A 57,986-nucleotide genomic window follows, 5' to 3' on the forward strand; every position below is an offset into this window, starting at 1 on the left:
AATCGACAAATCGGTTCATGGTTCGGTGATTCATGATTCTGAAGCTGTCAAACTAGCCTTAACAAGTTTTTTTTTGTCTTCTGTGTCAATTATCAAGCCGCAACACTTAATGATATCCGGAATTTCGTACCGGAAATTTATTATCATTCACCCTGAATTCAATCAAAAAGTTCGAAAAAAATCGTTATATTTTCTCACAATAATTGAAAAAGAGAGTAAATAAAGGAACAAACACTTGCTGTTAAGACCTAATAAAAAATGCATTTAGAAGTGTTCATTTTATTTTAGTTTCACTATAATCTGACTAACTCTAGCAATATAAATATATTTATGTGTTAAAATATTGAATTAGAATAAATAAAATTAGATTTCAAATTAACAAACAATAAAGAAGAACAAGATGAGACCAGTGGTTTCATTCATAACGCAATATATGATCTTAAATGGAGGTAAAAAAAAGTTAGGCTCCGTCACAAAATGATGATTCAAAGCATTGATGTGAATATGCAGTTTTGGTTAGTTTTTCTTGACAATTCTGGGCATCGGTGATAATCCGAATGAATTCAATTTTTTCTGCCGTCCGATCTACTTGTGTCATGCACATCTCGTCTAACAACTGATATATGTTGTAAATCTGCTTTTTCAGGGTGCACTAGGTCAAGCTATTTCAAACAACAATAATCACCTTGAGCAGTACGTCCGAGTTAGGTAGTAACCAAGAGTCCGTCTGTCCTCCAGTTCACAGAAATCACATTTTGTTTTCGTTTCGAGATTATTTATATGTTGCAATTAAACAGCATACGTAGCCATGGACAACTGTTTTTTAAAATCAACAGTTTTCGACCTTTGTTGCCAGTTTCAATATATTTTCAAGCAATTTCGTTTTGACATTACCAGTTGCTGAGGGGTAGTTAAATTTGCGATACAGTTTTGATAGACGAGTGGCAGGTCGTGTCGTCGGTTCAGCGAAAGTTATGAAAAATTATTTTAAACATCAGACTTTTTTCTTACTTCACCGTATTATACAATAACCATGTACTATATTACAGCAACAAATCGTGTCATCTGTACAATCACAACAATATACCATAAAAAATGCGGTAGCCACAACACAAAAGACATCAGTAAGCCTTTTTTATTATGTGGGTTTTTACTGAAAGTTTATATTCCAATTTAGACCTAATGCGAAAAAATATATATTATTTGCCAAGCGTGTAGTTCCGCAGCAGACAATCATCATGTTGTGTCAACCCTGAAAACTGCCAGTTCTAGAAATGCGCAAATGATGCGAAGAAAACAGTAAAGGAAATTCTGTGAAAAAAAGAAAACAAAGGTGAAAAAGATGAATCAGGAACGTCAAATGAAGAAAATTTTGCGGCGACGTAAGTGAAAAGTGGCATATTTTGTTCGCTTGGCACAGTTATTTTGGACTGTTTGGGTGAAAAAGTGGCCAACGTTAACGAGTTCGGTGCGATACGACAGCTCTTCCGTTCCCGGAAGTAAACCGGAGTAATGACGGAGTTTTGCGATGATGTTATCAAATTGTTCCCTCTGCGGGCCATTCCGGACGTGATTAAGTTGTTCCGCCAGCAGTTGAACAATCGGGAAGAGGAACCGGATTTAACGCTGCTCTCGATAGTGACGGGATTCATTGAGCACTCGTTGACGACGAAGGTGCTCGAATCTACGCCACCAGCAGCGGGACCAGGAAACCAACACCCGAACGTTGATGGGGTTAGCAACTTTCCCGTCATCAAGTACGATGTCATCGAAGGGCTGTACAAAAAATTTAAATTGGTGCTAGCACCCATCGAGAAACTTCTTGTCAAAAACACGACGGATTCCAAGTTTGCTAGTCGAGAAATAATCAAAAAAGTCTCGGATATAATATGGAACTCGCTTTTGCGAAGCTCATATAAAGATCGCGCTCATCTGCAAAGTCTTTATAGCTATCTGTGCGGCAATAAGTTGGATTGTTTTGGAGTAGCTTTTGCGGTAGTTGCCGGATGTCAGATGTTGGGTTATAGAGATGTCCATTTGGCAATTTCCGAAGACCATGTGTGGGTGGTATTTGGTAAAACTGGCGATGAAACTATAGAAGTTACATGGCATGGAAAAGGTGCAGAAGATAAACGAGGTCAATCGGTGTCACCCGGAGTGGAATCCCAAACGTGGCTTTACGTAGCTGGCAATCCGGTCGTATGCAATCGGTACATGGAAGTGGCTGCGATTGTTTCAGCCATCAATCCATCGCTGACGGCGACGAGTGCTTGCTTGGAGGTAGCCGATTTGCAGCAGCAGCTACTGTGGCAACTGTACGACATGGGACATCTGAAGAAGTACCCGATGGCCCTAGGCTGTCTGGGAGAACTCGAGGAAGTCTCTCCGACCAGTGGAAGAAAAAGCTGCGAAGAACTGTACAACGAATCAGTTCGATCGGCACAGACGTACTACAAAAATCATCACGTTTATCCGTACACCTACCAGGGAGGATTTTACTATCGAAGAAACAAGTACCGAGAAGCGTTTGCCTCGTGGGCTGACAGTAGTGATGTGATCAGACTGTGAGTTGAATTGAGGAGGTCGGATGTTTGACGTTTTTTCATAAATTTATCCTGCATTTTTTTCAGTTACAATTATTCTCGAGATGACGAAGAAATTTACAAGGAGTTTTTGGATATCGCCAACGAATTGATCCCACAGGTCATGAAACTGGAGAGTTCGGGTCATTCTGCTAAAAGTATTCTGCGAGATTCGCATTGCTTTGCCAATTTGCTACGGTTTTACGATGGAATCTGTATGTGGGAGGAAGGCAGCCTGACACCGATCTTGCACATTGGCTGGGCCAAACCGTTGGTGGCGACAATTGCCAAGTTTGATCACGATATCCGGTCGCAGGTGATCATCAAATGTGGAGAACATTCTCCTCGGGTCTTTCATAACCAGATCAATGGAGACCATACGGAGAACCGCAAAACGTCCAGCGGACCAATAACCAACAATAACAACAATAATAACGTTTTAAACAAATCGGACGCAAACCTGGAGAATGGTAAACCAGGTTTACCTAAATCGTTAGAGGCTCTGGTTGGTAAGTGTGGGGAAAAACTTTTAAATCCGGACTTTCTACTTCAGGGTGGTGGTCAACCGTTCACTTCGGAGGACAGCGAGATGGCTGCGAGTGAAGCAAATGGTAATTCGGCAAAAAATGTCAAGAAGGAAAAGTTGACCGATAAGAAAGAACCAATTACTAAAGTTGAAGTTCAGGTAGAATTGAAGAACGAATCACTCGACCTGGTAGAATCGGAGGATGGTGGCCCCAAGAGGCCTTTAATCACTCTGTACAGTCAAAAGATGAAAGGTCTCAAAGATTTGCTTTTGGCCGAAAAGCTGAACACCAACGCCATCTCGCTTCAGATCACGGCCCAAAGTCAGGTTCAGGTAGGTGGCAAAAAATCTCGCTCCCAAACTGGTAGTGGAATTGGGGTACAGCAGGGAGGGCCCCAGGAAAATGAGACCAGTACCCGCTCTAAACGTGCCCGAAGGGAGTAAGACGGGACTTCCTAGTTTAGTTAACGGAAACATTCCCTGAGTTCTGCTTTATGCTTGATCTTTTTGTGATTGCTTTAGACTAGTACTACTATTACTTATTGGTATTTCTTGAGCACTTCAAAAGTGCCCAATTTTAACTTCGTTAAGGTTGAGATTTTCACGCTATCGCCTAAATATTCTCGAGTAAGCATTGTGATGCCATTTTTTACAAAAAAATCAAGTCTATTTATAGTTTTAATCGTTAACTGATTCTGTTTTTCTAACCTGTTTCTATTGTTTCTATTTATTGAAGTTTTTCGTTGATGATTGGTTAGCAAACTAACTAACGTTTCCTTGTAAAGGAAAGCACAATTCCCGAATGACAGATTTATCATCTAGCGGCGAACGGCTGACTGTTTCGTAGATTAAATCTAGACCAGCCAGTCGGTCCGTCCCCTCCCCAATTTGTATGGCAGATGAATTTTTATGAATGGAAATTTGAGTATACGCGAAAATTATATCATGGACAGAATACATCACTTGGGACAAGCAACAACAAAAAAAAAACAAAAAAATACAATCGAACATTTCGACCTCAATCATTAAGCAAAACAGCTTTCGACCGGAAATTTAAAGTACAAAAAAATGCTGAATTTTTCGGAAACTTCTTCTTGGACAAAATTTTAACCAGCTTCTAAATTAAGATAGTCAAACACCAGAAAAAAACAGTAGCAAAAAAAATTAGGTACCTTAAAAAGAATTGGTAAATTAGTGCACGAAAAGAATTGGAACTGACACATCTAACGATTGGACCATTTTGGTAAGAATCCGCAAATTGGAATATGTCGGACAGGGTGATTGAGGATGACCAATGATTGATGAACCGGAATAATCTACCGAGAAAAGAATCAAACCCACGAACAGATCGTACATTTTAGATGTAAGCATCCGCGGTTAATTTGACAACAGTAGGTATCATAAAGGATCAAATCTACTGCATCGTAGTTAAGGAATTTATTTAGAAACGCTCTGCTTTTGGATCGTGTTTTTTTTTTGGCTTTTGTGATTTATTTTTTTCCGTCTGTCTAGCAGAGATGCACCGATTATATATCGAAGAATGAGTCAAGTAAGAACAAGCCGTTTACTAAAAGAAAGAAAAAACACTACAATGATCAACTACATGGGGTTGTTCGAGCTATTGATTTGAAACAAGGCGACCAAAATTTTATGAGATCTGGAAATCGTCGAGTCTCATGTTTTTGTATCTTCTTCACTATTTATCCTAGTCCTTAGTAAACGTCAATCTTGTTCGAAACGCAAACGCTTCACGCACAATTCGTTCGATGTTCGCATGTTTAAACTTGAATGTAATTGTACACGCAGCAAAATTGTGGATGTTTGAAAAAAAAAACCGATTAGTTGCCCGTCTAACCAGAAAATAGTTGTTTCAATCCGAGATACTCCAGATTGGATTAAAAAATTCTTGTTTTTAAACTAGAATATGGTTGTTCCTTACAAATGTTGTTTTTTTTTTTCAAAAAACATTGGTTCAATCAAACTTGCAATGTTATTGTCACAATATCAACAAAAAAAAGTTGGAATTAATCATTATTTTTTCCTAAAACACTATTCCTGCGTGTAATTATATCGCTACACTGAAAAGTCATGTATATTTGAACTATCACTAATTTGAAATTCATAAAATATACACTTCTCATAAAATGAATAAAAAAAACTGTTGATATTTAGTGGAAATTATACTACAATTATCTGAAATGCACATCAAAACGATAGGATATATTGTTACCTCTAGATTCGATATGATTTTCATACGAATGTCACGTTGTTTTCCGCATAGATTTCAATAGAAACACAGCTGACCGAATTAAGTGTTTTGCACATACATTTGTGCTATACTCATTTCCACTAGCAAAATGTAGTGTTAAACACATGTAGTTCGATTCAATAGCAAAACATTACATCCAAAGGCTAAACACATCGAAGCTAAGTGAATAAGAATGAAGTGAATTTGTACACGAAATCCTAAGACAAATCGCTTTGGTTATGTATTGACATGAAAAAGCATAATAAGTGCTAAGCCAACTGCTAACTGTCATTTGCTTACACGCCCTATTGAAAAATAAACCGAGATTTGTAAGGTTTTACCACCAGCACTCGTTCAAACTCAAATAAATCGAAAAAAATCGTCCAAAAATTTGCTAAAACATATTAACAAGATATCTAGCTCTCAAATTTCACGAACAATTCAATTCATAGCAACATCTTTTTTTGCGAACATGGCGCCCTCATGCGAGTCCGCATCGAATTTTGTACATACAACATACAAGTAGGCAAAGACATCATATTGACAAGATATCCAGCTCTAACATTTCCCGAACAAATCATTGGCAACATCCTTTTTTACGAGCATGTCGCCCTCAGGTGAGTCTGCATCGAGTCTCATACATAGAAGTAGGGGAGAGAAATGTCAAATTCGTGCGCGCCAAAATAGCAGCACTGCGCAACCATAAAATTCTCGGGTAATTTTTCAAAAGGGCGTATAAGCAAGTGACAGTTTCTCTTTAATCAATTTATCTTTCGATTATTGTGATGTGATTAAAAAGATTTTCTTTGATATCACTATTCTTTTTTTTTTTGTTTTTGATTATAGAGGTTTTAACCTTAAGGTCATTCACCTCTTCGGGCCCGAAAAACTTTCTGACCCTATGTGCGGGGTTGGGAATCGAACCCAGGCGGGCTGCGTGAAAGGCATCGACTTACCCATCACGCTATATCCGTCCCCAATATCACTATTCTGTTTGAAAGTCGAAAGTTTCGGGTATCATTTCATGCAAAGAGTTGAGTGATAAACGTGGAAACCGCTTGGTAATTAATAGAAGAGAAAGTAAAAAAAAGAGAAACTGTCACTTGCTTACACGACCTTTCGAAAAATTAACCGAGAATTGACATGATATGTTCAATGCGATGTTATGCGATGGCGTTGCTGAACTGAAGATTGATTTCACTTAAAGCTGACAGGGTCTGATAAAAAAACTCTGTATGAAATGTTCAAAACGACGAATGTAACAATGAGAGACACTCTTTGTTTAGTTTCTCTTTCGAATATTGCGAAATATTCCTGCTTTTTCGGTAGTTTCTTCAGTGCAGATTGAAAGATGATAGCCTTAGTTATTATTATCGGTAAATAGTTGGAGAGAAGGTTTGCTAAGATTACCGTAATAATCGAAAGAGAGAGTAAACAAAGAGAATCTCTCATTGTTACATTCGTCGTTTTGAACATTTTATGCAGAACTGTCAGAGCGTTGAGTTGTTTTGTACCGCTGGCTGTCAAGGAGCAAAATTCGTCTGACGTGTCTCATGTGAGCTCGACGCATTAGCAGTCATTTCACTTATGATTATAGACTCATGCAGAGTCGCTTTGGCTTTAAATGACCAATTTAAATATCAGAAACCTTCGGAATCATAGTCTTTGTTGGGGAAAGCCTATAAGCTGGCATCGCCGAATTCTGAATTCGCGATGGATTTTTCTAATGACCCTATATTGCCCACACTCGCATATCAGTCCCATATCGATTTAAGCCAATATTGAGTTAGCTTGAGGAATGAAATCTATCCTCAATATACTCTCAGAAATTGCAATAAAATTTGAGGATTTGTTCAATAAAATGTGAAACATTATCTACTCATGTCTGTCCCATATGCAAAATACTCGCATGTCAGTCCCATGCAGTGCAAATTTCAATAATTTCATTTGTTGCAATATTGGAATAGTAATGGTGCATTGCCGAGCAAAAGCATTGAAGTATTTCAATAGTACACTATTGAAAAACCTGTCTCATTTGACCCATGTCAACACCAGCCAATCAGAACGCGATCTGAGGAAGAGAACAAAATATCTGCTGCTGTACAACAAATCGTTCGAGAAAAATGTTCCGAAAAGTGGTGAATATCGTAGTGAGTTCCTCAATTCGGTCCTTCTGTATGCTAGAAACGAATCCCTACAGCATATTGATAGTTTCTTTCAATAAATTATGCAAATCCGAAATGAAATATTCGACATTTAAATTCTGTATGCGGCTATTTTTATAGCCGTTAGGACCGCCCATTAGTGAAAAAGCTACAAACGAAATCACGTAAAAGAAAGCTCCTAACCAAAATTCAGTTTGGATTCTACCGCCAATGCGAGCAGATGTATTTTGTGCCGTTTGCAAAGCTAGTTTCGCTTCCGACAAGAGCGATTACGTCACAGCTGCCAGTCATTTGCATGGATGAAAAAGCAACGGTGGAGAGCATTACAAAAAATCAGCCGTTCTAATGGCTCTAAAAGTTTTCTGGAGAACTATTAGGATTTGTTGTTCGCAAATCGAAGGTAAATATCCTCAGTTTAGTGCAAATCTAGAACAGTTTGGTTAGATTTGTGCACTTTTCGCTGTGTGAAATTCACAGTAATCGAGATCAAGTGAAGACTTCTTTTTTTGCGAGAAATGTTCCGGAGTTTAATGTCGTAGAGAATTACGCAATTTGACCCTTCTGAATGCTGGAAACGAATCCCTACAGTATATTGATAGTTTCTTTCAATAAATAATGCAAATCCGAAATGAAATAATCGACATTAAAATTCTGTATTCGGCTATTTTTATAGCCGTTAGAACCGCCCATTAGTGAAAAAGCTACAAACGAAATCACAGAAAAAGAAACCTTCACAAATTCACAATTCACAGTAATCGAGATCAAGTGAAGCCTTCTTTTTTGCGAAAAATGTTCCAGAGTTTAATATCGTAGAGAATTACGCAATTTGACCCTTCTGAATGCTGGAAACAAATCGCTACAGTATATTGATAGTTTCTTTCAATAAAATTAAAAATTTCCGTAGACAAAATCTACGGAAATTTAAATTTATCAACGGAGAACTACGGAAACTAGTCTTGTCTGGCGAGCAAAAAAAAATCTTTTCACCGCGAGAGCTTCCGAGAAAAATTCCAATCTACGGAAATGACACTACTGCTATCTGGCATCACTGATTCTATCGCCACTGCGAGCAGATGTGTTTTGTGTCGGTTAGATTTGTGCACTTTTCGCTGTGTGAAATTCACAGTAATCGAGATCAAGTGAAGCCTTCTTTGTTTTTGCGAAAAATGTGAAAAAGGGGAATGCTTGCATAATTCATACAATCGTTCAACTAATTGATATTCGGAAGTGTTAAGGAACATGTCAGTTGTTTTCGTATTCAAGGCATCCAGTTATGTCTCTGACATTACCCACCCGCCTTTTTTCTATATGGGACCTTTATGCAAGTATGGCAGTATATGCGAAAGACAGTTTCTCTTTGTTTACTTTGTTTTCTATTAATTTCTAAGCGGTTTCCACGTTTATTATTTAGCTCTTTGTATCAAATGATATCCGAGAGCATCGACTTTCGATCTGTAGTGTAGAATCCATGAAAATCTTTATAAATGCGTAACAATAATCATAGGAGGAAGTAAACAAAGAGAAACTCATACGGCCATTATGAAAATCTATCGAGAATTGTCAATTCGTTTTCTTTTTAGATTTTGCTTGTTTCCATGTTAAGTTTTATATGATTTCGAAATGAAAATATAGCTATATATGCAAATCGGAAACTTTAAGTTTCTCGAATACCAGTTCTTCCCTGAATAACGCTGATATAAAGTGATATACTGATATAATTGATATCCGATGATATCATGTTCCATATCATTTGATATTCCAGACAATTTGATGTCAACGCATATCACCATTTCAGCAAAAAGTCAATTCGCGACTGGCAACACGGATAATGACATTGAACGCACCTATTTATGAATGTCACTTTGTGAGTGGCAATAACAATCATAATCATAGATGCCATCAGAGATTTACAGATGATGATTTTTCTGTAAATCTGCAGATTTCGTATATAGTGCTGCAGACGTTGTTTTTTGCAGACTTTTAAAATCGAGTTTTTCGCAAACTTTCGTCAAAATTTACAGACTTGAAATTGCGGCGACGTTTTGTTTTGCTCGCCAAATCAGTTATTCTTACCATACTTTCCAGAGAAATTGAAGCCTGCAGACATTTTTTTAGGATTTGCTGACTTTTGCAACACTGTATGAAGATATTTGAAACGTTTACCTGACATTTCTGCGTCTGAGAGATAATGAGGGAATGAACGCCCAATATTGTGACGTTTATACTATTGCTGGTTGCCAGCATGCTGGCGCCAGTATGCTTACATGCCAGCAGCTGTCAATGTCTACACTATTACTGAAAATTTATTGCTGGCAAAATTTGTAAAAGTTGTAAAAAGCAATGACATGTATCCCTTAAGTACTTAAATCATTATTCTGTTGATATTGACCCACTTTACGCGAACAAATTTTTTCAACTGAGAAAAGCACGGAATACGTACGAGAACTGTAATATTTCCATTCCGTCGCCATTTGAATTTCCTTGTCAGTATGTAATTTAGAACGTTCAGAAATTTTCATACTGGCAACAACCAGCAGCTGACAAGCGTTTACATTATGATGGTAGTATACCTGGCTGCCAGCAGAAGGGACATATGTTTGCTGTATTTTTTAAATGGATTCGTTGAATCGCGAACGAATTTTTGACAGTTGAATTCACCGAATTTGGCCGACAGGAGGTCATTGTTTAATTATTTTAAATATGAGGCTTTGGATTGCTGTTTAATCACGAAGTTCAATAAACGCTCAACATTCAATAAAATTCTTGTGGGAGTTGGTAAATCCGCTTAAAATGGGCCTTTAAAGTGGGCAAATCCGACAGAATGCAAAATGCGCATTGATATGAATTGAATAAATATCAAAATGAATACTTCTGAAAACATGCTCAAAAACTGTTCCAAAACGTAAAACTGAACTGTCTTTTGCGTTTTTTAATATTCCGCTTGATTATAGTCCAATATTTTTTATGTCCTTGGACACCATCTGGACGTCGTTCCATGACCACTCCATGTCATTTTCAATAATGGTTAGGTCCCAAATCTTTTCAAAACAAAACGGAGCTGTTGTATTGCTCGACGACAGGCAACCGACAGTTGCCCATACACTCTTTGCTTATCGTCATAATGTGGAGTCCTTTTGTAAGTCCAATTCGTTTTTCAGCTGGATGAACGATTGTAGACGACGTTTTCTGCTAGCTTACTACAGCTCGAACGAAGAGAATGGGATTTTTGCGATCTCCAGTTTTCCAAATTCCTTCAGTTCAGACTACCTTTCTGCCAACAAATATTCTCCGAAACTTTTCACCACGATGGTAACAGTTAAATTGGTCACATAAACAGAAAAAATATCGCCAACTTGGCGTGCGAGTAGTTAGAATTTTCATGGTTTGTGAGAAAATTTTTGACGCGTCACTTCGCTGACTTCGATGCTATTTCACAACTTTCAAAAAGTTAGCATGATATTACTCACGTAGCTTTCAAGCTAAAAAATGCGTCAAGTTGAAATTGATCAACTTTCGATCGAAACACCCTTAATTAACAGAGTTTATTCATCAAACTAACGCAAAACTATTGAAAATTCCTATGGGATTGAGTATGGACAGTGTACTGCCTATACTACAGTGTAGTGACGTACTAATTTCTACACAGCATTTTTTGACAGTTTAGACTGAAATTTAACTTACATCACTTTGGTTGATCACAAGCTTTTTTACATCAATTTGGCCTCGAGTTTAAGCTTATCGCTCAAATGCGCTATCAATTACAATACTTCGAGCATACTACAAATTCAAAATGTCTTAAAAATTTAAGCAAAAGTTTTTTTTTTTGTTGACTATAACTTTCGGTATAGTATATTTCGGTGCATCTCTGTTATACGACAAAATTTCCATACAGAATAGATATTTTCGTCGTTTCAGTCCTGAGACGATACTAAGATGTTTCGCCTAACGTTTCGAGGAAATCCGACTGATTATCTAGCAGAGTTAGGTTCATCATTTTTATTGTTCCAATGTGAGACAACAGGTTTACAGAAGATCACATTTTAGTTTACATCTGTTCTTCCAAGTTTACAAAGTATCGTTTTTTTCAATTGGTGCTAGTTTTTTTTATCAACTACTATTCAATTCATTGTGCAAATTTATTTTTATTCGCTACACGTGTGAGATTGGTAACCAAACAGATGTTTAGTGCTCTAAATGTTTAGTTTTTCCTATCCTATAATGCCGTAGAGGTGCACTATTCTAATGTTGAAAGTAGAATAGCTGGTCAATCCTATAATTTCCTAAGTATTATAATCCATTTTTAATTTTGAGTCAACAGTGAGACGCTTAAAATGAATGTGTTTTGAACATGCAATGAAATGTTGCGGTTATGAGGGATGAACAAAATACACACTAGTATATTTAGGCTGTGAACCATTTCGCGGTTAATTTTAACTTTTGGTTGAAATCTGACATTCGAGTGGTTATTTGGTGTCGAGTAGTTAAATTCAACTAGAACTGCGGCCCATTTCAAGGTTTGACGGACGGAAAGTTATTTGGGTTTATTTTCCACTGGAAATAATTTCAACTAAAGAATTAATGTTAGAATTTTCATTGCAAGATTTTTTTAAGTGTCGGAAAATAACCATCGATCAACATCAAAATAACCGCTTGAGTGTCAGATTTCAACCAAAAATTAAAATTAACCGCGAAATGGTTCACAGCCTTAGATGTCAAACTCCACATAAACAATGAATTCAATAATCAAAATACGAAAATATTTATCCGCAGAACTGATTATTTTAAAACATTTTTTATAAGAAAGTATCAACAATTCAAGATACAGTCATTTCCCTGTTTTAGTGAACAGCCACAAAATCATAGTACAAGCTTAAATATATTATTTGATACCTCTCATTCAACAATTTAGCCGATAGAACCAAATGTGCTATAGACTGCATAACGTACCAGTTTTTAATTTTTCGCTAGAAAGTTTAAACTGTTTAGGCTTAGTAGGCCATTACGTGAAATGTGACATTATCAGAGGCTAGTTAATAGTTCGTTACACTCAAACAGTCAACGACGCTGAATAGGCACTGACAGGAAACGCGCTGATTCCTTCAACGTAAGATCTTATCTCCTTTTAATTGTTAAGATTACGCTTTGTTTCTTTTATGAAAAGGAAAGTACGCTTCTATGTTTTGCTAACTATTGTTTCCGTGTGTTTAGCATACACACCTTGCGCAATTGACTAGATATATACTATTTAAGTTTAAGTTTTAACAGTAACTTTTATCACAGAAATATGAAAAAACTGCAACATAATATGAAACTCACAGAACGAACCAGTTTTCAGTGTTTTGTAAGCTTAGCATTGGTCTCAAATACAACTAAATAATCACAGAGCAAACCTGTAGTAAACTGATGAAAAATATTATTACCTATTGTTAATGTAATATAGATAACTGTGATCAGTATATGAAATGTATTTGAAAATTCAGAAAACAATAAAATCTTAACAAAAAAAAAATCATTACAACTTAGATACCTTTAATGTGGAAGTAAAAACTTTTTTGACAACAGCACAGTAATAAAACACTAAACTTTAGCATAACGAGTAAAGTGGGAAAAGTGGAACTGCAAATCATGTAAAAAAACATCTGAGAAGAGAAACATACACAATATAAAACTATATATATTTTTGAGATACTATTCATATATTTATATAGAAAAAAATGGCGAAGAGAACATTAGAAAACCTAAAAAAAATCTTTTCGATCAAGAAACTAGTTTTCCCAGTAAAAAAAGTAAATGTTCTTTCTTAGCACTCACATTTAAACATATTCTACATCGTACACACATTTAAAACGCCTGGTTATTACAAAATTAGTTTTTAGAATGAGTTGAGCATTTCAAAAATAGAAACAAATTATCTTCATAGTTGAAACTTGATGTTAAAATTTGTAAATCCTAGTTACTTTGCCAATGGAAACGATGAAATATACTACTAATTGTTTCATGAGGTACAAAAAATAGTTGTTTGTTAAAACATGCAATAACTGGAAAGGTGATTATAAAACGGTTGGACATTTGGTTGAATGGTAGTAAAGCACATTTACAGTGACATACACACACACATACACTCGGATGTAGCTGGATACAATCATCAATTTCACAGCGAAAATAACTTTAGTAATCGATTCAATACTTAACATATAGCAGTATAACTAGGAAACCGAAAACCACAAATAGCAGAAACCATTGTAAATGAGAAGCCAACCAGCATATGCCATCTAGTAGACCACGTACTGTATGACAACCTTGCAGAGAAAATAAAGATCAAAAGGAAAAGGCAGTTACGTGGCTTTCGCGTAAATAAAATTTGATCCGAACTCCCCCCAAGGTATGATCCTTCGCTCTTGTCAATCATCGCTCGTCACTATATTTTCCCTTGCGTTGACCAATCGCTGAGCTGAGCTGAGCTGAAGTATATCGCCCGTAGTTGCACTTCGTGATTGACCGAATGAGTGGAAATGTACAATGAACCAAGAAAATGAAGCTTGGGAGAAGCTAAACATTTTCACTGTACATACCCACTCGCTCCTAACTTTTTATTAAATGATCAATAACGATGCTGGTTACGACCAAAGGCTGTGCTACTGAGGGAAAGGAAGGAATGTTAGTCCGATACTCGTTGTTTCTAGAGACCGCGGGTACCACTGTATCTCCACGAGCATCACGGGATAGGAGATTTGTTAGTAGGGAGGGAAAGAGATCCGGATATGATCTCAACAAAACCTGATTTTCGATACTCAGGAGAAATATAAGAAAAATATAAAAGATCTTCAAGGAACGAACTTACCAGTATCCCTTTTCTCCTGCTCACTCTGCTGTCAGCAACGCGAGATGAAACACGACCACTGAAAGAATAAAAACACTCGCGAATGGGTCCGCTGCAGACGAACCCTAGACCTTTAGTCTGAATGACACGATCGACTTGTAAATTTTCACAAATTCCATAGAAATCCGACAACACCAACAATGAAATGCGGACGGCGCTTCGATCGGTTAACAGGTTAAAATCGTTGAATTTTCGGGCGGTAAATTCTCAGTTACCGCCGCTTGAGCATCTTTAGTTTCGCGGATCAATATTATTCAATAAATAGCACTCTTACTACTAAACACACACTTGCTACACCTGCACTATCACTCAAAATAACTATTTCAACCTAATTTTTAACTATACGTATCAAACAACTCATTGAAATTATACTTTTTTTGAGAGCAGACTCAGGACACCGCATCGCACTCCCAGTGATGCCAACTCTCCTCTCTTGTCAATCATCGCTCGTCACTCGATTTACCCTTGCTTTGACCAATCGCGTCTATTTATTACAAATCCATTTTAACGGGGTGTACAGTCATTTAGGGTTCAGCCAAATTTTGTGCTAGGGTGTACAGGTTCACGGTTCCACCACAGACTAACAGACAGGACACTCAAATTAGATTCTTCAACCATATAAACGGCCATTTCGAATATTCCTTTAGTTGGGACAGTACTCGCATATGTCATGATGGCGCCACGTTACCCTATCAAAAGCATCCTGTCTGTTATCTAGACTGTGTTTATTTTTTTCATTTACCAACAAAGTTGCCGTTCATACAGAATTACCTGTAATGTATTGATTTGTATACGTCCATGCGAATTTCATGCAGGATACAGATTTAATACATATTGCCAAAACCATATACCTAATTGTGCCTACTTCTCATCCGCCAACGCAATACAAAATCGAACCCGTTTTGTTACAATATTTACTTGCTTCTGGTCTGCCGCCACTTAATTTCGGGTGAAAATTACAACACCATCAGAAATAGTCTAGATGAACAACGTTGAGAATAAATAATGTTTATCTTCCAACATCGCTAAAAAAGTTAAATATATTATCAACGCAATCCAATAATTTATTGTGACGATTCATTATCAAATATTTTGATGAAATCAGGCATTCCTGTAAGCAGCTGATCGGTGTTGACAAACGAGGGGAAACCAACTAGTAAAAAAACTTTTATGTAACACAAGGGGCGTACTGATAGTAAATAGTTCGCGCAGTACAATATAGGTGGAAGTAGTGCTTCACGAAAATTTTTTTTTATAAGAATTTACTCATACTGTCATGTCTGTTAGTCTGTGGTTCCACTTCCGGAAATAGTGACCATAAATTCCGAAATGGAGCCTTCTTATATTAATCATACCATCATAAAAATTACAGTGGGATTTAAAAAAAAACTATTATTAATCCACCTAGTGGTGTGATAATGACTATCTCTTTCTTCGACACAGCCTAATTAAAACATTTTTTGCCATTTTTATTGTTATAATTTTGGACACTAATTTGGGTCTCACTTTTGACACCAATTTATTTATTTTGGTTTGGGTAGTTCGTCCCGAGTTGGCGGTTCAATGCATAGGGCGCTGGTCTTACAAACTAATTGTCGTATGTTCGAGCCCCGACCTGGAAGGATTCGTAGTGTCAGTAGAATCGTAGCACTAGCCATGCAATGGTTCCGTACACTCTGAATCGGCTGCGAAGTCTGTCGAAAAAGAAGGTCAAATTCCACTACAGGAATGTAATACCAAGGCTTTGCTTTTGGGTAGTTCACAAAAGCATGTCACATATTCGGCAACATTTCTCATACCAAGCGTATCAGCAATAAAACATTTGAACGTGATCATAGGTCACTATCGCAAATAAAAAAAACTGTCCCTGAAAAAATTTGGGAAAATATTTGTTCGGATATAAACTAGCAAAACCTATGAATATTTTTTTATTTCCGGAAGTGTACTCGATGATCTGATTCGAATGGTATATAACACTTGGCCCTCCTGGCCTCGCTTCAAAAGTCGATTTGCACTGTGATGGCATAACTAAATACAAATTTGGCATAACCTTTATGAGAAAAGAATAAGGTTCCTTAGTCGTTTCAGGCTGCCACAAAATAGATTTTTTCAAATGACAGATGTAAGGTAAGGTCCCAAGCAACCAGAAGTTCCACAATTACTTAAAAAGTCCACTTTCTTGCTGCTTAAAAGTTCCGCGTGAACTTTCTAGCTGCTTAAGTTCCGCGTGAACTTTCTAGCTGCTTAAGAAAACACGTGGCAATTTTTGACAGTTCGAAGTACAGAACAAGTTCCGCGTGAACTTTCTCGCTGCTTAAGAGTGCACGTGGTACTTTTAGCAACTTGAAAGTACAGAACAAGTTCCGCGTGAACTTTTTCACTGCATAGAAGCTGAACAATGTATTCTAGAAGCAGCTTAGAAGTTCGTTCCGCTGCGTCGCGCGAACTTTCAAGTGTGGATAATTACTTAAAAAATGGGCTGATTAGAAGACTGTTGATTAACTTTGAGAGCTGCTTAAGCCAAATCAGTCCCTTTTATCCGAACTTTTGGTTAGTTGGGTTGCCTGCACCTCACTGTAACTTTTGACAGAAAGCAAATAGCGTCATTCAGACACATGTCATGTGTGTGTGTGTAATAGCAGAACGTTTTTTTGTGCGTAATACCAAAGCAAACAGACGCTTGTACTTTGTACTGCGCTCAAAACAAATTTTAATTACGTGAAAATCAACTCAAAAATTTTCTGATCTTTTTTTACATTATTAAAAATTGAAGAGCTTCATTCGAAAAGGTGAATGGATGGAATAATTATGAGGTGAAATCGATTTATTTCGTGATTTAATACCGGATGCTATCAAAATTTTCGCAAGCAAATTTTTTTCCGTCATTTTCTAAATGTCTAACAATTTCAGTTACCTGCACCCCAAGGTGTTCGGTTAGCTGCATCCCATTTTTTCGACAAATCGTGAAAAATTATCCGGCTAAGAAAAAACGTGTCAGACCGGCCGAATCAACACCAAAGACGCCACCAATCAAATCATCGGCCAAGAGAGCCTAGGTGAAGTTACCATCAGACAATGAAGACTTTTGTCCAAAATGCCTCCGAATAAAATTAATACCATTTTGTTTCTTTGAATAATTGCAGTCTTTACTTAAATTTAACTATTTTTAGCGAAATTTCCTGGGGTGCTGGTAACCGAACTCTTTTTTTTTTTAAAATGCCCACATTTTTTCACTTCATAAAGTTTTTTTAATCCAATGAATCGACTTAGTTTCTTAATCAGTTATTAGCTAGGGACTTCAGCTTTCCATTGATGTATATGTATATTTCCCATAATGTGCACTTCGTTAGAACTTATAAGATTAAAATGAAAAGGTGCCAGTAACCGAACACTCCCCCTTACTACTTCTGTTTTTTTTTTGCGATAGATGACTATAAATTCTAGGTTATGTGCTGCTGGCATTGCTAGGAACAACTTAGTTTTAATTGATCTCCAATGCATCGCTAGTCCAATCTGTACTATTTGAGTAACGCAAATGATTAGATGTAAGTAACAATCAGTCAAATTTCTTGTTGCAAACTAGTGACAACTAAGTCACTTTAGCAAAAATTGTTACTTGGGATTGGGAAACATAGATGTCAAAACTGTTTGATTTCACCGAATTGCAAACATTGTTGAATAAAGACGATACGCAAACGCAACGACTGCTTTAGAGATGATCGGGTTTCGGGTATTTGTACCCAAAATCCGACGGGTATTCGTCGGTTTCGGGTACTGAAAAATATATGTTTGTCGGGTACGGGTACGGGATTTTTTCATTCATGGCAATGATTCAGAAGTGTGGAAAGTGGGTTTCGCATGAACTAACCGATAGACAAATGGAGAACCGAAAAGTATTCTCTCGTGTGGCGAAAAATTATTTGTTTTTATAACCCCAAGCGCAACGACATTCACTATCAACAACAAATGAACGATTTGTGCCGAGTAATTACGAAAGATCGACCAAAATATAGGTGATTTTGCTCCATGACAATGCGACAAGGCAGAAATCGAAAGGCGCTCGCGAAACGCTAGGATCAGAGCTGCAAATTGTCAGTCATGTCAAATGACCTTGACAGACTGACTAAAATCATCGTCAACTGTAATCGGTACCGTCAAAGTGTCTGTCAAATGAGATACTTGATAGTTCAATGATCAAGAAGAAGTATACTCAGTCAAAGACAGGTGACGCATTTTGTTCTCTCTCTCATTCTCCCTGTTGAAGTAAAAAAATCTATGAGAGTACTAACATAAACATAAACTGATAAAGTTAATTGTCCTTTGTAAAAAGTCTTCGGATTTCGGAGTTTATTGATGTACATGAATTTAATTCAATGTTTATGCTACTTGATTAATATTTAGTCACATCGTAATCAAGCAGTGACAGGAGAAATGAAGATAATATCAATCGCATCGGCAATCAATGAGCGTCCTGGTGAGTATAATATCAGGAGAATTTAAATTATGACAGATCGGCTCTCAGACACTCAATATATGATGATTGGTAGAGCCTGGTTGGCAGCAATCCAGTGACATAAACTTTCCAATCTTCGTCGTGCAAAGTTGCTCGTTGATAGTGACATTTAGCAGCTCTGGCTAGGACGTCTCCAGTGGGAAGTACTTGACCACGCGGCTTACACACCAGACCTGACCCCATTCGACTACCAACACTTTGTCTCCTAGGGCCACGCGCTTACCGATTAGCGCTTCGTTTTTTTCGGAAATTCGTCAAGATGGCTTATCTAGTGGTTCAACAAGGTATCCACAAATATCAGCAAAACGGCAGAATTGTGTATAAAGCAATGGAAAATATTACGAATAAAATTTTTATAACGGTTTGCTTGCAAATAAAATGTTTTATTCTAAAATACAAATTTATCATTAGTATACCTGGTACTGTTTCGTCTAACAAAGTTCCTACAGTGCTAAAACATTTAAGCAACGATTTTGTAGCTCACTGTACAGGATTCGCACCCTAGGAAGCAAATTGATTCCCAGTACCCAGTATGTACCGAGGTTCCAATCGTAGCGTAGGTGAATGCCGATTGTTCCGATTCGTATTTTGTGCTTGATTCTCCGTAAAGGATTTTTTCGGGCAGTTTGTTAGTACTGCACCAACTCCATGCCTCACCAGATAGTCATTGTGGGAATTTCGCAATTATGATTGGGAATCACCTATCTGGTTGAACGAGGATATGTGATAAACAAATAAAACCCACATTGTTTACTAGTTTTACCATACGTTTATTATTTCATTCACTAAAACTAAGTGAAATAAATTACTTTGGCCCTTACTTCAACACTTTCTCATATTGCTTTAAGCTTTCAATTAATAGTGTCATAAAAATAATGCGCCAGGGGATACCGAATAGTGAACGCAAGTACAGAGCAGAGCACTTGAAATATGAGTAACAACCTGTTTAACCTATCCTCCCGAATTGGACCGGTAAGTATTATAGCAAAATTGATAATCGTAAAGTTATTGCACGTTATCGTGCCATCTTTGTTTTCCGTAGCTTGTATCAATCGGAAAGTTTTGAACACGTTATAGCACAATTTACCTAAAATGTTCAAATCACTCAGCCGAAATTGGGTCTTACTACAGTTTAGCAAATCCGTTTTTGGGTCATATTTTGGAAGACGATGCCTTGGGCAGGGAATAAAATGGAACAGCTGAGGCACGGAATAAATAAAGTTGATAATCTGCGGGATGAAGAATAGCAGCACGGTTTTACTAAAATGACCCAATATTCCCACCACCGCGAAAGTCATTCCCGATAGATAGTTGAAAGTGTCACCTACGAACACCTGCGATGGGTATCTGAAACGAGATAGAAATTTAGATCAGTTTAGAACACTAGTCTTTGCTAATTAGAAATGATGCAATTAATTTAAACTCAAATAGAACTATTGATATGTGTTTATTTGAAGAGATACAAACTTTTGAAGTACATTAGAACCAAATAAAAATCATTATTTGTATTTGGTATAACTGTTACTGAAAGAACCTAGGTGTAAAGCAACGATGGAAACCGTCGGCCGTGGTAAGTACGATTCAGACGATCCGTCTCTTTCCGTCACAGTCAACCGTTGTCAACATTGCGTTCAAAATTACTTGAATGCATTGTTATAGATACATCCAGCCTCAACATCACCGTCACGGAACATCTTGACGACCGGCACGTGTGTTAAATTATATAAATCTTTCAACAAATGACTGAGTTATAAGCGTTCAAAATGATGACAGAAAAAAATTACGCAGCTAGTTGTAAACTTTTTATTGACACCCCGGCCAATACTCATGGTTTATAACCATACATAGTGTTTTACGATGTTTCGGTTTGGGCGAAGATTCGTTGAATTCATGTGATTGAAATTTCGCGCGCCACTGATTTTACCTTAATGATCGTTCATACCAAAGATTTTAGTAAACTTCAAATATGAGTTATTTGTGAATATCTCGTACTACTGAAAATTTTATTTTAACTAGCTGAATAATTTTCTGAAGGCATGGAGAAAAATTATGTTGCTGCCTTGAACACAACAAAAGACTTTCACGAATTAGTTCGACCCATTCTCGTACAGAATGAATTTTGGAAAGGCGCTCCATAGCAAAGTAAGACGTATTAGGAGTTGTTGTTTCATTGTTAATATCTAATATCTAATTCATCTAATATGACAGCTCATTTTTTAAATTTTGCTTTAAAAAAGGTTTCAATGGTGCGACGACATTGCAAATGTTAGAATAGTGTTTCAGAAGTGGCGGTGAGTCTGTGAATGATGATGAGAGAAACGGTAGGCCATCGGCATTGAAAACCGACGAAAACATCAACAAAATCAAAGAATGGATGATGGATTTGCGTGAAGCTATTCGCCGAAAAAGATCAGATTTGTGGGCAAACAATTTGTGAATTTTGCATCACGATAACGCACCGTCAGACAATGCCATCGTTATCCGTGAACATTTGGCTAAAAACGAAACGAATGCCATTCAGCAACCACCGAATTCACCTGATTTGGCTCCCTGCGACTTTTTCCTATTCGGTTGATTCAAGAAACCGCTCCGTGGAACGCGTTCCAGCACCAGAGATGAGATTATGGAAAAATCGCAGATGGCTCTAATGGCCATACCGAAAACTGAACATAGAAACTGTTTCGAGGGTTGATTCAAGCGTTGTGTTTGTGTTTTGCAGTCGATTGGGAGTGCTTTGTTTGATCATGGTAGTATATGTTCGAACTGCCACAAAATTCGTCTGTTCATCTGTACCAGAACCAACAATTTGGACCAGGTTCAGGAACTGGAACAAAATTTGAAGTCTGGGATAGGCTCAGAACTCAGTTGAAAAATTTAGGTTCAGAATCCAGATTGAGAATTCAGTTTATAAATTCAGTTATAGGATTATTGGACTGAACTCATTTTCAGGATTCAGGTTCCTAATTGAGTTCTAGAACTAAGTTTTAAACATGAATTCAAAATCTGAATAGAGGAATCTAGTGCAATTCCAAAATTTAGTTCCAGAATCCAAGTATGGAATTTAGCATGTAGGTTCTGAATTTTGGAAATAAATACTGACACTTATGTTTAGAATTAATCTTATACAACGCAGACAGCGATTCCAACTCTACGGATTTATCCGTAGATCTACGGATTTCTGTATTTTATACGGGTCTACGGATGAAACCTACGGATTTTGCACTACTTCTCCAGAAACCTCCAGATTTCGCATTATTTCTCCAGATATATACGGTAAATAAATCACGCATTTTTTCGGATAACGACTAATAATCCATTTGTAAAAATTCACTTTGAAGAAATATTCTAGATGACTAGGCACTCACTGGTAGTGAGTCATAACAGTAATCGAAAAGAAAATGATTTATCTTTCGTCTAACGTTGAAATCCATACTTCAGAAATTACTATTTAAAATGGATGTTGACAGATGGCTTACTGACAATAGAAATGTTTTTTGGCCATTTCACAACCTTTTCTAACCATGTAGTGCTGAAATTCTCATATCATATATATTCTCATATAAAACATTGTTATATTCTTCAAATTAATTTCAACTAGTAGAACCATTTGGATGCCATTTTTACAGATTTATCTTTATTATACATGCGCATACAAATTTCATACAAAATACAAATTTATACAGATTTCCCCTAAAAAATATGGAGAAAAAAAAACTTTTTTTCATCTGAGCTCGAGATGAAAGTTTTGTAATCAATGAACGAATCACAAATTGATCGAAAAGTCTTCAAATGGTTTTGGTAGTTTTGAGCGCTGAGACCCCAAATCAACGTACCAAGTCAGCATTTAAAAAAGATATGAAATTGAAATTATGTTTTCGTGATTCTGATTGTTAATGAAAATTTGAAAACTTTTAATTTCGTCGTTGTAGTGTGAGATATGAATATTGCACGCTCATTCAAATTCTCATTATAAAACCAAAGATAAATAATAAAGACATGTATGTGCTTACAAATATTTAAAAAAAATCTGGTCCGTTCCCGGTACCTTCTAAAATGACCGAACTCACCGCTTGGTGGAGCGCGAGATTAATTGCATTGTTATCATTTCGACCAAAGTGTGCCATGAAATCTCAATATATACAAATGAGCTAACGTATCGAAAGGGTTCTCACGGTTTGACATTTGCATTATGAATGCGATGATAGGAACTCAGCACTGCAACCAATTTATCACCATTGGTGCCAGTTTCACGGAGGACCGTAGATGTGCGCCAAAAAAGATTGTGACTGTCATGTCTGGAAATTCGTTTGTGATAAAACCATAAGGTTTTGGAATAACATTACCTCAACCATTTTTCATGATAAAAATTTCGGTTTTATAGTGAATACAGATTTTTCATTCTGGGTAATACAAATTTTCTATGAAAATATCTGGCATCTCTGAGTAGAACCTACGAATTTTGAACAATTGCAAAATTCAGGATATAGGGTAACAGAGGTATTTTGGCCACTTCATATATTTTGGCCCACTTAATAAACTTTATGGATTCAATCGATGTTAAGTAACCCATGTTGCATCAATTTGAAGCTAATCATATTAAGGGGGGTAGGGTCTAAATGATGAAAAATATTTTTCCGATTTCTTTCAGAATAATCGTTCAACAAAATAAATTCAAATGTTTTTCATGATGAAAAGCATCATTCAAACAACATTTTATAATTTTTTCATGGAAAAATATTGACTAATCAGATGTGCACAAATCAAAGCAACGTAGTTAGAGTAGAAGTTTTTCTAGACCCCAACGTTTCTGTTTGATTTTTTTAATTTTTGGTGGTTGTTCAAAAAGAAAACTACAATTTTTCACGAAAAATTCGCCGTTTTGTAGCTGTAAAACCTCCTCAAAGTAACAAACAACGAAAAGAAAAATGTCGGGGTCTGGTTTTTTATATGTAGAAAGTGTGTGCAAAATTCGAAAAAAATTGGTGCAGTAGTTTTTGAATGACGATGGAGGTCCGTGTCCAAAACCTGCTTTCGAGGAAAACGCGTTTAAAATTTTTTGTTCATAAAATCAATGGAAACAACCTATTACAGAAAGGAGCCCGTAGGGTGTAATATTTTCAAAAATCATATTTTATCTTTTATAATTTGTTATAATGAAACATTTCAAGAATATTTTTTTAACTTTGAGTCGAAGCAGAAATCTTGGGCCTGTGGACCGAGCTCTTACTTCTTCGCAGTATGAGATGAACAAAGATGAAGGCCCATAACTCGCTGAGTTTTGTTCCGATAGGCTTGAAAATTTCACAGAATATTCTTGAAATGTTTTTCTATAAGAAAATACAAAGAAAAAAATGAATGATTTTTTAAAAGCGTTAGACCCTACCCGCCCCTTGAATTACCTATTGCGGAAGGGATTTTTAAAGATATTACAACATTTGGTGGATATTTTTATAAAGGGGGCTAAAATAAAATCAATACTAAAGTGGGCCAAAATACCTCTGTTACCCTATGCATGAGGCTGGCTACGACACAAGTTACTGGAGCCCGCTACCAACTTACTATTTTCAGTGTATTGCGATTTTTATAGCAAACATTGAAATGACCAACGGACACCAGTAGTGCGTCTTGGCTAAAGGTCTGTTTTCATTCGGGTGCGGTGACACTCTCCGAAGATGGGATGATATTCGTATTAACGGTATTAACGCACCAAGTTTTCTGTAATCTTGATGTGACAGATGATTGTTTAAGACCGAGAAAAAAAAGTGACAATCAGGGTTACCATACTCACAAATTCATTTGCAAGGTAATGTAGCGTTTACACTTCTGCTGGCTGCCAGCATGCTGGTGTCAGTGTACTGCCCTCTTAGGAAAAAAACGTTCAACGGTGGTCCTTCGTTGGTCCAATACGTTCAATCATTGGACCACCGTTAAACGTTTTTTCCTAAGAGGGCAGTACACTGACACCAGCATGCTGGCAGCCAGCAGAAGTGTAAACGGGGCATAAAGAATGTTTGCATCACCTTCTTATATCGTATTTTTTTAACAAATCTGATTTTTTATGTATCTGTTGGAAAAATTTGCATATATGTTATATTGTTATTATTATACAAGAGTGTTAATCTTTTGGATTTCAAATGCAGTTTTGTCATTATGAAATACTGTTATAGAACTAGCAACTCTGGCAGCCATTGCGTTTCATGAGTCATTCATTCGCAAGAAAAACGCAGATTAGGATGGTCGCGAATTAGATTGCTAAAATTGAAATAAATTTCATACAGTGATGTAAAAATATTTTCAACATCGATAGACTTTATACGGTGAAAAGCACAGAAAATGTAACAAGCTGTTTCAAACACCAGCGCGAGCGGCTAAATGTTTTTGACCAACAAAAAACTGGATGTCAAATTTTTTCTATGGGGTCTGTTTCTATTGCAAATTTTTCTAATCTCGGTGTTTCTGGCATTCGGATCGCTTCTGGTCAGCAATATCCAGCAGGGTGAGCTAACCGGTTCCGACTACCGTCAGCCGGATGGTTCCGGCAGTCACCAAGCTCGACCAACATCCTGGTTCAATGTGAAATTCATCAGCAACCAGAGTTCCCCGCTGGCCTTGACAAACGATGACCTGGTGGCTGATCAGCAGACGTCGAACCGACGTATGCGACACCCCCGATTTCATCTAGTGCAACCGAAAACGGTTCCGAAGCCAGACAATTACACCAAATATTACAGGTAAGTGGTGGCTGGGGGCGAACGTATAGGCAAAACGCCCCGAAAAAGTATTGATTAAAATATCAACCATGTCAGAAGAAAGCAGCTGTGCAAAAGAAGCACTCCGTGAATGGTGTGTAGGCATTTGACAAGATGGTTTCAAGTTTATTTGTATATTAATATCTTTCGTTTTAAAATTGTAATCCTTTAAAAGAAAAAATAAAAGATCACTTTTGTTCAGTAAATTTGTTTGCGCTGGAATAGGTTTTCACGTTACTTTATTTTTTTAATTTGTATAGACCTAAAGAAGGCAAACCTCGGCTTATCAAATAGAATTCACACAACCCATTTTAATATTTTAAGAGGGTGGACCTGACGAACAACCATAATTAAGTTAAAACCGGGTCTAAACTAACGATATAAAAAGGATGGTTTTCAGTATTGAAAAACGTAGATGATTAGTCGATGATTTGCCTAACAGAATTAAAAAAATACTTTATTTCAGGTTGATATATTATCATGATGGATACCGAGAACAGCAAAGACTGTGCTTCATCGAAGGGACGCGTTTCCCGGAGGCAAAACCAATCGTGCAAAAGCTGCTCACTTCCGCAGGGCCACATACGAAGAAAACCAATGAGACTGAGCTCGATACAGGAGGGTTAGATGTAGGAACATTAGAAGAAAGCGAACGAACAATTGAGGAAGAGGGTGATGGTACGGAGGACAACGATGTCCTCGCGGACGGTCGCTGCCGGTGTCTACCGGAGTGGCACGGGCCTGACTGCGGCCTACCGGAAGTGCTCTGGAGAGCATTCATAGCATCGAGAATTCCACCGAGAAACCAAACTGCTGCACCTCGCAAGGTACCGAAGAGAATATTTTACATAATCGATACGAATTTCATCAGCGTGGAAGTGTTGGAAATTCAAATCATGGAACTGATAGATGTTGTGAACATGTTTGTACTGTGTGATAGAAGCATTCCCGTTGTGGGTGCGACAAAAAGTGAAGCCTACTCCCTAGCCGAGCATATGAATAGCGTTGATTTCTTGAAGCAAAACCAAAAGAAAATACTGCTTCTGGAAGATGCTACGTGCAGTGGAAAAAATATCTTCCGAAAGATGAAGAAATTTATCGTCACAAGTGATATGCAAGCAGAAGATATTCTGCTGTACAGTCGAACGGACGAAATCTTGAATCGGCGAGCGGTGAACTATTTCCGCTGGTACGACAACTGGCCACAACCCGTCCGGTTCCGACTGAAGTATAACGTGTTTGGATTCTTCTGGCAGCATCCTGACAGTACCCGGATCGGAAGTGCTGCATGTCAATTAAGTACGGTGGATGAAGTTTATCGATCCGATCCGGAAGCACTGCTTCGGATCGACAAACCGGTGATGCTAATTGGTGATCTGAATCATTACGGTGGTTGGTTCTGCCGCCACTGTTATCAACCAATAGATATAGTGAAATATTTAGAATTTATAGCTTTAGTTGGAGCTAGCAGTAGTACTAGCAATAGTGGAACTAATCAATCATCATATCTTCCCGATCCAAAGCAAAGCAGTGTGATGAACGGAGAGTACGTTCAAAATTTAATCGCCAGTGGGAAGTACTTCGACGGTCAAACGAATCTCAACAAGCTGCAACGTCACGTGGACAAGTACTACGCCCCGGATTACGTCCGCGAAAACAGCTGGCGGTTCGATAATATCGTCATTAACCTATTCGCTCGCTGGGAGGATAGTGTCATCGATGACGAGTATTTCAGTTAGACGCGATACTCAAATCCTCTTCATACTGCCTGGTCGACTCCGAAAACAGTAAACTTACACACTATCATACTCATCACAAAATCATAAAATATACAGTTCGGTAATAGTGAATTTCAAATGTAGTCTAACTTCCCTACTTCATTCAGTACTATCATCATAATCTCAACGGCGAGCTTGGTATGTGTGTTGGATGTAAACATCACCATTCGAATGCGAATATATTTGTGTACCTACCTACCACCAATGAAATTAAAATTTAGATAGTGAACCATATGCAAAATTTTGCCTTATTTCAAATAGAATTGAGATAAACTATTTTTAGATAAAACGATTGGCCAACACTATTTTGAATTCGAGATAGCAAGCTTAGCACATGCCTACTTAAACAATACTTGAATTATGTATTATACTCTCTAAAACAATGTAAAATTATTGAAGTGATTGATTGAACTTAATATGCGTTTTGTGATTATGCTTCCTAATTTCCTGAATAAAAAACATTGCGTTACGTTCGTTGATTATTTAAAAGCAAGTGTATAATTTCATGATCCGAAACTGCCCTCCTTTTAATTGTATCTCAATAATCAACATGAGAACTAGACATTTTGATAAAGAATCCTCAAAAAAATTGTTCAAAAATATACTCCCAATCGGTCTATTTCTAAAAGCGCCGGTTTCAAATTTGTTAAACAAAAAAAAAATCCTCAAAGCGTAATTGATTCTGGTAATCCAAAATCATCGCCGCTTTAAGAATCGATTCGAAATTCTACGAGATTGACAATTTGAAAACGAAACGCACAAACAAAAAATCAACGAAATCACTTACCGATTGTACTTCCACAGGGCCAACGTGGAGCCCAGGTAGGGCAGCATGATATAGAGCGAAAACTCGTACGCTTCGCGGCTGTTTCCGACGCAAATCTCCATCAAATTGAACACGATGATCGACACCGCTATCACCAACGACTGGCCTACTTCCAGGCCGTTGATACCGGCCAGTATGTTGATTGCGTTGGTGCAAAATACCGCCAGCATGCCCATGTAAACGTAGTACAGGGCACCGATATCGAGGGAGCTGCCCAGAATGTTGGACACAAATTTAGGTAAAATGATGGTGGTCGAATTGAAGTTCGTATAGTACACCATCAGCAGTGGCAGCGATGCAATTGTCGGCAGGTACAGCTTATCGCGCCAACGAAGATTTAGTACATCATCGGCAAAACCTAGCAGAATCATGCAACAAATTGATAGCATAGCCGCAATAAATTCCACAAACTAGAAACAAATTGATTATTCAGTACTTGGCTTGTCCGAAACAAAAAAAAACTATTACCTTGTGGTGAGGGAACTCGTCAGTACCATCTTTCGAGAAATTACTAGCAAAAGGCATCGGAATGAAAAGAAACAACGATACCAAGAATATACATCCCGTTACAACTCCAAAAGCCTCTGGACTGAAATAAACACAGTATTAGAACACAAAAAAATAATATCCAACCAAACACACATTCTTATCTTGGTGGCTTTGTTCATATCCATTCCAAAGAGATTAGCATTGATGAACATCGTCTTCATACGCGGAATCAGATGCTGACCCACGTAAAAGGCACCAAACGATATTATCACGTTCACAATCAGCGGTAGTGGTATGGCCAGACTCGTCCCGGCAACATTAAATTCGAATGAGTTAAAAACAGCCATCATGGAACGGAATTCCGAGAATATTTCTATAATATGTTAGAATTTATTGATGTGATTACAATGTTTTGATAGTGATAACATTATGTACTGCAAAAGCAGTACACAATGCAACGATCGAAACCGCAACATCAGAAACGACACATCGCCGGTGTTGAGCTGTCAGCTTTACTGTCAAAGTTTAACTGTCTGACAGAAAGAAAGTAGCGTGCTATAAAATAATATGGACTTGTTCAATTGTCCGAGTGTGGTGCTGATGTTGCAAAATAGATTGTAGATGAGATATGGAATTACTGATAAGTGGTAACAAACATAATTTAATTTTTATGTACTCAATAATTGTAAACGGCGGAGTATGGCAAGCAAACATGTACCTACTTACCTGGTGTACCCAACGCTAATAGCTGCCTCAGTTAAACCGGAATCCCTGTTATGGCGAACCCACATTGAACACTAATCGAAATTTTGATTTCATTGCGACGACGAGGCGAACTCGGCGGCGCTTAGCCATTTCTTGCAAGAAAATCCATGTATTTTTTTCTAGGGAGGTAAGGCAATAATATCACATAAATATTTATTCAGATATATTTACATCAATTAATTTCTATATTTGTTTTGTATTTCTGCCATTTTTCGATTTGTGTTTCTAAGAGAAAAAATAGTTACTCACTTTTCTCAGAGATGGCAGAACCGATTTTCACAAACTTAGATTCAAACAAAAAGTCTTATTTCATCTGTATCGAACTTCTCGGAAAATTTTCAAGCGATTTTCACCAAGATGCAAATAAAAGGTCTTGAAATTATTTAAAAAGTCCCCGAAAAGTCGATTTGGATATGACTTTCGGTTGCGGTATTACAGTGCGGTAAGTGAAAAATTTTCATACAATACCATTTCATGAATATTTTTTCACAAGTGATGGCGAAACGAGGTGCAAATTTTCATAAAACTTATCGGTAAATTCATTTAGTTGGCAGATCTAGCTAGTTAGTGGATATATAAACCTACTTTGAAACTACCATCAAGCATCAATAATAGTGAAAATTCCAAAATCGGAATTCACTTCGATTTCTCAGCTACGATTTTTACAAATCTAGATTCAAATTGAAGCTCTTATTGCCTTAAATACTTTGTAATTTCATCCAGGCCCGACTTCCGTTTCCGAAATTAAAGGACGATGAGTGTCAAAATTTGGCATGGAAAAAGAAAACACCACCACTTTTGCTAACGAAGCACACAGTGTGCTTTGTTCAATTTCGTATAGCGTGTACGGAAGCACGCAAACTTACATCGTTTTCAAAACACTACCGAATTCATCGACTGTGATTACAATACTATATGCTGCCTGAAAAGTATTACTTCACATTGAACGTGAATTTCTTGTACAGCAATAACAGGAGTACAGGTTTTCGTTTGATTTTATTTTCGTTCAATTGTCTCAATAGAAATAGTGCATGAGAGGTTTTAATTCAAACAAAGCAAAGCCTTGATATTACATTCCTGTAGTGGAATTTGACCTTCTGTTTGAACAGACTTCGCAGCCGATTCAGAGTGTACATAACCATTGCATGGCTGGTGCTACGATTCTACTGACACTACGAATTCTTTCAGGTCGGAGCTCGAACATATGACAACTGGTTTGTAATCACAGACTAACAGACATGACAGTATGAGTAAATTCTTATAAAAATATTTTTTCGTGATGCACTAGTGGCACCTATATTGTACTGCGCGAACTGTTTACTATCGGTACACTTCTTGTGTTATGTAAAAGTTTTTCTACTAGTTGGTTTCCCCTCGTTTGTCAACACCGATCAGCTGCATGCATGGATGACTGATTTCATCATAATATTTGAAAATGAATCGTCACAATAAATTATTGGATTACGTTGATAATATATTTAACTTTTTTAGCGATGTTGGAAGGTAACCATTTATTTGACTCAACGTTGTTCATCTAGACTATTTTTTATTGTGTTGGTAGTTTTCATCCGAAATTAAGTGGCGGCAGACCAGAAGCAAGTAAATATTGTAACAAAACGGGTTCGATTTTGTATTGCGTTGGAGGATGAGAAGTAGGCACAATTCTGTATATAGTTTTGGCAATATGTATTAAATCTGTATCCTGCATGAATTTCGCGTGGACGTATACAAATCAATACATTACAGGTAATTCTGCATGAATGGCAACTCTGTATGTAAATGAAAAAATAAACACAGTTTAGATGACAGGATGTTTTTGATAGGGTAACGTGGCGCCATCGTGACATATGCGAGTACTGTCCCAACTAAAGGAATATTCAAAATGACCGTTAAAATGATTAAAGAATCTAATTTTAGTGTCCTGTCTGTTAGTCTGTGTTGCAATCAGTGCTGTAGTTGCGGTTAGTCACAGTTAGTCAGTGACTAACCAGCTCTTGAAACTGCAACCGAAAATTTTTTTTTTGGAAATTTTGATAATGACTGATTCAAGTAACCTGAAGGGAGAAAAAGAAATAATAATACAATTGAAAAAGGTGATTGCTCCCAGGGCGCAGGGTGAAAGTAATCTTGATTATAGTGAAATATCCTTCTGAGGGCGCAAATCAATATTTATTTTCAATCTAAATAAATAACACCTTGTATGGATAATTTGTAAACGGTGTCTTGGAAATTATTCCAGGGCGCAGACTCACGGTAGGAGAATAGAAAAAGGCGCCCACATAATTGCTTCCAGGGCGCAGGATGAAAGTAAATTTGATTATAGTAAAATATCCTTCTGAGGGCGCAAATCATCATTTATTTTCAATCTAAATAAATAACACCTTGTATGGATAATTTGTAAACGGTGTCTTGGAAATTATTCCAGGGCGCAGACTCACGGTAGGAGAATTGGAAAAAGGCTCCCACATAATTGCATCCAGGGCGCAGTTTGAAAGTAATCTTGATTATAGTAAAATATCCTTTTGAGGGCGCAAATCAATATTTATTTTCAATCTAAATAAATAACACCTTGTATGGATAATTTGCAAAGAGTGCCTTGGAAATTATTCCAGGGCGCAGACTCACGGTAGGAGAATTGAAAAAGGCGCCCACATAATTGCTTCCAGGGCGCAGGATGAAAGTAATCTTGATTATAGTAAAATATCCTTCTGAGGGCGCAAATCAATATTTATTTTCAATCTAAATAAATAACACCTTGTATGGATAATTTGTAAACGGTGTCTTGGAAATTATTCCAGGGCGCAGACTCACGGTAGGGGAATAGAAAAAGGCGCCCGCATAATTGCTTCAAGGGCGCAGGATGAAAGTAATCTTGATTATAGTAAAATATCCTTTTGAGGGCGCAAATCAATATTTATTTTCAATCTAAATAAATAATATCTTGTATGGATAATTTGGAAGGGCGCCTTAGAAATGATTCCAGGGCGCAGACTCACGGTAGGAGAACTGGAAAAGGCACCCACATAATTGCTTCCAGGGCGCAGGATGAAAGTAATCTTGATTATAGTAAAATATCCTTCTGAGGGCGCAAATCAATATTTATTTTCAATCTAAATAACCTACACCTTGTATGGATAATTTGTAAAGGGTGCCTTGGAAATTATTCCAGGGCGCAGACTCACGGTAGGAGAATTGTAAAAGGTGCCCACATAATTGCTTCCAGGGCGCAGGATGAAAGTAAATTTGATTATAGTAAAATATCCTTCTGAGGGCGCAAATCAATATTTATTTTCAATCTAAATAAATAACATCTTGTATGGATAATTTGGAAGGGCGTTTTGGGAATGATTCCAGGGCGCAGACTCACGGTAGGAGAATTGGAAAAGGCGCCCACATAATTGCTTCCAGGACGCAGGATGAAAGTAATCTTCAATCCAAATAAATAACATCTTGTAATGATAATTTGGAAGAGCGCAATAGGAATTATTCTAGGGCGCAGAATCACGGTAAGAGAATTGAAAAGGGAGCCCATATCATTAATTCCAGGGCGCAGGATTAAAGTATTTTAAATACATTACATAATTGTAGTGAGGGGGCAAATTATAACTTATTTTCCAGCTAAAAAAAATCTTGTAAGAATAATTTGGATGGGCGCCTTAGGAATAGTTCCAGGGCACAGAATCACGGGAGGAAAATAGAAATAGATTTAGGGCGCATAATGAGAGTATTTTTGAATACATAAAATGATCCCAGTGAGGGCGAAAGATTTTATTTCTTTTCAAGGTTAATAAATAACATCTTGTAAGGACAATTTGGAAGGGCGCACTAGGAATGATTTTAGGGCGCAAAATCACGGTAAGAGAATTGAAAAAGGCGCCCATATAATTAATTCCAGGGCGCAGGATGAAAGTAGTTTAAATACATTAAATAATCGTAAGAAGGGGGCACAAATTATTACTTATTTTCAAGCTAAAAAATAACATATCGAAGGATAATTTGGAAGTAGTTAGTAATAGTTCCAGGGCGCAGGAAATGGGAAAAGGGCGACCTATACAATAGATTACAGGGCGCAGAATGAAAGTATTTTTGAAAACATTAATTGATCCAACTGAGGGCGCAACTTATTACTTATTTTCAAGTTTAATACAGAAGGATGAAAGTATTTTTAAATACATTAAATAATCCTAGTGAGGGCGCAAGTTTTTATTTGTTTTCACGCTAAATAAATAAGATCTTGTAAAGATAATTTGGAAGGACGCTTTAGGAATGATTCCAGGGTGCAGTGTGGGAGTATTTTAAAATACATCAAATGATCCAACTGAGGGCGCAAATCACTATCTATTTTCAAGCAAAAAAAAATCTTGTACGCCTAATTTGGAAGGATGCCTTAGGAATGTTTTAAGGGCGCAGAATCACGGTAGGAGAATTAAAAAGGGTGCTCTTAAAACTTATTCCGGGCGTATGGTGGAAATCTTTTTAAATACTGTATATAATTCTACTGAGGCGCAAATCATTATATATTTTCAAGCTAAATATATAGCATAAGTAAGGAGTGCCTCAGGATTGACATCAGGGTGCAGAACGAATTTTTTTACCTAATACTACAAAGCTTTCGAATGCATAAATGGAGCGCAAATTATTTCTTTGTTTGTGAGTTCTATAAATAGAATCTCGGGAGGAAGCAATGCACAAGTCAGCTTTGAGCAGTGCTGCCTTAACAACAATTTTTCTAACAGCTATTATATTCAAACATAAAATATATTAGCATTTATAACTGTTTGTAATCTTCATTAACAACTTTTAATAGTTTTAAGTTGTCTTTATTGAAAAATTGGACAGTAATGAGGTTTTGAATAAGAAATGATGAATTTCAATAATTTTGAAGGAGATGAATTAATATAAATACTGGCATCTTTTCTTAAAACTCAGCCTTGTATAGTGGAAGGTCGGTATAGTAGAATTAATTACCACATGAATTCAACTGATGGGGGTTTCATTAGTATTTTCCAATTTCTTATATGCTTCTGAGATGAGACTTTATGAAATTTTATCATTTTGATTAAAGACCTACTCAATACATAGTGAGGTAGTTCACCGTTCGATAACATGAACAAAAGCATTAAATTCACTTGTGAAGAAGCAAATACCAGCAGACTTCTTTGCCATTTTCATCACAAGGAAGACGGAAAACTTATCCTTTTTTATATATAGAAAGCTAACTAATACGGAAAGTATTATACGTTATACTTCTAATCTTTCTCATCAGCATAAAATGGCAGCTTTTCACCATGATTCATTGAATGCATAACCTAGCTCATGGAGAAAATGCGGTAAGAAACGAGAAAAAATACATTCTCGATATTGGAAAGCTCAATTAATATTCGAAGCAATTAATTCAAAAAAAATTTGATAAAAAGAAATACTGTTGAAAAACAATCACTTCCTACTTCAACCCAACCATCAGAAAAATTAAAAATAGTTTTAATAGATTTCAGCCATGATATTAAACATCTGCCCAAAACAAAACTAAAAAGTTTTGGTCTGGATTTGGTATTCCGTAAGAATAATACTAGGATCTACATAAGACCATAGAGATACTTTGAAAAAATCCGGATCATATAAACAAAGTGCACTTCGGAGAAATTAGATAAAGTTATCATTCCATTAAAATTATATGTTAAACATCTAACCGATGGAAACTAAACGTAGCTGAAAGTTTAAGAATATATGTAAATATAAACATTCCAATCTACCATTTATTTAAATGTAACTTATCAAAATGAGTTATCTGTAAGATGTAAAATGATTCACCTGTACTAGTACAACAGAGATAGCACCGCACTTTCCTCCCACTCTTAGTATCTGTTTCTGTTACTATTTCGTGACATTAGTGGGAAATAGTTAGGAAATTTTTAATATTGTAGAAATAAATGGAATTTATTTTCTTAAAAAGCTATCCACTAAGCGCTAAAATAAACATTTTATTCTGAATTTGATGTGATATTCGTATTTATCGGTTACTCAATTTGCTTAGTATTGGTCGCCTAAAAAGTTAAAAAATCAAAATCGAAAGCAGATAAATATTCCTATAATATCGAACAACATACTGAAATCGAAAAGAGATATGGAATTTCTCTAGTTGACAACAAAACTTATTCTCAGTTTAATTTTACTGCCAAATAACAAAAACAAAATTGAAAAACATAATCAGTTATTGATCTGCTCTGACATTACTGAAAACACATTCAGTAATAGCCGTTCAACCGAGAAGGTTGTGTATAGAAGCGTACAGTTTAATAACGCTGGTTGGTTTACACGCGTTAAATACGACAACGGTTGAACTACAGGTAGAAACCTGTTGGCAGCAGCCGTTAAAACGTATAGTCGTGCTGCATAAGAGAGCCCTAGTGCTGGGCCAAGCTGGTGAAGGAAACAACAAAGGGCGTTTCCCAAACTCTACCCAGGCCGCAATATACAGCCACAAGTGCTGAGCAGGAGAGTGCAAAGGCACATCGAAGAGGAAGAGTGCAAAGGCACATAGAAGCAGGAGAGTGCAAAGGCACACCGGTGCGAAGGCACTTCGGTGCAGAAGCATATCGGTGCGGAGCACTAGGAAGAAGGAGACAAGACAACTCGGTCTTTCCACTGCCATACAACACACAGGTATACACCGGTGACCTGCGCTGGTTACAGCTGGCGAAGACGAAAGCAAATCGGAATTCGAGTGGTGCTGGATGTCAGGTAGCAGTAGCATCACATCATATTCTATCGCTACAGTGAGCTTCAGCATTGTATCAACGTCCAGATACATCCAACAAGAACATCTAGAGCAACGAGGATCTACACGGCAGTGCAACGGAGATAGACAACAATTTCAAGGTAGAAGTTTTTTCTTTTCCTTTTGATTGAGTACTGTGTAGTGTTGGTTTCAAATTTTATTTTAAAGTTTAGTTAAAAATTTCAATGTAATGGATGAATCCATGGACGTAAATCCTAGCATGAATCCGATACCCCCACGAACGAAAAAATATCAGGAGAGCTCTTCTGGGCCTTGGATAGTCTTTTTTAGACGTATATCAAAGCCATTAAACATTTTTCAAATTAATAAAGGTTTGACATCACGATACTCTTCAATCAAAGAGATCATAAAAGTAAATAACGATAAAATTCGTGTTGTGGTAAATAATTTGAAACACGCGAATGATATTGTCTCTTCGGAACATTTCAATAAAGAGTATAAAGTTTACATACCCTCCAAAGATGTCGAAATTGACGGTGTTGTTACCGAAGCGAGTCTTTCGGTAGATGATTTACTCAAGCATGGTGTTGGTCGTTTCAAGAACTCTATGCTTGAGGGTGTGAAAATACTTGAGTGCAAACAACTGTACTCAGTAGTTCATGAAGAGGAAAAAAAAGTTTATCGCCCATCAGACTCGTTTCGAGTGACATTTGCCGGGTCTGCGTTGCCGTCCCATGTCTATGTCGATAAAATTCGCCTCCCTGTTCGGCTTTTTGTTCCAAATGTAATGAATTGTACGAACTGCAAAAAATTCGGCCACACAGCTACTTACTGTAGTAATAAACCAAAATGTATTAAGTGTGAAGGGCCTCATAAAGATAATGATTGCAACAAGGAAATTGAAAAATGTATTTATTGTGGGAATAGTCCTCATGATGATATTTCAGTATGCACTGCATTTAAAGTGCACAAAGACAAAATTAAGCTTTCTTTAAAAGCACGGTCTAAGCGCACATATGCAGAAATGCTTAAAACGGTCATTGATGTCCCCCCTTTGGAAACCGAAAACGGGTTTTCAAATCTAGAGGAAACAGAGGACTCTGACTCTGACGAAAATAGTGAAGGTAATTCGTTTATCACTACCCAAGGGTCAGTTAAGAGAAAGAAGTCTTCTTCCAAATTACCAAAAAAGACACCTAAAGTTTCATCTTCAAAAAAAGATCCCCGTGTTAAACAAAAAAAGTCAAAACCAAAGACTGTGCCTCCTGGTTTGTCAAATTCACAAACCAATCCAGGATCTAGCACAGAAAAAGGTAATAATCCTGTGGGCTCCATTTCACAGCCACCAACAGGATTACTGAAGTTTTCGGAAATTGTTGAATGGATTTTCTCAGCATTCAATATATCTGAACCCTTAAAGACCCTCATAATGGCATTCCTTCCAATAGCTAGAAATTTTTTGAAGCAGTTATCAGCTCAATGGCCAATTGTCTCAGGTTTTGTATCTTTTGATGGATAATTTATCACCCGTCGCAAATGATACAATCAATGTCCTGCAGTGGAATTGTCGAAGCATCATGCCAAAACTTGATTCATTTAAAATTTTATTGCATAGTCAAAAATGTGATGTATTTGCTTTATGCGAAACATGGCTTACTTCAAACATAGCTTTAAATTTTAATGATTTTAACATTATACGTCTCGATAGAGACTCTCCGTATGGTGGAGTGCTTTTGGGAATTAAGAAATGCTATTCCTTTTATAGATTAAACATCCCTTCAACTTCTAGTATAGAAGTTGTTGCTTGCCAAATAAACATTAAAGGCAAAGATATTTGCATAGCTTCGGTTTATATTCCTCCAAAAGCACAAGTTGGACAGCAACAGCTTAATGAAATGGTTGAAGCCCTTCCTGCACCACGATTGATTCTGGGGGATTTAAATTCGCACGGTATTATGTGGGGTTCCGTTTACAATGATAGCAGATCATCTTTAATACAAAACATTTGTGACAATTTTAGCATGACGGTATTAAATATGGGTAGCATGACACGGATCCCAAGACCTCCGGCACGCCCAAGTGCATTAGATCTATCTCTTTGCTCAACATCAATTCGACTAGATTGCACCTGGAAAATACTGCCTGATTTACACGGTAGCGATCATTTACCAATCATCATCTCAATTAGCAGTAGCAATTGCATTGCTACTTCCGCTAGTATTCCATATGATTTGACAAAAAATATCGACTGGATTAAATACCAAAGTAGTATCTCTAGTATTTTGAATTCAATGGAAGAGCTCCCTCCACTTGAAGAATATGACTTCCTCATTTGTTCGATTCTGGAGGCAGCAGAACAATCCCAAACTAAACGCTTTCCTGGGCCAACGACTAACAGAAGGCCTCCCAACCCCTGGTGGGACAAAGAGTGCTCAGAGGCTAAACTCGCAAAACAAAATGCTTGCAAGACGTTTCTAAAACGGGGAGGAGGAACTCCTCAGAATTTTGAAAAACTTATGGTTTTAGAAACCAAGTACAAGAGCATACTTCGAGCCAAAAAATGTAGCTATTGGAGACATTTTGTCGAAGGTTTGTCAAGAGATACCTCAATGAGCACTCTTTGGAACACGGCCAGACGAATGAGGAATCGTACCGTGGGCAATGAGAGTGATGAATACTCGAACCGATGGATATTTGACTTTGCTAGGAAAGTTTGCCCAGATTCTGTTCCTACGCAGAGCATTATACGGGAATCTCCTCCAAATAATGGTTTTATTAATAAACCATTTTCAATGATGGAATTTTCTATAGCACTCTTGTCTTGTAACAATAACGCTCCAGGGTTGGACAGAATTAAATTCAACTTGGTGAAGAATCTGCCCAACCTCGCAAAAAGACGTTTGTTGGAATTGTTCAACAAGTTTCTTGAGCAAAATATTGTTCCACCTGACTGGAGACAAGTGAAAGTTATCGCCATTCAAAAACCGGGGAAACCAGCTTCCAATCACAACTCATATAGACCCATTGCGATGTTGTCCTGCATCAGAAAATTGTTCGAAAAAATTATTCTACGGCGTCTCGACACTTGGGTCGAGACGAACGGTTTGTTGTCAGATACTCAGTTTGGCTTCCGTAGAAATAAAGGGACGAATGATTGCCTTGCATTACTTTCGTCTGACATCCAAATTGCCTTCGCTCAAAAGCAACAAATGGCATCTGTATTTTTAGACATTAAAGGAGCATTTGATTCAGTTTCCATTGATGTTCTTTCAGACAAGCTTCACCAAAATGGACTCCCAGCGGTTATAAATAATTATTTGCACAACCTTTTGTCAGAGAAACACATGCATTTTTCACATGGCGATTTGGCAACACTCAGAAATAGTTACATGGGTCTCCCGCAAGGCTCATGCCTCAGTCCGCTCCTCTATAATTTTTACGTAAATGACATTGACAGCTGTCTAGTAACCCCATGTACACTAAGACAATTGGCAGATGATGGCGTGGTTTCAGTTACTGGACCCAAAGCTATTGATCTGCATAAACCATTGCAAGATACCTTAGATAACTTGTCCGATTGGGCTGTTCATCTTGGTATCGAATTCTCTGCGGAGAAAACAGAGTTAGTCGTCTTTTCAAGAAAGCATGATCCCGCGCAGCTTCAGCTCCATATGATGGGAAGAATGATCCAACAGGTTTTAACTTTTAAATACCTCGGGGTGTGGTTCGATTCCAAATGCACGTGGGGAGGACACATTAGGTTTCTGATAACAAAATGCCAACAAAGAGTAAATTTTCTTCGAACAATAACAGGATCTTGGTGGGGTGCTCATCCGGAAGATCTAATAAAATTGTATCAGACAACGATACTTTCAGTGATGGAATATGGATGCGTTTGCTTTCGTTCCGCTGCAAACTCTCATATTATCAAACTGGAGCGAATTCAGTATCGTTGTTTGCGAATTGCTTTAGGGTGCATGCATTCGACACATACAATGAGTCTTGAAGTTCTGGCGGGAGTTCTTCCATTAAAAGATCGATTTTGGGAGCTTTCATCACGCCTGCTAATAAGATGTGAGCTGCTGAATCCCATGGTAATTAATAATTTCGAACGACTAGTCGAGCTTCGATCTCAAACAAAATTCATGACAGTATATTTTAACCATATGTCACAGGAAATCAACCCTTCAAGATATATTCCTATCCGTGTCAGCCTCCTAAATGTCCCTGACTCAACTTTATTTTTCGATACATCCATGCAGCGCGAAGTGCGTGGAATCCCGGATCATCTACGTTCGACGGAAATCCCAAAAATATTTTCAAGTAAGTTCAGGCATATTGACTCTGAGAAAATGTTTTACACGGACGGATCGCGAATTGAAGAAGCGACAGGGTTTGGTATGTTCAACAATAATGTTTCGGCCTCATTTAGGCTTCAAGAACCTGCATCTGTTTATATAGCAGAGCTAGCAGCAGTTCAATATAGTTTGAGTGTAATCGTCACATTAATTCCAAACCATTATTTCCTCTTCACAGATAGTCTGAGTGCAATTGAAGCCATTCGCTCAAACATGACTGGCAAGACTGAACCGTTTTTCCTGGGCAAAATAAAACAGTGCCTGAACGACATATTGAACAATAATTATCTAATCACTATAGTCTGGGTCCCGGCTCATTGCTCCATTCCTGGCAATGAAAGAGCCGATATTTTAGCCAAACGTGGTGCTATTGAGGGTGAAATTTATGAGAGACCAATTGCTTTCAACGAATTCTATAGCTCGTCTCGCCAAAGAACACTTGCCAGCTGGCAAGCTTCTTGGGATAAAGATGATCTGGGTCGGTGGATGCACTCAATTATTCCGAAAATATCGACAAAGGCATGGTTCAGGGGACTGGATGTGAGTAGAGATTTCATTCGTGTGATGTCTAGACTCATGTCCAATCACTACACGTTAGATGCACATCTCCTTCGAATTGGGCTCTCCGAGACTAATCATTGTGCTTGTGGCGAAGGTTATCGAGATATTGATCATGTCGTTTGGACATGCGTGGAGTATCGTGATGTCAGATCTCAACTAATAAATTCTTTGCGTACCCAAGGTAGACTATCCAATATCCCAGTTCGAGACATTCTTGCTTGTCGTGACCTTTCATACATGAAACTTATTTATCATTTCATAAAGAAAACTGGAGTTTCAATTTAATAAAGGCCCCTTTCAAGACTTAGTTCTGATCCCAGCTGCGTCCATGAGTTCAACCAATAGCTAAATTAGAATAAAAATAATGTAATGATACAAACAAACTCGAAACAGTTTATGAAATTATTAACAAAATGTCTGAAAATAACAGCTTATTTTATAATTTATAGAAGTTAATCGTTTGGTTCAAATAATATTTCCGAGTAGATTTCATAATTAATGACGAGTTACCTAAGATGATATTTAAGTAATAAGAGAATATGTTTTAATAAATGCAAAACGTTGTGACTATGTTAAAATTAAATTAGGATAAGAATATTATGTAAAAGTGATGCTACGGCGAAGAAAAACTTATGTAAACTGCCTTAAGAAATAAACGTATTTATGGGAAAAAAAATTACTGAAAACACCGCGAACAAAGGCTAAAAATAGAATGGCAAAAAAAAATACAATCTCATCCGGGAATTTACATTTTAGTGATTTTATTCGCAACAACGAAAAAGAATTCTGTGATGGATTATTCCATAACTGGTTTCGAACTTCGGATCTCCCGATTTCAGAATATCTAACTCATTTAACGCTATAGACTATGATAGCCACTTGAAGACATCATGATTTTTTTCAATGATATGACAAGCTGTATTAATTCGAAAAGCTGTTTGCTGGTATTTTCTGTCAATGTATACTCGTTTGTGTACAAGACGCGTAGTACGAAATTGCATACATTTAGGCAATTTGACTAAAATGGAAAATAATCAATCGCCAAAATATTGATAATGAACTAGAGTAGACTGGATTATAATATTGTGCCGTGTATACGTTAGCTGTACCCAGCATGTATTAAATGACATTTTTATGAATAAAGTTGTCAGTAGATAGATTCTACCGGCATGAGCTCCATTCGTCGTTGCCATTAGGGTATGAATAGATACTGTATTTCATGGATAGTGAGACGTGCTTTTTGTTTTTCTCATTTTGAGAACTATGCAATAATTGCATCAACCATCTTTTAAAACGAGGTTGAGTTTCATAGGGTATCTGTACCCTAGATCATCTCAGGTTTACCACTAATTTAACATTTTAGGATCATTACTAATAATGATATCTGCTGTCTTTGATTAATACATTGCACTGTGGGGAAAAAGGATGAAAAACGCGACTTTACTCAATAATTTCATAGAAATCTTTGAAAATATTTTCAAAGTAGGTTTATCTTATGTAGAATTGACCGTAGAATCGATTGATGACAATTAGAATAGCCACAAAATTCACTATCATGGTCGTTTTGCCCCAAATTTTTCTTTTTTCCTACCTCACTAACTGTAAAACCCTGAAAAATGTATTCGACTAATGACTCCTGACATTTTTATTAGTTTTATAAATAGATTGCTGTTTGTCAGAACGATTGCAAAAAACTGTTTTTTGTCTTACTCCAAATCATTTTCTTCAATCAATTATGTTAAACCAAGATAGTTCGATGTTACGCACATAGCTCTACAAATTAATTAACAGGTAGTTTCCATGATCCCATGAATCATGCAACATCGTTCTACCCCAATTTTCCTTCAAACTTAATTTTAAGTTCAATTCTGATTTACGATCCTGAAGCAGAATCAATGCGACCTAGCCATAGTGGTCCATATTACTTAGAAAACTTCAGTGATCCAAGTGCATACAATGGGAATAACAATAAGAGTTCGTTTAACCCGTTTTACTCCAATTAATTCCATAAATCGTACCATTAATTAAACTTTCTTTCACATTTCAAAAGAAGGCTTACTGCGGTTGATCAAAACCTACTGATATTGTGTAGAATACCATGAAAAGTAGATTACAAATAGATTCAACGACCGCACGAATCATGCTATACAGGTTACTCCAATTTATCCTATCAATATTGGTGTGAAACGGTATAACATGATTTTAATTTTGAGTTTTTCTAGTTGTTCTTGTTTTTTATTGATATAATTTTAATCAACCGCAATAAGCCTCCTTTCGGAATGCGATAGAAATTGTAACCAATGATACGATTTATGAAATAAATTGGTGTAAAACGGATTAAAAGGGCTAGTACTACCAATCCTATTGTCTGTACTTGGATTTCTGCAGTTTCCTACGTAATGTGATCCAATATTGATAGATCGTATTGGATCTGCTTCTGGATTGTAGATTAAAACGGTACAACGAGTTTCCTGCTGTCATTAAAACTATATGCCAATGATTTGTCAAACCTTTTTACATCAGAAACATTCTATTCGGTCTTCTGAAACTTCTTCTATGATATGTTATATAGTTAAACTTTATTACAATCCAGTACAAAAAGAAGGGTGGGTAATGCCAGAGACATAACTGGATGACTTGAATAGGAATTAAACTGGTACACTCCCGAATATCAGTTAGTAGATCGATTTTGTGAATTGTGCAAGCTGTCTCCTTCTTTACTAGAGTTTGAAACGATGCACTGCACTCAAGTACGGATTAGTTACATCAAACGTTCTGACATACAGTTCAATATTATGAAATAATTTATATAGTTCTTCATGATAAAAAAGGAGGACGTATACGTTCAACTTTTTTATTCAATACGAAAAATTTTGAAATTTATATTAATGCAAATATAATGAACATTAAAACATGTGGCACTACCACAATCCAAATAAAAAAGTCGAGAAAAAATGCGAAAATTTATCAATTAGAATCAATTAAACTGTAAACCTTCACTAAACTGGTTATATTCACTTCTGATTTGCATAGGTATTTCACCAGATAAGTATTTCTAATAGTCCTTTAGATAATATTTAAATCCATTAGAAGGGCTGATATTGCGTAATATTCCCCATCGTTTTCCACTTATTTTGTTAGAATACAAACGATAAGCAGCAGGATGACGCAATCGATCTGCTTTGAAAGGATTAATTACTGAACGCCATTGATGAAATATCGAACTGAATTCTTGATACTTGAACCTGAGCTGAACGAAATATATCAAGTATTAACGTTTTATACCTACACAGGTACGAGAAAAACGTCATGACTTTTCTTTCGTTTATACCAAAAATTTCAGAACACTTTAATTTTTAATTATTTGTGATTATGTCATACAACTGAAAATGTATGTAAATTGATGATGATATTTCTGGCATGTAGTAAAAATTATGTTGATACGTTAGAAACAATAAGAGATACTCACGATTCAAAACTTATTACTCTCTCAAAGGGGAAATTTGTAAAAGGCGCCTTTTAGTCGACGACAAAAGGGACCTTGAGGTAAAATGAACATGATAGCATTTAGTGCGGTCCTTCTAAGTACGTAGAATCGATTTTACTGACCATTTTACACCAAAAAATGCTTTGTGGTCATCTGCCTCCAAAAAGTCGTAGCGTTTTTGATCCATTTTCCCTACTGTGTATTGGTTCAAAGAATAAGAAGAAAATATATGCATTCTGCTCCGATTTTCACGTTTTCATAACAGAAGTATAGTTGATTTTCACACTAATTTTGATTGTTAGGGCTGCATTGGCGAAGATATTGCCTCCGAATGCATCATATGTGTGCTGAAGACCGAGTAATCGGATAAATACTGTGATGTCCTGACTAATGAGACGACTATTGGTTCAACTGCCCTATATCATTTGAATTAGTCTAGATGGCAAAATGTTCGTGTAGGTGTGTGTCCAAATATTTGACAAATTTTTCACAATAATTGCTTGGCTAATTTGCATCAATTCAAACGAAAAGTATTATAACAACTTAACTTAAATTTCAATTGAATTTTATCTGAATCTTACAACGGATTCCGGGATAATAGGGTGATAAGTGTTAAATATTTCATTTTCCACGATTATTTTATTTGAAAGTGACAGTGCAAAAATACGCAAAATCAATTTGCAGGTCTTGTTAGTTCATGGCTAAATACAATTCGTTGAAACAGCTGTTGCGTTCTTTATTCTTTTATTTCTGATAAATTTCCTAACCAAGATGACTTCCGGATCCGGAAATATAGGGTAAAGTGGGTTAAAAATTTTATACCATCACTGAAAAGAGCAAAAAACCGTAAAAAGTTTTCTAAATCGACCTCAAATCTTTTCCAATTGATAGTTTTTATCAGTAGACAGTCAATCAAATCTATTTCGGTTATTCTTTTAAGAATCGAAGAAAAATAATTTTGAAGAATACCACACACTTAAATTTTATAGCTGAGTCTCGGCAAAAATATGCCGAGATTCGCACAGCCGAGTAATCAGCAATCATCTCGGCAAAAATAAAATTACTGAGCGTCTCGGCACCCTCAAATTTGACAAACGTCAAATATTGCCGAAATCGTCAGCATAAGATTTACTGTTTGCTCAGTGAAACGTTCACTGAATATTCGGCAATCCAATAAAACGAAAAAAATGAAAAAATAAATTACTGAATCATCAGTAATTAAAAATCTAGTAGATTAATTTTGTTTGTGATTTCTCAACATTATAAACACGCCATTTAGGATCAAAAATTCATTTTATTAACATTTAAAGGAGGCTTACAAATTTGTTGCCAGCATGTAGCATACAGAAAAATTTAAAAAAAAATGTCGGAAGGCTCGCATACTGTAAAAACCATGCAAAGAGTTTTAAATGCTGACAGTATTTCCGGTCCTATGGGAATTATTACATCTCTCCAAACTAATGAGCAGTCTCCTTCGCCAAATTCCTCAGACATCACTACCATCAGCGGCGTTTCCGGATGGCTTGAGTCGAGCTGGAAATATGAAAATTAATATGTACATTGATCTCTGGTTTACAAAAATTTTCAATATTTAATGATGAATATACGGTATTGTTCAAATAAACTTACTTTGATCCATTGAATTATTCCATGCATTGGGTTATTTTTTCGCATATCCCCAAAAGTTTGTCTCAAGGACGCTTTGAGCCCCGAGTTGGGTGTTTTCCCTTATAATCGCGAGTGCTCTGATAAAGTCGCTTTTAATAAAGCGAAACATTCAAGCTATTTATTCAATATGTTTACTCGCAAGTGGTTCCACACTTCTTCGAAGATTATCCATTTTTTCACTAGAGAATTTCATCAGAAAATAATCGCGCAATGCGAAGCGAAAATTTTACGCGGCAAAAAATGACAGCTGTTGTACTGAATTTCGGAAAAAGCTAGCGCATATTCCGAAATCTCGGCAAACGTCGCTACTGATGTCGGCATATCTGTTGTTTACTGATACATTCAGCAAGCAACTATGCCAAATTTCGGCAAAATGAAGCATTTTACCGAAATATCAGTGAATGCATTTAACGAAGTTCAGAAACATGCGTATTGATTACTGAGCTATCAGCAAATTTACGTGTTGCTGATCAGTTTCGGCATTTTAATATGCCGAGCTCAAGAAATGGTTTTAAGTGTGCACAGTATTATATATGATAGTATGATTGATATGAGAAAGGCATCATTACACCACTAGGTGGATTAAAACAGGTTTTGTTACATCTGATTCAATTCAATTTTACAGGTTTCTTCCAAACTGCGAAGTGGTATCGGTGCAAAAAGTGTAGCACAGGTTTAGTGCAATTGGCAATTGGTTTCAGTACATCCTCCACTACACACGGGGTCTTTGACTTTATCGATGAGTTCTACATCAGTTTAGGTTGCACGTTAGGCATGATCTAATATTCTCAAGTATTATGCATTTGGTGCAATATGCAATTTCAAATGGTTTTTGATGATAGACGGAAACATTAGATCACAAAGCACACCAGATAGTCGACTGAGCCACAGAAGCACATATCTGCTTGGCTGTAAATTAGTAAGAATTATGTCACCTGTAAAATTGATAATTTCTTTCTGTGCAGTTTTGAAGAAGTAGATTTTGAAGTCTATCTCAAAATCACACAATCGGAACTATTATTTGAAAGAATAATAAATACAGAAAGTGGAAATCTCAACACCTGGGTACTTAGAAACATTAACATTCAGATTATGATAACACTTATGTCTGTTGCAAATGAGTCTTCATGGTTGATTTGTGTGGCAATTGTAGAGCTTCAGGAAACTTACAAAAGAGTTAAAAATGAATTGTTGAGGAAAATACGGCGCCTCGCTCGCAACAAATAAGTCTGATAATAGAACTATATAACTGTTGTATACAAAAATACGAAGATGAAGAAACAGCAAACCCCGTTAAAAAATCTAACTTCAGTCAATTGCAATGCGCCCCTATACCACGGAAATCCAGGCGCCCCATCAACAAAGTCAACGACTAACCAATTAAATTTGAACAACTACGGCACTGGTTGCAATACCAGTGCCCTATAATAATAATAATCAATACTTGAATGGAATAGTTTTTCCGTGGATCTTATTAGGTATATGTTGGTCAAAATGTCGAATCGTCATAAAATTTACGACACCGGTAAGTACGATATTTTCAAAGCAGATTTGAACTATTTGAACTTGTAGGCTCGGTTATTTGAGACCACAAAAACTTTTTACGACTGGGACGGTCTCCGAGTTCCGGTTCTGGAAAGATGTTGTCAAAAACTTAACCCGAACTTGCATCGATTTCTAATTAAATGTTAATGAGAATTACACCACAAGGAGGATTAAAATAGTTTTTTTAACTTGACATGTGATCGTATTATCATTTTTCTTTCATGTGAATTATCTAAAATATGTACACAAGATGTGGGTGAAAGGATTTTTCGAAGATTGAAGTGATCAAAAGTTACGCGCGCTAGAATACGTACCGGTATAAGACCCTGCCATCTTAGATAGAAATCAGTCTGCAGCTTGAACCTAAGACAAGACCTGACAACTGGCTTCTTATTCTTCCTTCCGAATCATCCTTCTCGTCATTTTCGCCCTGTGGAATAAATACCAACGTATCGGCTACAGAGTAGCCATATTTACAGATTTTTTAATAACTTTATACTAAGAAAAACTATTTATTAAATTTAAATTTATAGACCCAGTTTTTGATTTGAAATAAACGTGAAAAATGTGTTTGCATTTGATTATTATATATTAATGCCTAAAAACAATTAAGTGAGCTTTGATGACAAAACACGAAATATCTCATGTTGAACGCAAAATCGAATCCATTGTTGACGTACTACCGGATCTTTCGGAAACCGGAAAAAATCAAGTTTGGATAGAAATGCTTAGTGTGACCTCAGTGTGGAACACAACAGTTCATTCTTCTCGTAAAACTAAACACACTTTCGAGTTTACACTAATTTAACAAATCTTTTTTGGTTACACTTTAATTCACTAAAGAGAAAAACGGCTTGATGCTGATTTTAATTACACAGTGCTGCCACTATAAACATTTATTACAAATGAGATTGGAAAAAAGTGAAACATTCTCTAAAAATTTTCATTTTTATTGGTGAGTTAAAATTATACATTTTAATAAACTTGTTTTCTGATTTTCTGATTTTGGCATCATTGCTCGCGTACCCTGCAAAAGTTTTTTTCTTTTCACAATGTGCGGGTAGCAACATCAAAATCAGAATCTGGTCCATTTTGGAACAAAAGCAGCCCCCCAGTTGTCAGGTCTTGTCTTAAGCGGCCCTTACACGAGACAATTTTATTGTCAATACAAGGAGTATTGACAATACTTTTGATCGTGTAATGGAAACTTCATCGGATAGACGAAAATATTGTCAAAAAATCAAAACTGCTCATCAATCCGACAATACTTTCTCTCCAGAGAGGAAACTGTCGAATATGTGCAATGAACTCATCTCTCAATATTTCAATGTTCATTTGCAATATTTGAAGCTCCAAACGCTTGATTTTCTCGAAAAATGCGGACTCAATTTACCAAGTCAATTGGATTGACGGTATTGACAATACTTTGGATTGACAATAATATTGTCACGTGTAAGGGCTGCTTTAGGCTTGAACATATCATGTCAATTGTATGAGTGCGCAGTGCTGCTATTTTGGTGCACACGAATTTGACATTTCTTTCACCTACTTGTATGTACGAGATTCGATGCGGACTTGCCTGAGGGCATCATGCTCGCAAAAAAAGATGTGGCATATGATTTGTTCGTAAAAATGTGAGAACTGAATATCTTGGTAATATGAAGTCTTTGTTACAATGTGAAACCACAAAGAACAGACATCCATGTAGCAAATTATGCAATTTATGGTAAAATTTTCAGTAGTATAACTCGAAGTTGAAATTTTCTAAAATGTTTGGTATGGAACATTAAGGTCAAATTCAGTGCCAAAATGAAGCGCGCACTGTGCTGTGTGCTTATGATACGTTTTATTCGCTAGTAAAACATACACTATATACGGATATTTACAACCCTTGCGTATTTTTTAATTGAATAATATGAGGTAGACATAATTGTACATGTTGTTTAAGACGGCCATTTTAGTTATTTAATGTATAAACAAAATGCTCTTAAAATTGATTTTCTCGCATTTAGTGATATGTTCATTCTTTGTTACGAATCAAAATTTTTTGCATGAGCTGTTTCATCATCATTATGGTTTCAGGTACTGTATTTCAAACATAGATTGTAGATTTCTATGCAGTATTCAACAAGGTAGTAAAATACTCAACACGATGTTGCAATGTAATACTATAGCATGTGATTTATAGGCAATATATCGCTAAAACTGAAAAATTCTGTTTGATGCCTCATAAATCGAAATTTCATTCACGTTGATTGAAAATCACATAGCAGTTTTGCAGTTATAAACGTCGCTGATACAAATTTACCGAATTACCTCTTTAAAATGAATGTTGACGTGTTATCAAACTAAACGCGACATTTGTTCTTTCTGAAACAACTAGAATCCCGGCTATTTATCATTCGCATAAAACCAAAAATTATGACAAATGCAAATTATCTGTCAGATCGAAAACGTCGAGAGTGTCGATAATTTACCTAAATTTTTATCGAATACTTGACTGTTCATCATTTGGGAATAATATAGTGAGATTCGAAAAATAAACCTACGTATGTATAATGACCACCAGAGAGCGAAAATGGGCAAAATTAAAATATATGTGAAACTGAAAATTAAACTTTACTGTAAAGTATTGGAAAATATTTATACGCAGAACTTCGGAAAACCGCGTAAAAACTGCGTAACTTTGGAAATCCACGTTAAGAAATCCGCGTAAAAAAGCCGTTGAAAAACCGCATAAAAACCGCGTTCAAAAAGACCTCAGTACAAATAATTATTCATTACTTTATTTTGAGATGTCTGGTAAGAATTATTTATCTCTGGTTGTCCAGCGACACAGCATAGCGTGTTGAAATGATAAATAAGCGCTTATTTAAAAATTAACACAAGTGACTCACAAACTGAGAGCAGACCGTGCGATATTGATCGGTCATTGAAAAGTGTATTCAACAAAATCTCATATGTTGTGTAAATGAGAAGTGCAAGCAACGACAAACAACTTAATTGCTGCACTCCGTTTGATTCATAATGGAATGCATCTCCATATTCAACGTCTTTTATGTATACCTTGCGGAAAATGGAGCTACCTCAACATTGCTTATTGATTGTACCTATAATCAAAGTACAATCATTTTGTGGAATTTGACCTTTTATTTCAACAGACTTCATAGTCGATCCATGGCGTACCAAATCATTTCATGGCTAGTATTACACTAAGAATCCTTCCAAGTCGGTGCTCGAACATACGACTACTGGCTTGTAAAATCAGTGACCTATGCATTGAACCGCCAACCTGGGCTATTGATTGAGGGACAAGATTGTATTGGAAGAAAATGAACGGTTTATTTACTCGATACACAAAATTTTTCGTGATTCTTTTGAGGCCCATGAGAACTATGCAAAGATTTTGCTCGAACGCTGAAACTATATTTTCATTTCCGAAGTTTGAAGTTTGTATGGAATTTAGTATGGGAAAACTGATTAAAAAAAAAATCGGCTGGAGATCACCCAATAGACTCTAAAAATCAGTACATGTGTTATTGTGTCCAACATATCTACCGGTATTTCACGTATAATGCCACCCAATAAGAGATTTGCCGCCCCAAGCGTTGGTTAGTGAGCAAAAAAAACACTCCTTCTGAACTCCATCTCCGGAAAGATGACTTGGTCGATCAAAAAAAAGGTCCCAAGGTCCATAATCCCCACCAAACAGTGACTCTTTAGGATGCATTGATAGCTCTTGCAATGCTTCTGACAGGTCTTCACTTCAGATACGGCAATTTTACTTATTGACGTATCCATTCAACCACAAATGAGACGATTCATGATTAAATTATAGACCAAACCGAACAAGTTTGACAATGACAAAAGACTCGATTCCCGCGTGATCTGCCAAAAACAGTGTTGCCAAAAAGATACCAGCAAAAAAAATCACCCCTTTTATCTAGCACCATTGCTACTAGTGGTCGTAATATGATTTGATTTTTTTTTATTATGCTATAACGGTTGATCTGAGTCAATTGTCGAATTGGAATACTCCTCCATAATAAATGTATTGAAAATGGTCATTGCAATGTCATCATATAGATAACAAAACTAAAACAATTTGCTAAACGTAGTTTATTTAATAAAAATTATCTATTTTAATTTACAATGATAAATATTGATTTTTTCCGTCAACTGAAACAAATCCCCTGATTAAATTGACGAAACATAATTACATTACCTGATGTGTAACAAATATTTTATGAGTTATATAAATAAGAATAAAACTATTTCTTGTGAATTTTTCAAAAGTACTAACCGATTCTCGATTATTTCAGAATTCATTTTGCATATAGAGTTGAGAGGTAAAAATGAATAGAAAGAAACTGTCACTTGTCGGTACGGATTTCCACATTTACTATCAATTTAATTGGTATAGTGAGTACAATTCCTAAGATATGTGGTGGTAAGCCAGATACAATCAGATTCACGATGATTCTTGCAATTGTTTTCTTCAAAAGTTTTTCATTATATTTTTGGCGTTTGGTTTGGCGTAATTGTCAAAGAATAGAAAGATTATTCAGAAGACCTAAATAAATCAATATGGTGACACTTCGAACTGACGTGTTTGGGCATATTCAGTAGTGTTCTAGTTCTAGATGCATAATTTATGCCAGTTAGAGCAAATTCATCAGCTAAAAGTTCTATATGGAAGATCTATAATAGAGCTGAAACTTGAGCAAACGTACCCCCAGCAAGCCGGTCTAGTTTTATTTATTCAACCAGTTCTTCTGTCAAATTTAAGCTTGGTCTACGATGCCCTTCTATTTTTGTATATTTGAAAGGCGAGTAAAACACTGCTGGGGCTGCCAGTTTTTCTTGTTGTAAAATTCAGATTTAAATTTAAGTAAAATGACCAATTCCTGGTAAATACGGTAATTTACTAAACCGAATATCTGTATACAAATTTGAATTGCCGAGAAATTGGATATAATGAACCGGTTTTGGAAAAAGCTATCTTCAATGGAATTTCAGTTAAATATGATTTTCCGTTCGTTTTCGGCATTTTTTTGCCGAGATCAGAATAAGGTTTTAAGGCTTTTTCATTGAAAAACTACTAACGGGTGGCAACTAAAATTTTGGAATTTTTTCGAGGCCTACGCTCAACAACAAACGAGCTCAGAAAAAACTAAGAGTGTGTTAGCTCTCTTTCTGCTACTATTTTCTGTCCTGTTCATGCTTGCTCAGTTTTGCTCAAAATGCCGTCGAAACAAGAAGTATTTCGCGAGCGCATTGTACAGTTCTACGAACTGCACAGAAATCTCGGCAAATAGTATACGGTACAACGTTTTGAAAGCAAAAATGTTGCGGTTTACAATGTTTACAATGTCCTAAGATGCCCAACAACTGCTCGTAAGGAAGATAGTGGAGCCCCGGGATATACTGCCGCACAGATTTCAACGCTGAATTCCCAAAGCCGCTGGTTGATTAAAAATTTTTCCGGAAAAAGTTTTGTTTTGGACGACGAAAGTTACTTCCCTCTTTCAAAGACGCAGATTCCCGCAAACGATCGATACTATTCAACGGATAGTTCTACTGTACATTCGAACATAAAATATTAGTTTAAACATAAGTTTGAACAGAAGGTGATTGTCATTTCCGAGAAAGGCATTTCTAAGCCATGGTTCAAGCCATCTGGGTTGGCAATCAATCAAGATGTGTACCAGAACGAATGTTTGTAGAAAGTTTTGATCCCATTTTTTCCAAAAACATCATGCTGATGGACAATACGTGTTTTGGCCGGATAAAGCGTCATCGCATTGCGCAAAAAAACACAATGGTTCCTGAATACCCATTCGATCCCATTTGTACCCAAAAACCACAACCCGATAAATCTACCTCAGTGTCGCCTAATCGAAGTTTTCATCGGGGTGCTCCTTGGTGTACAAAAATAACTGGAGAGCCACGAATTGCTCCTTGGTGTACAAAAATAACTGGAGAGCCACGAATTGCTAACAGTTGATTGGTAGAATCAAGAGATGCATTCGCAAAGTTGACATGAAGGCCGTACAACGCTCCTGTTCCGACATCAAACGGAAGCTTCGCCGAACATCCGATTACGGACCGTTTTCAAATGTTCACTAATTTTTTTTCAACAATGAACAATGTATCTTTAATTTCAATAAATCAGATCTTCTCCAAGTATGTTTGTCTTTTTTTGACAGCTTGAGAAAGAAATTCTAAAATTTTAGTTGGCACCCGTTATACACTAAGGTCTTTTTTTATGCGAATTTTCACAGTTGTGCGGTTTTTTTATGCGAATTTTCAGAGTTATGCGGTTTTTTTTATGCGAAGTTTCAGAATTATGCGGTTTTTTTTATGTGAAGTTTCAGAGTTATGCGGTTTTTTTATGCGATACGTAAACTCGCATAAAAAAAGACTTCAGTGCCAACGAAGTTTTACATCGATGAGGGTTTCAATCAAGTTTTCGATTCTACTAATCTCTGTTTAAAATCAGTATAAATTTACACGTCGTGTAATTTTCATTATTATGTTCGTGTGCTGAGGTTGAGGAAAAAACTGAATATTTGAACAAACTAAGCTTTTAAATAAAACTTCGTCACATACCTTTACTTAACTGGTGATGGTGAAATTTCGCCAAACGTGATACTTTCCGTAAACAAGACAAATAGCCTTAATAGATGATAATATATGGTACAAGAGAAAGAAACTGGGCGCAACAATGACGCGCGGATGACTCACAATCCACGGCTCAGTGGGGGCCTACGAAGTTTATTACTTTATTTATACCAAATGTTAGTTGAACACGAGAGACAGCTTCATGCGAGGCAACGAAGTAAAATCGGTCACAGACGATGCGCCACGCGGGGCGAAAATAAATGAATCAATAAATTAAAAACAACGTAAACACCTTCGATTCAGATCTAACGGTCATCGAGGAAGCACACGACCAACGAGAAACCCCCGGATGCAAGTCAAGCGAACTTTGGTTGTCGTCGGCGCTGTAGACATATTAGCAGTTGTGAATCGAAATCGTAGTATGCGCGTTCTGCTGAGGTTCGACAGCCGGATAGCCGGTGACTTTAACGACCGGAAGGGGCGAACCTTTTTTTATGGTTGTCTTTCTATTTATAGACGCGCCCATAGTCTTGGATAATATTTAAATGCTTTACGAAAGTGCGATTCATACAGTCAGACTACTTTCAGCGATAAGTTGCGAAAGCTTGTCGCGGAATAAACTTTACAGTATAACATTCTCAATTGGTTACTGTCGTTAGTTTTCGTATAACAAAATAATGCAATACTTTTCCAATAAATTAAATAAGCTTAAAGCTTATCAGCCTTCCTGTTTGACCATATTTGACCTTCTCAAACCATAAAACCTTTGAAACAATGGGGACTTATTCCATGGAATTATAAATACAAATAATTGATTACATGTTACGTCTTCTTATTGCCGAAACCCTTCTGTAACTGATCGATAATAGTATAGCTTACATGTTGACTTAATCCGAACTGGTTGGAGCGTATTGTGTTGATCATGATTTACTTCGTAAATAGATAATTTACCAACGCACTTGGTGGTAGTAAACGCATACGCCACCGAGGAAAGCTACATCCAATTATTAATTCAAACTCGTTACGGTAATAAAATTGTAATCATATTCGCAAATCGTTCAATTAATGGCTTGAGCTATGAATAAAAAGCAACCGTTCATAATCTCTAATCTTACACATGACTAAGTACGGCTTCATATTGATCGAAACAATGCAGTGATTATTCGAGCACGTGCACCGAACATAAAAACGTACTACATATAGCCGAACGCGGGTTGTAAGGGTGATAAATCAAATCAAGAATAGGAGGCTGATTGGAAACTCAATATGTCTTTCTTCAACGCAGCGGATGAAGCAAAAACTCATTGTATTTTGAACGTTCATATAATGCCGGACGTGATGCCAGTTTAGACTTATTTTTTCTCTCGATAATTTCCTCACTATGAGGCATTGTACAAGAAAACTTTGCTACGGTAATAACTATTTACAGTATCTATGGATCGTATTACGGTATTCTAATGGAGACGTATTACGGATTCTAAATGAGACATTTATTTTAATATGCTAGACTCATTCTGTCACGCTGCCAACGACTCATTGCATGCACAAACCGATAATTCAATCCAAAATATAAAGGTGTTCAACAGTAAATTTAATTTACTCAATTGTTGAGTTTTATTTATTTGACTTTTGGTTGAATGTGATTTACTTTATTTTTATCTCGCAACTTTTTGACATAGGACTACGTCTTTCCTTACTTGACTCACCTGGGTACATAATGCATATATTTAACTTTAGTAACGAAACGAATAAAGGCAGGCACATACCCAGAGGGGGGGCTCGAGGAACCCTGGCCCCTCCTGAAATGAAAAACATATAATTATTTAGAATGTTTCAGACATGTGTTACAGAAATAACAAGACAGTAAACGTAATGAAATGTAATACAATACCAGTTCCAGTGGAAAAGTGTAAAGTGTATGTTAAAAACAGCCGTAAAAGGCACACCGAGAATAAGGTACATAAGCAATTTTCAGTAACATTATTTTTTAATCTTTGGGCCTCTCCTGAAATGAAATCCTGGGTACGGGCCTGAATGGAGGTTATCACATTTATCACGCTAATGTTGTTTTAGTAGTGAATAAATAGGTTCAAATTTAAAACATAAATATCAATCAAACTATAAATAGATGAGTCAAAGACGAAACTTAAACATATCAAAATCGGTTATGTGCCCTAGCACAAAATTTGGCTAACCCCTGAATGATAAAAATAGACTATGTTGCACGCAAAGCTTAAAATTGTCACGCATTCCAAATGAAAGGATCCAATCCAACAGCCTCATTTTCATTCAGTAATAGCCGTTCAACCGAGAAGGTTGTGTATAGAAGCGTACAGTTTAATAACGCTGGTTGGTTTACACGCGTTAAATACGACAACGGTTGAACTACAGGTAGAGACCTGTTGGCAGCAGCCGTTAAAACGTATAGTCGTGCTGCATAAGAGAGCCCTAGTGCTGGGCCAAGCTGGTGAAGGAAACAACAAAGGGCGTTTCCCAAACTCTACCCAGGCCGCATTATACAGCCACAAGTGCTGAGCAGGAGAGTGCAAAGGCACATCGAAGAGGAAGAGTGCAAAGGCACATAGAAGCAGGAGAGTGCAAAGGCACACCGGTGCGAAGGCACTTCGGTGCAGAAGCATATCGGTGCGGAGCACTAGGAAGAAGGAGACAAGACAACTCGGTCTTTCCACTGCCATACAACACGCAGGTATACACCGGTGACCTGCGCTGGTTACAGCTGGCGAAGACGAAAGCAAATCGGAATTCGAGTGGTGCTGGATGTCAGGTAGCAGTAGCATCACATCCAACAATCAGCATCCAACAAGAACATCTAGAGCAACGAGGATCTACACGGCAGTGCAACGGAGATAGACAACAATTTCAAGGTAGAAGTTTTTTCTTTTCCTTTTGATTGAGTACTGTGTAGTGTTGGTTTCAAATTTTATTTTAAAGTTTAGTTAAAAATTTTAATGTAATGGATGAATCCATGGACGTAAATCCTAGCATGAATCCGATACCCCCACGAACGAAAAAATATCAGGAGAGCTCTTCTGGGCCTTGGATAGTCTTTTTTAGACGTATATCAAAGCCATTAAACATTTTTCAAATTAATAAAGGTTTGACATCACGATACTCTTCAATCAAAGAGATCATAAAAGTAAATAACGATAAAATTCGTGTTGTGGTAAATAATTTGAAACACGCGAATGATATTGTCTCTTCGGAACATTTCAATAAAGAGTATAAAGTTTACATACCCTCCAAAGATGTCGAAATTGACGGTGTTGTTACCGAAGCGAGTCTTTCGGTAGATGATTTACTCAAGCATGGTGTTGGTCGTTTCAAGAACTCTATGCTTGAGGGTGTGAAAATACTGGAGTGCAAACAACTGTACTCAGTAGTTCATGAAGAGGAAAAAAAAGTTTATCGCCCATCAGACTCGTTTCGAGTGACATTTGCCGGGTCTGCGTTGCCGTCCCATGT

At 36.7% G+C, this 57,986-nt stretch overlaps 3 protein-coding genes across 3 annotated transcripts; 2 read left to right on the plus strand and 1 right to left on the minus strand.

Annotated features, from left to right (window-relative positions):
- Positions 1–1,309: 1,309 nt before the first annotated feature.
- Positions 1,310–13,855, plus strand: LOC131430152 (menin). The gene is made up of 2 exons (XM_058594878.1): positions 1,310–2,564; positions 2,631–13,855. The coding sequence occupies exons 1-2, from the start codon at positions 1,513–1,515 to the stop codon at positions 3,550–3,552; spliced, it is 1,974 nt and encodes a 657-aa protein (XP_058450861.1). The 5' UTR covers positions 1,310–1,512; the 3' UTR covers positions 3,553–13,855.
- A 5,805-nt stretch (positions 13,856–19,660) lies between these two features.
- LOC131430154 (UDP-N-acetylglucosamine--dolichyl-phosphate N-acetylglucosaminephosphotransferase) lies at positions 19,661–29,262 on the minus strand. The gene is made up of 4 exons (XM_058594880.1): positions 28,910–29,262; positions 28,736–28,856; positions 28,229–28,677; positions 19,661–20,261 (listed from the first exon to the last, which is right to left on the minus strand). The coding sequence occupies exons 1-4, from the start codon at positions 29,104–29,106 to the stop codon at positions 19,766–19,768; spliced, it is 1,263 nt and encodes a 420-aa protein (XP_058450863.1). The 5' UTR covers positions 29,107–29,262; the 3' UTR covers positions 19,661–19,765.
- On the plus strand, positions 25,122–27,930 carry LOC131430153 (beta-1,4-mannosyl-glycoprotein 4-beta-N-acetylglucosaminyltransferase). The gene is made up of 2 exons (XM_058594879.1): positions 25,122–25,645; positions 26,130–27,930. Exons 1-2 carry the CDS (start codon positions 25,287–25,289, stop codon positions 27,400–27,402), a joined length of 1,632 nt encoding a protein of 543 aa, XP_058450862.1. The 5' UTR covers positions 25,122–25,286; the 3' UTR covers positions 27,403–27,930.
- Positions 29,263–57,986: the final 28,724 nt, after the last annotated feature.

This window comes from Malaya genurostris, chromosome 2 (genome assembly GCF_030247185.1).
Source record: "Malaya genurostris strain Urasoe2022 chromosome 2, Malgen_1.1, whole genome shotgun sequence".
NCBI lineage: Eukaryota > Metazoa > Arthropoda > Insecta > Diptera > Culicidae > Malaya > Malaya genurostris.

What these genes read in the sequence shown, in the direction of transcription:
- LOC131430153 (XM_058594879.1), top strand. Translation starts at nt 25,287, where the DNA reads ATGTTTTTGACCAACAAAAAACTGGATGTCAAATTTTTTCTATGGGGT. An exon ending in AATTACACCAAATATTACAG is followed by an intron (nt 25,646 to 26,129) that starts GTAAGTGGTGGC and finishes ACTTTATTTCAG; the next exon opens with GTTGATATATTATCATGATG.
- LOC131430154 (XM_058594880.1), bottom strand. Translation starts at nt 29,106, where the DNA reads ATGATGGCTGTTTTTAACTCATTCGAATTTAATGTTGCCGGGACGAGT. An exon ending in ACGAGTTCCCTCACCACAAG is followed by an intron (nt 28,678 to 28,735) that starts GTAATAGTTTTT and finishes ATTTGTTTCTAG; the next exon opens with TTTGTGGAATTTATTGCGGC. An exon ending in GCCCTGTGGAAGTACAATCG is followed by an intron (nt 20,262 to 28,228) that starts GTAAGTGATTTC and finishes ATCTCGTTTCAG; the next exon opens with ATACCCATCGCAGGTGTTCG.
- LOC131430152 (XM_058594878.1), top strand. Translation starts at nt 1,513, where the DNA reads ATGACGGAGTTTTGCGATGATGTTATCAAATTGTTCCCTCTGCGGGCC. An exon ending in AGTAGTGATGTGATCAGACT is followed by an intron (nt 2,565 to 2,630) that starts GTGAGTTGAATT and finishes CATTTTTTTCAG; the next exon opens with TTACAATTATTCTCGAGATG.